The 61,939-nt window shown below is 39.9% G+C and overlaps 1 protein-coding gene across 1 annotated transcript; it reads right to left on the bottom strand.

The window, feature by feature from the left end:
* Positions 1-25,842: 25,842 nt before the first annotated feature.
* LOC128840218 (coiled-coil domain-containing protein 172-like) lies at positions 25,843-58,306 on the bottom strand. The gene is made up of 8 exons (XM_054033973.1): positions 58,228-58,306; positions 56,796-56,881; positions 52,375-52,491; positions 51,135-51,300; positions 50,057-50,158; positions 47,595-47,697; positions 27,588-27,675; positions 25,843-25,872 (listed from the first exon to the last, which is right to left on the bottom strand). Exons 1-8 carry the CDS (start codon positions 58,304-58,306, stop codon positions 25,843-25,845), a joined length of 771 nt encoding a protein of 256 aa, XP_053889948.1.
* Between the last annotated feature and the right edge of the window lie 3,633 nt (positions 58,307-61,939).

Here is a 61,939-nt window from a genome sequence, read left to right on the forward strand (position 1 = left end):
TAGCCTATGTAACTCATTGTTTACAGTTGAAGCTAAGACCTTAGTAGGAAATTTAGCTGAATAACAAGAATATCCAGTCATATTAGTGAGGAATTTAAAGAGTTTTGGAAGGTATATAAACTTATATACGTCAGAGAAAAAATCATCTTTTAACTAATGAGGGTTAGGAAGAAATCTCCGCTGGGAGCTAGTTATCCCAGAACTGCTTAGTGCAGGGTTTCTTGCATCTTTCTTTGAGGTAGCTAGTAGTGGCTACTGTCAGAGACAGGATACTGGACTAAATGGGCCTCGGGTATGATCCAATATGGCAGCTCCTGTGTTCCAACGGCCTGATTGGGAAGGTTTAGGATCTAATTGGCCCAAATCTTAAATCAAATAGCTGCTTTTATTAGCCAAAAGGTTTGAAGTGAAAGTAATGCTGCCCAAAGCGATGTACAGCCTGGGGAAGTGGTGAACTCCTTAAAAAAAAAAAAAAAAAGTTGGAGTCTCTTAATTTCTATAGTTGTTTTAATATAGTAGCAATACAATGACAGTATATGGGAGATGCTATTTAAAAGTCACCATTTACCAACACTTATCACTGCACCTGCAATCCTCCAACTAGTTCCTGTTCTAACTAGAAGAAAATAATACAAATGTTTTGGAAACTATGATAACCAAGCATAAATAATGAATTTTTAATAGTGGCAACCACGACTTGTATGTTATTCCGAACTCTTGACAAGTGGCTGGTATAATAGATTGTTTGCTCTAGAAACACATTTGGGATAAGAACGAAATTTGAATATGGAAATGTAAATAGGGTGTCTGTTGAAACCCTAGTGAATAGTAATTAATTCTTTTTAAAGAACCCAGAAGTGTGGTAGGAGCCTTGCTGTACAAATAGATTCAATGGCAAAAAACTATGTTAATGCAGAGTTAAGGTTGCTTGGTGGTATATTGTCCCCTTGAAGAACATTGCATTGAGCAAAACTCAAACTTCTGACAACCAGGAAATGCACAGCTAAGGGTTGCCCATGCAGCTTTAACTTGGCCCTCTTTCAGGATTTCATATGGATTTTAGAGCACTTAAAAATTCAGCACTTGCTATGCTCCTAAATGACTTAGACACTTTGCAAATGGAGCTTAGCCTCTTAAGACACTTTGGTAAAATTTTCAAAGGCACTTATGATATCAGAATCTTGTGTCCAATATCTAAAGCAAAAGTTTATACTGTACAGTTATTCCTGTAATTCATTACTCGAGATACCTCAAGCCTCACTGCGGGGAGCTTAACTCCTGTCAACTTCTCTCAGAGTATCTGAGATGAATTTTCAGTGAGTCCCTTACTGCTGCATGGCAGTCAGTATGATTCCACAGTTCCCACTCCACCACAGAAAGCATCACAAGCCAAATTACAGGTAAAGCGGGGGCCAGCCGGAGCATCTTCATTTATTAACAATTCAGTCAGAGGATTTACTAGCGCAGACGAGCATAAAATGAATTCTCCATAGTAGTTTATTAATGCCAGGAAAGCTTGCTCCACAGAAGCCAGTAGAGTTTGTCTGCTTACAGCCTTTGTGCTCCCCAAATGTACAGACTATGCCATGTTAGCAGCCCTAGCCTCCCCAGAGTGACAGGTTGAGAGCAGAACATGATCGGCTGGTGCTGGCCAGTGGAGCGGAGCTGCAGAGGGGAAGTGCCCGCTATAGCCTAACTAAGGGTGGTAGAGTTGCCACTCAAGTGTCCGTGCTTCCCGATTGCTGGAGGAATTCTCACAGAGTCAACCCATATCCCTCCAGTGATTCTCACAGCAGCATGGCTTTCCCACAGCTGCCCACCCTAAACGCAGTGCAGACAGTGGCTTAAAGCCACAATCTAGCCAAGTTTATTCTACTAGATGAATAATTTTGAGCAGATTGCTGGAGCTAAACCAATGATCTTAACAGCATTGCCCACCTTTTACTATCCCTGAAAGTGCCAGGCCTTGGACACACCTTGCAGGTCTATCAAATAAATGCTATTTGGGACATCAAGAGGGTCAGACACAGGAGACAGTTAATGCCGACAGAAGATCCCAGAGACCATTAGCTTTACAACACACTGTATTGAGAAATGAATGTAATTTGTAACATCTTCCTGTAAATGAAGCTTAAATCAGCTGCAGAACACCATCAACTTATTTTGCAAACCAGCTCAGTCGTGTCTGGAACAACTCCAAGTTATGATCTTACTTCTTTAAAACCAAGCATTGCAATTTAAAAGGAATGCCTTCAGGTTTAAACATTTTTGAATTCACTAATACTGCCATATTTACGATTAGGAAGGAAGGGTCTAGGAAGAACTCGGTGAAAATTCTTTAAGTACAACACCGAAACAAAGGAGCTCTTTTAAACTTAGCAAAATTATAAGGACGGGATCAGAAAGCACAACGCTATTTGAAATCTAAACCAGGTGGGCATGGAATGTCGCCATTAGCCCAGCAAGCAATGTACAAAAGAATTACAATACTGATGTTCTCTACTAAGCAGAACTGTATACTTGTGTAATAGGAGTCCAATGCTGCTCCTCTTGAAGCCAAGTGGGAATTTTGCCATTGACTTCAAGTAGAGTAGGATGCAGCACTGTATTTCTATATTGACTTACATTCTATATTGTGTAAATTTGAGGGGCGTGGAAGTGACTGAAAAATAAATTAATTATTCAAAGACTAATGCAGTATTTTTTCCTATCTCTAAAAGCCTGTGTATTGGACGGGACTTAGAAAAATATACATCCTGATGCAGTAGCTTTCCATTTTTTGTCCAAAAGGAAATACCTTTTAGAATATATTTTGCAATATGTTCAATTCAGAGCATTTGAACACAGACAAAAACCAAAACAAAAATATACACACACAAGCCTGGCTATAAACATTTATAAATTAAATGTCATTGGCATTATTGCCAAAATATTTCAGACTAGCACTATAGCAAATCCTAAACCTTATCTCATTGATCTCCTACACTGCTCACTAGATGAATTGCATGCTGAATGGAGGAGATTTAAATTTATAGGGCTGAATTCTGACCTAATGTAAACCCTGTGTAAGACAATTGGAGTCCATGGAGATGCATTGGTGCAGGTGACTATGATTCTTAATATGACTTGTAAGTATTATGTGGAAAACAAACTATATCAGGGAAAAGTTTTATATATAGCAATTGAATGGGCTGGCTCTTTCACCTTATTACTATTCAAACTAAGACTCTGGTGGTGATGTAGAGATTAGTTCAGTCCAGCATTTAATGTAAGGTCCCACAGGCCTAGAATCCAGGCCTCTAGAGCTGCTAGGCAGCTCGCATCTTCAGGCTGCCATCTGGCTGTAGCCAACTTGTGTCCCACTGCCATTGGCCTGCAGTGGACACGGACTATGGGAAGTCCCGCCTCAAGGGGTATGATAGGCAGTAGCCTCATGGCTCCTGATTGCTGCCTGCTCTATATAAATGCAAGGGGCATTCCAGGAAGTGTCCAGGCAACAGCACAAGTTTCCTGTAGATACAATGACCACTCCTGCTCCCTTTTCTAGAACTCCTGGCTTCAACCTCAGCTTGATTTGGACTTCTCATGGCCCAGACCCTAAAACCTGACTCGGACTCTGACCCTTGGTATCAACCCTGGTCTGGAATCTGCCTCTGAACAGCTCCACCAATCCCAATCTCAGGTTTGACCCTGCTCTGACCTTTGGTCCAACTGTCCTTCTTAGGATCCTGACACTTAAATTGAAGTGGGATTACTTGGGTAACCGTACAGGAAAGGCAAAATGCTGCATGAGGCAGGTCTGCAGATGAGATAAGCCCATAGTAATTGAGAGGCAGCACCACAGAGGTATGGCCTATTTCCCTCATCCTTCACCAGGATATCCCTGCACCAATGATCCTGCTGACATCACTGGGCTGATCTACTCCTTCTCTCCACTGTTTTTTGACAATGTCACTGCCGAGGCAACTTTCCAGGCAAGCAGCTACAAAGCTTTGTATTCTCCATAGGCAGAATAGACCTGATAACTGGGGAGTGATTAAAAATATATGGAGAGATACCTATCTCATAGAACTGGAAGGGACCCTAAAAGGTCATCAAGTCCAGTCCCCTGCCTTCACTAGCAGGACTAAGTACTGATTTTTGCCTCAGATCCCTAAGTGGCCCCCTCAAGGATTGAACTCCTAACCCTGGATTTAGCAGGCCAATGCTCAAACCACTGAGCTATTGCTCCCCCACTGTCTATCAAGCATAGAGCATTAATGTAGGGCAAGGACACATGGTCAGCTAGGCAGGCCTGCAGAATCCTCTGAGCCAATAGTGCAGCAGTCCCCAAACTGGGGGGGCATACCCCCATCGGGAATGTTCAGGGGGGCGCAGCTGGGCCCAGGCCAGCCCCCACAGGGAGCGGCGAGGGAGTGCCATCCAGCCCCGCTCTGTTCCCAGCTCTGCTCTGGCTTGGCCCCCGGCCCTGCGCCCAGCCTTGGCCACTGGCCGTGGCTCTGCCACTGGCTTTTTCCCCCAGACCCACCCCCAGCTGCAGTCCCAGCCTCGGATGAGGTAAAGTGGGGCACGACTCTGAAAAGTTTGGGGACCACTGCATTAGTGACACGAGCACGAGACTGAGCCTACACCAGATCTGCTTTGCTGAGAGATGGCAGATAGAGCCTATATGATCTATTTCCCCCATCCCTTGCCACTAGATATCTGATCCAGATATTCCCATTCATTCTAGTGGGAGTTGGATATGGCCCTAGAAGAGATGTAATATGTGGCCAAGAGATTCAAAAGGGCTCTTGTTACTGGTACTTTAGTAATAATATTCATTTATCCCTTTGGAAGAATTCCTATTTATCCTACTGCAAAATTGAGTTCAAAGGAATTATTTTTGCCAGCCACCATTGCTTCTTAGAGTAATAATTTATAATGTGCACTACAAACATGAAACCTATCAGGCAGGTAAAGTGGCATTTTTCCAAACCTAATTTCCTGGTTTGCATATTGCTGCTGCTATAGTAAGTACAATGGCTTCACCACCATGAAGTTTTGAGATTTTGTAAATGTGTCTTACATATTTTTTTTGCCTTTTTTGTCTCTGGTACATTTTTTGCACCATAGTGAAATTTGATTGGACTCTCTTAAAGAGATTTTTTTTGTCTTACTAAGTTGAAGAAACACTTTGAAGATTAAAACAATTAAATTATTTATACAGCACCGTGGGCATGCCTGACACTTCAACAGATTACAGATCTCTGCCCCACAGAGTTTAGTCATTATAATTCCTGATGCATGTGTGTGATTTGTTTTTAATAGCGGGCTTGCTTATTTTCTATTGTGTTTAAAATCAAATCCAATATTGACAAAAAGAATTATTCAGGTGTTATTATTTAATCTACAGGCAAAGAGAGAGTGCTTTGGAAACCTTACATAATCCTTCCCTTCTGTGTGTGATTGATTGGAATGAGGGTCAGACCCTAGATTGACAATGGCAGAAACAATGCGTGCACTAGGTCAAATGTATGGGGGAGTTGTTATGCTGCAGGCAGGGAGTGCACCTTCCGCTCCTTCTATCATACCAGATTTTCCAGAATTGACTTCTTTCTTCACTGCAACAGGTTGGTGGTTTTGAAATGTCTATTAGCAAATTCGACTGCTTTACTAATGCTCAGACTTGTAACGCGTGTGTAGGTAAACGTACAGTAGCTTTACATCAATATTTGTACAATTCTTATTACTGGCAGGACATTAAAAGATCTTGTAAAATTGAAACCATATTAAAGGGGAAATTAAAATGTTCACATTGGACAGTGTAATCATACACTAAGGCAGTGTTTCCCAAACTTGGGACGCCACTTATGTAGGGAAAGCCCCTGGCGGGCCGGGCTGATTTGTTTACCTGCCGTGTGCGCAGGTCTGGCCGATCGCGGCTCCCACTGACCGCAGTTCGCTGCTCCAGGCCAATGGGAGCTGCGGGAAGCGGCGCGGGCCAAGGGATGTACCGCTGCCCTAGACTGCTTTGAAAATCTCTACCAGTGTGCATTCAATTCACCAGGGATAAATCTGGCCCCATGCGATGTGATCTTTAAATATATCTCATTTTATATTTTTATTTTTCCAGCTAAAAATTGAATATTTTCAGAAAAAGGCATGCATGGAATATTTGGTTTAAATATTTGTCCTGGAGAGGCAGTTGAATACAATTGAGTACTAAAAGGATTTAGACTAATCTCTGTTGGTTAAGGCAGTTTCCCTGGAAACTTAAGAAGGAATGTTCCTACTGCAGTCAAGTCTATTATAAATGTGCTGTTTTGTTTGGTAACAGCATGAATGGTAGTGTAAATGAGAATATCTGCAAGTTGAAAAGTATTTGTTCTCAGTGGCTTTATCTGGCAGAGATATGATTTACTTTTTAAGGGTTAACTTTTGGGTATGAGAGATGAATGACAATTAATATTCATAAATATCCTTCAGTGAGAATCTCCAAGCTCTTCATGCTCCTAGTTTTCTTTCCAACCTGTTAAATAAGTGGGGAACAGATTAGCATAACTCTGCTCCGGCCTTGCGTACTTTTCTGACTAGGCTCATAGCGTGACCGCTGAGCTAATGATAGTAGCCTTGATCTGTTCACGTACTTCCTTCTCCAGCTGTCTCTGTGCCTTCTCCCATGTCGTTTCTAAGCACAGAATACCCATCCTAAGCGGATCCACAACTTTACAACCTCCTCCAACTTGCTCCTACTGACCCATTTCTATCATGACACCTGCAAAACATTTCTCCATTTTAATTTGTATTTTAAGTGCCACCACGCTGTGCATGTGCCTTCTCTGAGGAACCATGTATTCGCTTAACATCGTTTCACTTAAAGTCGAATTTTTCAGGAACATAAGTACAACGTACAGTGAAGAGTTACTGTAATAGGATAATTTTGTGGGATCAAACAGTTTCTGGCATTCTGACCGTACTGGACAAAGTGGTATGGGGCAAGCATGGGATATTGCTCATCACGGATAAGTAGCTACGAATTATGTTAAGAGTTATGAATACCTTGGGAATGGAGATTGTTCATAACTCTGAACAAAACATTATGGTTGTTCTTTCAAAAGTTTACAACTGAACGTTGACTTAATACCACTTTGAAATAGGGATGTAAATATCGGTTACAAAATTTAACTGGTTAAACAATTAAAATTAACTGTTAACCGAGGTCGCTCCAGGCAGCTTGGCGTGGCTGCGGCTGGGGCTGGGGTCGCGCCAGACGGCCTGGTGCAGGGCCGCCGGGGTTAACAGTTAAGGTCGGTTAATGATAAGCCTAATGCTTACCAGTTAACCATTTAACCTTTTACATCCCTACTTTGAAACCTTACTATGCAGAAGAAAAATGCCGCTTTTAATCGTCTTAATTTAAATGAAGCAAGCACAGAAGAAGTTTCCTTACCTTGTCAAAATCTTTTTTTAAACTTTCCCTCTATTTTTTAGTTTACATTTAACACAGTACTGTACTGTATTTGCCTTTTTTGGTCTCTGCTGCCTGATTGCATACTTCCAGTTCCAAATAAGGTGTGTGGTTGACTGGTCAATTCGTAACTCTGGTGTTCGTAATCCTGAGGTTCTTTTGTACTTTTATATTTGCGGTGTATTCTGGTGAGCTAAGAGGGCTCCATTCAGCCAGTTTTTTTTTTAAAGATACTGTAAAGTTTATCAATGTTTAAAAAATGCTTCTATAGTGAAACATGCCTTTGTTCTTACACACATTGCAACTGTGTGTGTGTACTGTGGTGGTTTTTCTAGTCTTAGAGTGTAGTTACTTCCAATCTTGAATCAAAAAAGTAGCAGTGTGTTTGTGATCCTTATGCAAGTGTTATCAACAGAGATGATGAGAAACCTCTTTCCTATGACACCAATGGAAGTAAAGTTACTTTGGAACAGTTGAGTTTTGTGACACTAGATCAATATGGTTTGATGGTTCCACGATTTGTAGGTATTTAACTACAGGCTGGTCCATATGCCGCATTCTCCACTGATGCTAAGAATGCTCCTGTGATGGTCTTCCAACATTGCCTGCAGATTCTCTCACTCTGCAGTCTGCCGGGCGAGAGTTGGAGATATCTGCTCCCTTTTACCTACTAGCAATGGAATAATATCCTGCAAGGAGGACTATTTTAAGCTGTCAAACATATCAGCGTAGAAGTAGATGTACTCAGCCAGTATAGTACCAGCAAGCACTGTCACTCTATCACTTATGAGTTGAGTGTCAGCTGTTTTAGGGAAGGGGATGAGATCAGAGGAGCATTTTCAGGTTCTTCTGGGGACAAAGTCATCTACTGAATCTTCACGTGCAAAAATCCAGAACTCTTCTGCCTGTTAAATACTCAAAATCTGATTACTGTGCAGCAGAATTACGCAAACCACCCATCTGTCCAGACATGTGTTGAAGCTGACTGGAAATAGTATTCACCATATCCTTGCCTTTGAACATATTAGAAACAAGTCATCTTCCTATCATCCAGTATGTGTTTCTGCCAGAGATGAGGAAATTGGCAGCCTATGCGGATCAGGTCAATGTTATCAATTTCCTCTGTAAAGAGTGTAATTTGGCATATGATTGCTAATACCGTATTCTGGCTAGCAGATTGATGGTCAGGTTTTCAGTGAGGTTGGCGTACAATTATTTATGCAAAATATCTTGCACACAGCCATTAAAATTTCACAGTCAAGGAACTGCATAAAAATGTGTCTAAATAGCTATTTGCACATTCAATTCTTGATCTGCATACACAATCTCACTAATTGCAAATCTATACTAATGCACAACCGGAAATGCATTTTGTGCATACAGTGGCATATCTAAGCTTTCTGGAAATCAGTGAATGTTTCACTATGAAAACTCAGTGATCTACTGCACATGACTGCTGTATTTTCCTCACAGCATAGAGTCTAGGCGGGCATACCTCATAAAGCTGTAGATTGAAACAGCTGCAGATTGTATGAAAAATTGTGTAATTTTCATAGTCACTGAATATGCATCACTTCATTTACATAAGTACTTCACCATTTAATCTTTCAATTTCTTACTCCTCCCTTTAAAATCCATCATTTTCCCACTCTTGATTTTCCCCTCCCCCCTCTCATTGGCTTCCCTTTTGAGTTTCCCTCACCTCCTTCATCTATCTCTGGTCCCCCACATCCTTTCCTCCTAGGAGGATATTATAACAGCAGCTACTTAAATTAGACATTTTAAAATCAACAGGTCAGGATAACTTTTATGCAAGGATTTTAAGATTGCTGGATGAGGCGCTCAGTAGATCATTTATTTTGGTTTTCAGTAAGTCTGGGGAAGTTTCAGAAGACTGGAAAAAAACAAAGGTTTTGCCAATATTTAAAAAGAGAAAACAGGAAGATTTAGGTAATTATAGGTCTGTCAGTCTGACATTGATCCTGGTCAAGATAATGGAGCAGCTGATACAGGCTCAATTGATGAAGACTTAAAGGAGTGTAATATAATTCATGCCAATCAACATGGTTTTATGGAAAACAGATCCTGTCAAACTAACTTGATATCTCTTTTTGATGAGATTACATGTTTGGTTGATAAAGGTAATAATGTAATATACTGGGACATCTGTAAGGTACCACATGACATTTTGATTAAAAAACCAACAACCTAGGATGATACAAAATTTACATAGCATGCACTAAATGGATTAAAAACTAGATAGCTGATAGGTTTCAAAATGAAATTGTAAATGGAGAATCCTCATTGAGAGGGAGTGTGTCTGCTGGGGTTCTGCAGGGATATGTTTTTTGGCCCTACGGTATTTAATATTTATCAATGACCTGGAAAAAAACATAACATCATCACTGATAAAGTTTGCAGACAACACACAAGTTGGGGGAGTGATAAATAATGAAGAGGACAGGTCCCTGATTAAGTGGGATCTGGGTCTTTTGATAAGCTGGGCACAAGCAAACAATATGCATTTAATATGGCTAAATGTAAACGTATACCTCTAGAAACAAAGAATACTGGCCATACTTACAGGATTGGGGACTCTCCTGAAAAGTGGTGTGTCTTAAAAAAAAAGATTTGGGGGTTGTGGTGGATAGTCAGCTGAACATGAGCTCCCAGACATGACAGTGTGGCCAAAAGACTAATGTGATCCTTGGATGCACAAACAGGGGAATCTTGAATAGGAGTAGAGGTTATTTAATGAGACACCACCAAACCTTTCATGGGTTGTCTATACAACCAATATATCCCTTGCCTAATGCTACTATAAACGATACAAGTCTCCAGATGGAGACATTATACTACCCCTATTACAGGATAAGTCTATGAGTCAATAGTTCATGGGAAAGCCATAATTGCTTGTGAATGTGACAGGTGTCACTGATTTAGTACCCAATAGTTTAGGGATAATATTGTGTATGGCAGCATTTTAGTTATGTACTCTGATTGCTTGTGGGGTCATGTTCAGGACTCTATTGACCTATACTTTTGTTCTCTTGCAATGTCTGGCATGAGGTCCACAGTCTCTTTTATTATTGTATTAATTTGTCTTTGCATCTGTTTGTCTTGATTATACCCTACGTGCTGCAAGTAGAAGTAATGTATATGCACCCCAATGGCCACAGTAGACATGTGAATTGACGGTTGATGTCAACAATGGAGAAATATCATTGTACTCCACCTCCCACCTAACTCATTGTGAGCTCACAAAACTGCATGGAAACTTTTTAAAAACACCATAATAGAGGCTCAAATTAAATGTATACCCCAAATAATAATATTTAAAAAAATAACAAAGTAAGAGGACCAATAAGTGCCACCATGGCTAAACAACAGAGTAAAGGGGGCAGCTAGAGGTAAAATGGCATTCCTTAAAAATTGGAATTCAAATCCTAATGAGGAAAATAGAAGGGTGAATAAACTCTGGCACATGAAGTGTAAAAGTGCAGGTCAAAAAAGAATTAGAAAAGCAATTAAAAAAAAACTCAAACTAATAGCAAAAATAAAATAAAATAAAATAAAGAACAGCAGAAGCAGGAAGCCTGCCAAACAATCAGTGGGGCCACTGGACAATTGAGGGTGTAAAGGAGCACTCAGTGAAAACAAGGCCATTGTGAAGCAGATACATGAATTCTTTGCATCAGTCTTCACTGCAGATGATGTGAGGGAGATTCCCACACCTGAGCCATTCTTTTTAGGTGATAAATCTGAGGAACTGTCCCAGATTGAAGTAACAGTAGAGGAGGTTTAGGTTCAAATTGATAAATTAAATAGTAATAAGTCACCAGGACCAGATGATATTCACCCAAGAGTTCAAATTCTGAAGGAACTCAAATAGGAAATTGCAGAACTACTAACTGTATGGTATATAACATTGGTCTACAATTTTTGAGAAGTCGTCTACTTCAGAGATAAAATGTGCTATTTATTATGTATTTTGATGTGCTGAATTCAAATATGACAATTTAAACAACAGATTGGCTACTGTTTCTAAGATATTTAAGTTTTTACATTTTATGTCTATGTATATTGTGTAGATAGGTGAATATTTCACCTGTCCTGTTTATGTAACACTTTAAAAATCAGCAAAAAGGTTATATAAATAAAATATATTATGAAACAAAAGGCAAAAAACTATTCTGTACATAGTTTAGTCCTATTCAGTGTCTACTTGGCGCTTCTTGACTTGTCTCTTGTATTCATTAAATGGAGCATCTCTTGTCACTGTCCAGCAATAGTCTGCAAGCATTGATGGGCTCCATTTGCCCTGATAGCGTTTCTCCATTGTTGCAATGTCCTGGTGAAATCACTCGCCGTGCTCGTCACTCACTGCTCCGCAGTTCGGTGGAAAAAAACCTAGATGAGAGTGCAAAAAATGTATCTTTAGTGACATGTTGCAACCAAGGCTTTTGTATGCCTTGAGGAGGTTTTCCACCACCAACCTGTAGTTGTCTGCCTTGTTGTTTCCGAGAAAATTTATTGCCACAAACTGGAAGGCTTTCCATGCCGTCTTTTCCTTGCCACGCAGTGCATGGTCAAATGCATCATCTCGAAGAGGTTCACGAATCTGTGGACCAACAAAGACACCTTCCTTTATCTTAGCTTCACTTAACCTTGGAAATTTTCCATGGAGGTACTTGAAAGCTGCTTGTGTTTTGTCAATGGCCTTGACAAAGTTCTTCATCGGACCCAGCTTGATGTGTAAGGGTGGTAACAAAATCTTCCTTGATTCAACAAGTGGTGGATGCTGAACACTTTTCCTCCCATGCTCCAATGACTGTCGGAGTGGCCAATGTTTCCTGATGTAATGGGAATCTCTTGCACGACTATCCCATTCACAGAGAAAACAGCAGTACTTTGTGTATCCAGTCTGCAGACCAAGCAAGAGAGCAACAACCTTCAAATCGCCACAAAGCTGCCACTGATGTTGGTCATAGTTTATGCACCTCAAAAGTTGTTTCATGTTGTCATAGGTTTCCTTCATATGGACTGCATGACCAACTGGAATTGATGGCAAAACATTGCCATTATGCAGTAAAACAGCTTTAAGCCTTGTCTTCGATGAATCAATGAACAGTCTCCAGTCATCTGGATCATGAACGATGTTGAGGGTTGCCATCACACCATTGATGTTGTTGCAGGCTACAAGATCACCTTTTGTGAAGAAGAATGGGACAAGATCCTTTTGACGGTCGCGGAACATGGAAACCCTAACATCACCTGCCAGGAGATTCCACTGCTGTAGTCTGGAGCCCAACAGCTCTGCCTTACTCTTGGGTAGTTCCAAATCCCTGACAAGGTCATTCAGTTCACCTTGTGTTATGAGGTGTGGTTCAGAGGAGGAGGATGGGAGAAAATGTGGGTCCTGTAACATTGATGGTTCAGGACCAGAAGTTTCATCCTCTTCCTCTTCCTCGTCTGACTCAAGTGAGAATGATTCTGGTGCATCAAGAACCGGCAGTCCTTCTCCGTGGGTTACTGGGCATAGAGCTGATGGAATGTTTGGATAATGCACAGTCCACTTTTTCTTCTTTGACACACCTTTCCCAACTGGAGGCACCATGCAGAAGTAACAATTGCTGGTATGATCTGTTGGCTCTCTCCAAATCATTGGCATTGCAAAAGGCATAGATTTCCTTTTCCTGTTCAACCACTGGCGAAGATTTGTTGCCCAAGTGTTGCAGCATATGTGTGGGGCCCACCTCTTGTCCTGATCTCCAATTTTGCAGCCAAAATAAAGGTGATAGGCTTTCTTAACCATAGTGGTTATACTGCGCTTTTGTGATGCAAAAGTCACTTCACCATAAACATAGCAGAAGTTATCTGCACTGTTCACACAAGTACGAGGCATCTCTGCTTACTTTGGCTAAACAGAAATGTGTCCCTTTGCAAAATCAAACACTGACAAATAAGAGAGCATGACACTGGATGATTTCTAGAGTTGATATAGGGCAATTTGTTCAGCAGAGTGATGTAAGCTTCGTTATGATTGCATCATCCATGACTTCTAGGAATAACATGATGCAATTCATATCATGTATGACGCAATACCAGCTTCAGATTGCATCATTCATTGTTTTGCCTAAAAAGCAAGTACTGTCCAAACCAGTCATAGATTTATTCATAGATCCAGTCAAAGATGTATTTTAGTCATTTCTGGTTTAAATTGAGATCCCTTCCCTTTATAACTCACTTATCCTCCTCCATTCCCAAGTCAAGGGTCTTATATACTGACCCAATAGCATATCTTGAAAACTAGAGCCAATCAACAATTTTAAGCATCATTTTCATTCTCAGTGACCCAGAATTAGTAAAGTTTGACTACATTTATTTCAGAAGCATTTTGGCAGTAGAGCAGTGTAACCTATCACTTAAATCAGCTTCTGTACCAAGTGGATGTCTAAGGGATATTTAATGTGACACCAATTTTTTAAAAAAAGGCTCCAGAAGTGATCCTGGCAGTTACAGGCTGGTAATCCTAACTTCAGTACCAGCAAATTATTTGAAACTATGGTAAAGAACAGAATTATCAGATGCATAGATGAACATGATTTGTTGAGGAAGAGTCAACACGGCTTTTGTAAAGGGAAATCATGCCTCACCAATCTATTAGAATTCTTTGAGAGGGTCAACAAACATGGACAAGGGTGAGCAAGCTGATACGATGTACTTGGGCTTCCAGAAGGCCTTTGACAAAGAGTCCTCACTAAAGGCTTTTCAGCAAACTAAGCAGTAATGGGATAAGAGAGATGGTCCTCTCATAAATCAGAAACTGGTTAAAAGATAGTAAACAAATGTTGTCAGACGCTACCGGTGTGGCGCTCTGCTTTGTACAATGTTGATATCAATCGGCTGCATGCGTGTGTTCCCTCTGTGTGCTGCCCCAGCTCTGCGCAGATAGCTGACACAGCAAACCCCGAGAGAATCCCCATGACCACAGACTCTAGTAAGGTATGAAGGCACGTCGGCCAGGTTTATTGTCGAAGAGAAACACAGTTTCCAGCTTTGCCTGGCAAACGAAGTCCAAGGTGCTGCTAAGGTGCGGCTAGCCAGTACTTATGTGCTCCTTGACAATGGACTCAGCTCAGTCAATGGTGGGACTTTTCGCTGCCCCCTAGGCTGGACAAAGATGTCCACTCAGGGATGCATTCTTATACACAGGTACAAACAGATTACACATCACTCCTGACGTATTAAGGTGCAACCCCTCTACGTAGCAAGGTACAACCCCTTTATGTAGTAAGGTGCCGCCTCTCACCTTGTACATGTTGGTTTGAACAAAACAACTCTATTCATCATATTATTCTTTTGGCCCTGTCATTGGGATGAGTCAGCTTGTTCCTTGTTATCTGTGTGGAATGTGCAAGTATTGGAGTGTTCTTATATCTAGTGTTCAGTACCTTTTAGGTATGTATCTTCTTGCAACATCAGCCCTTTCCTTGCCAGCTTCTGTGAGCAGGGCCTGCCTCTGGCTCACAGCTTAACTTTGCTTTATGTTAGCAAAGTCTTGACCTTACGCCTCATACCGGGCCTCTGATACCAAGGTTTATATCTCAGGGCCTCCTCTTACTACAACAAAAAGTAGGAATAAATAGTAAGTTTTCAGAATGTAGAGGGTAAATAGCAGATGAAATTCAGTGTTGATAAATGCAAACTAATGTACATTGGAAAACATAATCCCAACTATACATACAAAATGATGGGGGTCTAAATTAATTGTTACCGCTCAAGAAAGAGATCCTGATGTCATTGTGGATAGTTCTCTGAAAAATCCTCTCAATGTGCAGCGGCAGTCAAAAAACAGAATATTAGGAACCATTAGGAAAGGGATAGATAATAAGACAGTAAATATCATAATACCACTATATAAATTCATGGTATGCCCACACCTTGAATACTGTGTGTAGTCCTGGTTGCTCTATCTCAAAAATGATATATTAGAAATGGAAAAGGCACAGAGAAGGGCCACAAAAATGATTAAGGATATGAAACAGCTTCCATATGAGGAGAGATTAAAAAGACTGGGGCTGTTCTGCTCGGAAAGGAGACAACCAAGGCGGGAATATGATAAAGGTCAATAAAACCTTGAATGGTGGGGAGAAGGTGAATAAGAAAGTGTTATTTACCCCTTCACATAACAAAAGAAGCAAGGGTCACCCAATGAAATTGATAGGCAGGAGGTTTAAAAACAAGCAAAAGAAAGTGCTTCTTCACACAACACACAGTCCACCTGTGGAAGTTGTTGCCAGGGGATGTTGTTAAGGCCAAAAGCATAACTGGATTAAAAAAAGAAAGAGAAGTTCATGGAGGATAGGTCCATTAGTGGCTATTAGCCAAGATGGTCAGGAATGTAACCCCATGCTCTGGGTGTCCCTAAACCTCTAACTGCCAGATGCTGGGACTGGACAACAGGAGTGGATCACTTGATAATTGCCACGTTCTGTTCATTCTCTTTGAAGCATCTGGCATTGGCCACTGTTGGAAGAGAGGATACTGGGCTAGATGGACCATTGGTCCTACCCAGTACGGCCATTCTTACCTTCCAGGAATGGGGTGATATTTTCTTCTGCTGTTCTCATCTCAATGAATCCCCATGAAATACAATGCCACAGATATCAACTGTACTCTCTGCTCTCCTACCTCCTGCTTGTCTTCTCTGCACCTTCTCACCAGTGCACCTTAGGGAGAGCTCAGTCTCAGCAGTGCACTTTAGGAAGAGTTCAACAGTCCCCCAGACCTAGCCCTTCCTATATACCCCTCAATTAGAACCACCCGACCTGTGGAGGCAGAGAAGATGATCCAGCCCATAGACCTTTAACAGGGGAAGAAGGAGAAAGATGAGCTGTCTTTGCCAATGCTACTTGAGAAGAACGCTAAGATAGTAAAACCTGTAAATATTCATGGTTTGGAACACAGGGTATGGAGGGCCAAGTCCACTACTGATGGGCAACCTGTGTGATTCCATGAATTTCAATGAGCTTGCAGAGAGTTAACAGACAAACTGTACAATTACCTGCTATGATACAGTGAACTCTTATTATCAATAAACATCAGTATCAAATTCCTGGAAATTTCCATCAGGTTTCCATTAGGTTCTGAGCAACGCATCACCATACACGTTTCAAATGCAGCCTCCTATTAGGTGAACTGACTGTGAGTACTAGAGCTGATGTGTACTTAACATCTGCATGTTGTGAGGAATTTGTCCTTTAAACTGGAAATTACAGTAATAGCATTGTGCTGTAATTTATCTTGAAATATGTGACATATGCCCTAACTGATTAAATGGTGATGACAGTACGGTGTATTTCAAGTACATGAATGTAGCAGTCTGCAGATGGTCAGCGAAAAGTTATGGCTTAGCTGATATTTATTGTATTGTCAGTTTAATTTCAGAAAGACATTACTCCATATACAGTACAGACATAGTGAAGGACAGATCCTGCAGCTCTAACTCACTTACAGTATATGAAAGTTATGCCTAAGAAAGGAATGCAGGATCAGGCCATTAATGAAGTTTTTCAACATGTAAATGTCATGTAGCAATAAATGGAAAAAACTGCAAATAGTTTGTAATCTCTCTCATCACATACAGAATCAAAACAGTCTCATATTGGCTTAATCATGGGAAGAATCTTTACAGAAAAATGAATATTTCAAGAAAAATCTACTTTTTTTTCTTTTACAAGAGTATCATTTTAGTGTTCATTACTGTGATCTGATTTTTAAAGATTTATTTGAAATACTACTTCCTGTGCAAAAAGACAGGCTTTTTCCACTAATGGAAACACCAAACTGTGCTGATAAATCAGAAGAGCTCAGTCTGTCTTTCTGAGCATCACAAGCCCATGAAGGCCAGGCTTCGCAGTAAGATTTTTCAGGGGGAAAGCCAACCTTCTGCAGGTCACAAAAAAGAAACGTAACTCTTTGCACCAGAGAGCTTCAAAGCCACTTGAAGTGAGGAGGAAAGTTCTTATAACTGAATTGCTCACATTCCTAGTCATGACTAGTCTTCATTCACTGCCAGGGATCTTATTGTGGATCAAAGACTGGAATCTTTCCCATTCCCAGTTGAATACAGAGGAATGGACAAGTCTGAACCGGCTTAAAAAATTATCTTCAGTTACGCAGGACCCACTGCGATTTAGGTGAGGGAGGCTCTCTGTTTAGTTTTGGGGGAAGACATGGAGGGTGATTTTTTTTTTCTTTTTTTTGTCCTGATGAGTCCCCTTCATTGCCTTGTCGGGTCTCTGGAATGGAACTGTTAGCTCAAGAGATGTCATTAGGCTGCCCACACCCTATTTAACATGTCCCTTGGCTTTGTTTCATTGTACAGTGCAAAATCATGAATGCAGTGTGATATATTTTGGAATATGGTTGATATGAACTTAATCTTCATATAGGGTGTGATCATTTTCTTATAAAATACTAAAGCCCATTCTTCATAAGGACAGAGTGTTGCTAGAACACACCTACTATATACTGTTTTACATTATTCCAGGAAATACATATAATATCAGTGCCTGTAAAATTTAGAAAGGGAAATTAAAGATGTACAAGTTTTAATATGAGGTATCTGATTAAAACTGATGAAATGAAAATGATTGTACAAAAGATAGAGAGAAAACATTTTATATTAAATGAAAAAATATAATAAAAAATTAAACCTATTTGATATCCTGTTTAAAGTTGTGTTGTAGGGTACAGCCCAGCAGATGGCACTAAAGTATTCCTTTTACAAAACCTATTGTGAATGATAGCCAGGATTGCCCGCTTTTTCTACTCTAGTCTAACAAGAATTTATGAACCATAGAAAGAAGAATTTAGTGGCTATAAAATCCTGATCTCAAACAAGAACAAGCCTCATTTTCAGTGTGTCTGTTTACTGTATTTACTTTATGATTTGTCTGAAATATCTTTTTACATTCCATCCTGTTTGGAAGCTGTGGGCCTGTTTACACAAACATTTAGTTTTCAGGAAACTGGGGTGTAAATCTATCCTGTACCACCGTGCTACCAACTGACCGTCCATGTGGACACTACTGAAGCGCACTACAGTTTATTAGTGTGCTTTGATCTACTCTGTTCTCCTATTTTTTACTATTCTTTATTAAGTAAATTACAGGATTTTTGAACTGTAAAGGCAAGCAAAGCCTGCAGCCTCCTTGTCCTCTGCTAAGAGATGATGTAAAGAGCTGCACAGTGGAACCCATTTGCAGTGCCCAACATCAAGAAGTTTTATTGATTCTGCAAAACCAAGTAAGAAAATTTTTAAATATCATCTTCTAGAATTTTTTCTATTATGTTTTACATGGATAAACACACAGAGCACTATTATAACGCCCTTTTCCAAGTAAGTTGCTTAGGACTTTAAACACTTAAGACGATGAATTGGAAGAAATGAAGCAACTCCCACATCAGGTTTTTAAATAAAGTTTGAACAACCCAGCCTACTTTTGAAGCATGAGTGAGTGACAGGTTTGCCCTATAGGTGAGATTATAGCAACAGTGGAGACTGCTGGTAACTGGTAATCAATTTACAGGAATGGATGAAAAATCGTAAGTGAGTGTGGGTTGTAAATATTCCCCTGAACCTGTTTGATATTTTAAAAAAATGAAAATTAATGAAATGTGATGCATTTAATACCTTTTAACAAGAACATAAGTGAAATTTTATTGTTTTTGACAATGTCCACTTTATCGATGAAAATAGCATTCCTAGCTCACGTGTAAAAGTAGGACCCATCATTCCAGTTGAAATCAATGGATGCAAATGTGGTGGTTCAGCATCTCTGAGAATCAGACCCAAGGCATCTCAAGTTAGCAATTCCAAAACTGGGGCACCAAGAATCAGTGGCTACTTTTGACTATTTGGGCCTCAGAACTTTTATTTCTGGGCCAGGTGACCAGTTACCTTTTGATAGCAGAAGATGGTGTTAATCGTAATTGTTTTTCTGTGTATGATATATTGCACATATTGCCACAGAGAAGGCTATTTGCCTTGGCCTTACATCTAAAATAAAAAAGGAATTAGCAATTTAGAAAAAAACAAACAAAAATGCAATGTATAATATCCCATTAACAAGAGGCTGACAAATCCCCAGCTAATGCGATGAGATTTATAGGAATTTGGTTAGCTGACCAGCTGCCATTTGTATTTTAACTGAGAATATGCTTGTAGGGGAAAGTTTGCGGAAGATTGGCGAGGAGCTAAGTGGCGGACTGAGTATATGACTGAATGTGAGTGGAAGATGCAGGCTGTGCAGTTGAAGGTCGTGCAATGAACCTTGTCCAGCAGATCCTGCCAAAATGTAGTTTAGTATAGTTCAGCATGTTTTTGTCTGTGAACAAGTCAGCTTATATAATGACTGGGCGCTTCCCCTCCCGGGCTCCAGCTGCGCTGGGGAAACGCTGTCTGGGGGCGCAGGGTCTGGAGGCTGCCCGGCAAACCGTGAAGCCGGTAGCGCTCGGGCAGCCCTTTTCGCGTGGCCGGGAGGGAGGAGGGGGAGTTAGGGCGGGGACTTTGGGGAAAGGGCGGGGAATGGGCAGAGTTGGGGCGGGGCCGGGGGTGGGAAAGAGGCGGGGCCAGAGCCTGTGGAGTGTCCTCTTTTTTTATTTTTTAAATATGGTAATATAGGTCAAGTGAATTGTATGTATGGTCAGGTGAATTGTATGTGTGGCCTGGAGGAAGGAGAAAAGGGGCGGGGAGGTAAAAAGGAGAAGGGTAGACAGAAATCATAAAAGCAGAACTAACTGTAGAAATTATAAAAGTAGACTTAACCTTTGTAACAGACTATGATTTATAGATGTCAGGTGACAGAGCAAGAAACTGCAAAGGGCAAACTAAGAATAACAGGAAAGCTTGCTATGCTATATTCCCTTTTATGGATATTGTATTCCATTTATGGCAATAATGTTGATAAGAAAGTATGTGTTACTAATTGTGGTTTTGTCCTGTATAAGCTCCTGTATTTTATCTGTCGGGTGGGTGTTTGGCTGCCTTGGCTGACTCCCCCATGCATGCATTGATCAATAAAGGAGCCTCAGGCTGTCTGATCCAAAATCAATTGTGTGGTCAATTTTCCACAACAAGTTGGGGGCTCGTCCGGGATCCACAGAAGACTTCCCCAGACCGGAGGACCGCGGGCAATCTCCCACCAAACCCAGGGCCCATCTGAAAGGTAAGAGACCTATTGAAATCTCTATCGTGGGTTTCTGGTGGAGGATTTGCCCGTAGGCTCAGGGTTGGGTGAGTTGCAGGCTGGCCTTTTTTGCTAATAGACACGCCTGCCGCCCTTCTGTTTTGTCTTGTCCTGTTTGTTTTGTCTGATTCTGGTTCTGGTTCCCCGGGAAGAGCCACTGAGTGGCTAGGTAGGTTGCGGATAGACCTCTGTTTTTGTGTGCCAGTGTAAAAGTGAAGGTTGCAAGACCGGTGTGAGTGAGGGTCACAGGAAGACGCCCCGAGACCCCTGCGAAGCCCTGAGGGGCTCGTGACCAGGGATATCTCGAACGGAAGCCCTGCGGCCCCTTTAGTGGATCATAAGGACCCTGACCAGGATATGGACCTTCTGCATGGCATGACCGGCGAAAGGCCTATCCAGGCATAGGAGTATGAATGTCCCCATCCCTTACCGTCTGTAAACGGTCTGGTTTCCTCACCCTCTTTCCCTCTGGTTCCCCTCCTCTTCCGGTAAAAGGCAGTCTGTAGGGCCGCTGACTGGTCCAAACGCCCCACCAGAAGCAACAGAGTAAGCAGCGCTGTTCTCTTTGAGACTAGCCGACACTCTTTGCTGGACGGGGGTGTAGGCAGTCATGGATGCTCCTAAACAAACATGCTCTTTCCTGTGTGAAAGACCTGAGTGATTGTGTCGGGTCCTGGGGAGGATGGGCTCAAAGGGAGCGCCATCACGTCAGGAAAGTCAGGATACTGGAGGGCCGAAGAATCCAAATTGATCTTCGTCTCACCGGGAAAGCTGTAAACAAGGGGGGCGGTGTGGGATCACTGTCTCGTCAATAGGGGTTCTGGTTCAGTTTGTGTCTGTCTGTCTGTGTCTGTTTGTGTATATATTGTCTGTGAGCTTTGGGGGCCGGTGGATCGAAGGGAATTACCATCCCTTCAAAAGGCACACCAGCGTTTTATATGTATAAAAAATTATAGTCTTTCTACTTGCAAGTTTTTGGAAAAAATGGAATTGGTATACCAGGGATGATTTAAAATTATGGTCTCCCCTAGAGGGAAAGTTTTGACCTTGTCAAGATTGTGCACCTCAGAGGCGCATTTCTGGCCAAAGTTTGATGCATATTTTGATTGGTATGGAGAAACAGAAAAACATTGCAGTGAATCTCAAAGGAGGAGTCTCAGGGACTCCCAGGAGAAACTTAAAACACAATTAAAGTAGACAAAGGAGAAATTGGGTTTTTTACAAGCCCCTGCTGGCCAGCAGATATCTCTCTACCCTTTAAGTCATCGCTCCGCTTATTCCCTTGAATCAGGCTGGGCCATATGTAATCTGTATTATTGATGGCAAGCCCACCACTTGTCTGTTAGATACTGGCGCGTCGCGATCTATTCTCCGTGCCAGTGACTTCCATTCTCTCCCTTTTTATTCTGAGATAGTAAATGCAGTAGGGGTGGGAAATACTCCTATTCCCCACCCCATCTCTTCACCTCTGACCGTTTTTTTTTTTTTGGTCCTCTGTCCTTGTTCGCTGGTTAACCTTTTGGGAAGAGACTTGCTATGTAAATTAAATTGTACATTGACGCTCCAAAGGAGGAGACTGACCCCAGCCCTTCCTCGTTGCAACAGGAACTGCTGGCTAAGGTCTCTCCCTGTGAGCCTTGTGAGCCGACCATGCCAACCAGGTCGGGTGCATTGGGTCTGCCCAACCTGTTAAGATTCACCTAAATCCAGCAAGACCCCTTCCCAAGGTGCAGCAGTATCCTCTATCAAAACAGGCCAAGGAAAAATCCAATCTGTTGTTATCTCCTGCATTCAGCAAGGAGTCATTATTCCTGTGGTCAGTGAGTGTAACTCCCCCATTTTATAGTGCTGTTAATGCAGCTGTTTTCCCTATTTTTCCCATTGTCTCTAACCCTGCTATTATCCTTTCTTATAATGTACCGATGCTGAGGGGTTGTTACCGCCTCAAGAAAAGATTGTATTAAGTCTGGACATAGAGAAAAGGTTATTATTAAATAAGATGCATCTAGATGTAATGTGTTTATGTAAATAGATAAAAGGGGGGGTTAGCCTAAAAGCCCACCATCCTTGCTAAATTGGTAGTGAAACAATGCCTGTGCCCATGGAAAGAAATAATGCAGCAAAGAAAAAAAGATCGGGCCCAAATAAGCAGGCAACCGCAGTTTGAGGAAGTTGAAAGAAAGAAAGTGAGAAGTTAACTCTGTAGTTATTGGAGGGAATTAAGCAGTGAAACTATGTATAAATGTTAAAAGAAAAAATCTTGGTTTCTTTGCAGCCATTCCTTTGGGAATGTCTGTAGATAATCCAGGCAAGAGGTTATTTAAGTGAAATCATTTGACTATGAAAAAGTTAGTCACATTTGCTAAAGAACACTCCTGGTGTGTATAATCTTTGTTTTATAAGCCTGGATTCCCTTACCAGCCACTGGGAAGTGGCACAGGATTGTTGGAAACACCAGCTGGTCCAGAGGGACTTTGTTACCCTCAATAGTCCTCCCCTTCCAGTGTATGTCTACACTGCAGTTAGACACCCGCAGTTGGCCTGAGCCAGTTGGCTCAGGCTCATGGGGGTTGGGCTGTGGGGTTGTTTAATTGTAGTGTAGGTGTTTGGGCTCAGGCTGCAGCCCTAGCTCTGGGGCCCTACCATCTCGCAGGGTTCTAGAGCCTGGGCTCCAGCCCAAGCCCGAAGATCTACAGGGCCAGCTGCGGGTTTGTAATTACTGTATAGACATACCCATAGTGGCCTGGCCGGAGGGCTGAGTCAGGAAGAGGGAGCATTCCGAGTTGGGGGGAAGGGGGATTCACAGCATGAATAACCGACAGAAGGGGGAGGCCAGAGTGGGTAAAAGCTGATCTCCAAATGTAGCCATAAGGAGGTGCTACGTGTGGTGAGTGTACCCCTTCACACTTGCCATGAATGATTAGACCTTCTACCTGATCCTGCACTCAATGTAGTCAATTATAAAACTGTATCACCATCCACTTCAATGGGCACAAGATGGAGAGCCTCTGTTTTTGACTCTCTTTTTTTTTGGCTGTGATTTTTTTTGTTTTGTTTATTCCATTGTCATCTGATGGAAATGGGGATAATAAATGTCTTTTAATTGCGCAATCCTACAGTCGTTTCTAAGGGAAAACACCCTGAAGTGTTTTGCCTGACTAAAGGCTGTAGAATAGTTGTCTGTATCTCTAATTGTCTTTAGCTGAACTAACAGCAAAATTATTTCTCATGTTAGACCTCGCTGTCAAACTAGGAAATCCTCACTCCAGCTTTCCTTTAGTTAGCACTGGCACGAAATGCCTGACCATGTTCGCCTGAGGGTCATATAAACAAAAAAATCCAACTTTTTGCTAATATTTTTAATTGGATAATATTGCTCATATCACTCATTTGAATTTTATACATACACTATTCAAATACTGTTTATATTTAACATCTATTACATGTATACTTTATATGTTTGGGCTGCATAGCTACCCATAACTAATACTATTGGAAAAGAGACACAAAGAAGACTTGTAAATGAACAATTTAAACACATGCATATGGAGATTGAATATTAATAACAGGTTTTCACCAGATTAGGAGTCAAATCCTAGTCAGTTGATTTTCATGGCTAGGACAATCAATGTCAATGACATTATCTGAATAAACAAGGCAGGAAAGTCCTAATCTCAGTACAGAGAAGGCCCAGATTTATGTAATTTTCACTCTCTTCCAGTTGCATAGCATGTAAATTACACCAGTTTAGCCACCTTGAGGTTTCTATGACATAACTTGTATCTCCTTATACACCATCTCAGAATTTGACTCAATTCAGCAAAGATATGAGCACTCGTGTAACTTTAAGTAGGCAACTAGTATTATGGACGTCACTGGGACTACTGATATGCTTAAAGTTAAGCTTATGCTTAAGTGCTGTGCTGAATCAGGGCCTAAAAGAACTCCCATGAAAAAAACACTTCAATATTAATTATGAAGTCAACTGTCATCATCGACTTTAACAGCAATAGTTATTGGTAATGGTAATAATTCCTACTTTATATGACTAGGTGGTTTTAGAGTATGCTTTGGGACCAACTCTTCAATCCATACATGGACAAAACTGCTGTTAAAGTCAATGAGAATTTGCTGGATTTTTGAACTGCAGAATTAGCTCCTTACAGGGATAAACTCTCTTCCTCCATCTCAGATACAAGGGGGTGGTCAGTTTCCAAAAACTGTAAGAAAATATGCCTTGTGGAGCTTGGATACAGTATTTCACTGGGAACAAATAGATCCACACCCCCTTCCATCCCCCCCATCTTCCTCCACACCTGTGGAGTACCCTGGGCAATGGACCTGAGGCTGAAGTGGCAATCATGGAACATACAAAATTGAGTGGGGGAGGATTCCTTAAATCTAAACCCCAAGGAAATCCTCATCAAACAGCCCAAATTACTTGTACCACACACTGAGAATAGGATTTAGTCTGTAATGTTAACGGATGAGAATTAAGATAGTGATTTTTTTTTTGGAGCGGAGGTGTAATTAGAAATCATGTACTAACTAGCAGAATGGCTTTGTGGTTGCTGCCACTCCATAGAAGTTATTCTGGTCTTTCACTTTTGTACTTCTGGGTTATGGTCTGCTTTATGAAGCTTGTACAATTGAGCTTTTAAGGTATAAATAACCATATGGCATGGAAATATCTCCTGCTGGCAGCATAGGTGTCTGTCTCAGAGGAGACCCATGCTATTACCTTTCCTGGTAAGAGGAGGAATATGATGAAAGTGGATACACAGGGAAAATGGTACACTCAGAATGGAGTTAGTTATAGACTCTATTGTATCTGTACTGGCTTGTGTGCCATATTCAGAGATGGTAAAGAACAGTCTAGGCAGGGATTCCTGTTGAATATGGGAATGGGATCACTGCCAAAACAGCAAAAATATTATTTTTGAAGTAACCAAATGCCCACATTAATAAACAGCAAAAGGAGAAGTTACAAAATCTACTGAGAAACAGAATCTTTGTTTTCCCAACAAGAAATATGAAGGATGATAGCTTAATAACAAAGGCTTACTAAAATGTGTGTAGTTAAAGTACTGCAAAGACTGATTTCTGTGACATTTAAATCAGTCTTCTGTATATTATTTATTTGCCTGAAGACTTTTGTGATAATTTCTGCAAAAAAGAAAGATACATGCATGTTAATTTGAAATACATGAAACAAATCCTCATTGTGAGATTATTCTTTATAAAGAATTTAAAAGGGCAATGACATGGTCACAACCTCCACCATATGTCAGCTGACTTGGGCTAGTATGTGGCCAGGAGTATTCACCACTCTCTTTATAGAGGTATGTTAGATATTGTTGCTGTGTGTACTCCTTCACAGGAGGGAAAAACAACGTGCCTGGCTTGGGTACATTACCTTTGGGAACTATTGTCTTTGCACAGCTCCTGCTCCCTTTTCCCCAAAACATGAGTATATCTACACTGCAATTAAACACCTGTGGCTGTCCTGTGTCAACTGGCTTGGGCTACGGGGTCCCAGAAGTATGCCCCCTAATGGGGTCCAGAGTCCAGGCTCCAACCCAAGCCTAATATATACATTGTAATTAAACAGCTCTGTAGCCCAAGCCGAAGTCAGCTGACACGGGACAGCCAGGGATATTTAACTTCAGTGTTGACATACCCACAGTGGCTTAATGCCAAAATTTAGCCCTTGAATTTTAAGAAGACTGAATTTCTTTGTACTTATACTGTTTTTACAATAAATGTTAAACATATGTAATATATCAGTATACCAAATGAAATTTTTGTTTACACATCATATACAGCATCCTGTACATAGTGACGTATGTAACGTTCCGAAACCACCTCAATCAGCTTTAAGATCAGTATAGCTACATTGCTATATTTAAAGTTGAGCATTTCCATTAGGCATCTCATTTGGGGAGTTTAATTTCACTCTGTGTATTTATATAGCCCCTGTCCTCATAGTATATGAGCATCTCCCAGCATTATTATTCCCAGCCTGGCTTGAGAGTGTACATTTTAGATGTGTTTTAGACCTCTGAGAAATCAAAAAAGTAGAAGTTTGCATTTTGCAAAACTTTGTTTTACTTGCTCGTGATAAAGTTAATGAATGAGGTTCAAGGTTATCATCCCTCCAAATAAAGTGTTATGCAATAAATTACTCTGCCACAAACATTTTAACGGTTCATTGAAACCAATGTACATAAATCCAAATAAGTCATATCCTGTCACTGCCACATTTTTTTTTCCTAGTGGGAGTTGTATCATCAAACAGTAGCTAGATCAGAGACTCCAAAACATCAACAGAAACCCTTCACTCCTGAAAATTAGACCCTTAAAGTGTTTACCTGCAATGTGTTTGTCCCCTCCTTTTTAAAAATTAATATTAAGAGCAGTAAAATTCATAAATTTACAAGTCTTGAATAAATAAAGCTAATGTGACACAAACTAACAGTTATGAAAATTGAAGAAAAGGTTGCTATTTTGCAGAAAATATGCAGTCTTCTCTAGTCAGTTTCCATAAAGAACCCTATGAGTTTACAACATTCAATACATATGTGAGAGTTGTACTCCCCTGTGTCCCAATTGCTACATGTCTATTTCAATAAAGGTTGCTGTCTAAGGTCAATGTAGCTCCTACTGCAAGATCTGCATTCAAGCGGTTCAGCATTCAAGAGGCTAATATTAATGGTGGCCCTACAACTAAATCCCTGCATCTTTTGCTGAAAATTTCTCAGTCTTAACAGATAATGTTTTTCTGATTTTCCCTTTTCAGTGAAGAATGGGGCTTTAGGCAGTTTGCAAATGGTGGGCCTAAAATTAATGGAAATTAGGAGCGCTAAATAAAAAGAGCATACCATCTGCAGAAATTCAATTTCTGTTTGAAGAGCTTCACAAACATTCTCCAAGTCATCTCCTTTGTAAATTTCCAGTTCTTTTTTAATCCTGTTTCAATTAAAAAAAAATCATATCCAAGGCTAGTCAATTGAATTATTGTTTCATTCAAATTTGGTCCAAGCATGCAATCTGATCAGCCTGGGCAGACCCTGATATCCTACCTGCACAGATCTGATTGCGTGATCAAGAGCTAGATTTGCAGTTATGACAGACCTGTATGTTCAACACCACGTAACTCCTTGAGATTATCCATCACTGGCAGTTGCGGTAGTGACGAGAACTTTAGAAAATGACAATCTCTGGGTTTGAAGAAAATATATCTAGAATAAGTGCTGTAACAGACAAATGTGAATTATAGGGCTATAATTCTATTGCTGGGTTGTGGTGATATCATAAACTATGAGAGGATTATAACCTCATAATTCAAAATTTGCCTTTCTTTTAATACATGGATTTGAATCATTGATCCAGGCCCTCCACAGGCTCCCACTACTGTTGCCTCCATAGTTATTGCTGCTGGCTTTCCATTGCTGTTATGTTTGTTCCATTCTGTTGCTGTCCTCTCCTTTGCAATACCAATAGCCTATGTCGGGGGTTCTCAACCTTCTCCACGGTGTGGATCAATTTCAATAGAGTGATTCTCTGATTATACCTCCCCTCCTGTTCACCGTGCTGTGCCCCATTTCTCCTTCCATTCAATGTCACATGACAGCCCTATGGCAACTGCAGCAATTGCTTACCTGGAAAGATAATAGTATTAAAAGTATCTTTAATTTTTAAAAGTGTTTGTAGCTCAATTGGCATATGCATTAGCAGCTGGAAATAAGGAGGTGCCAGCACCTTGTGACCAGCCACCTCACTGTGTGGACCACCAGAAAGTGCTCTGCAAGCCAACAATGGTTCAGAGTCTGGGAACCTCCATGTTAAATCTTTCTTAAACTGAAGGGCCCGAGGTCTTCACATTCTAGGAGGGATGTTATGGAGAATGAAATTGGTCACAATTGTCTAATTGTCACTCGGCACCAAGCTCAAAAAGCAGCCCCTACAAACACAGAACCTGTGACTGAGTTAACTTCTGGCACGGAAGCAGTTAATACAGCAGCTTCTTGTCAACAAAATTCTGAATTGTGGCGGATCCTGAGACAGATGTTACTGGAGACTGGATAGAGCCATTGAGAGGGACTGACTTACCTAATACTGTCTCCAGAGTGGCCTCAGAGGCCATGACCAGAACAACAGATGCCCTGTTCATCAGATAACTAGAGTCTGTGCAACTCTCACAGAAGCAAAGAGAGCTATTCACAAATGAATAATCCTCTCTAAAGGGGGCGGGTTCCCATGGGGAATATTAAAGTTTAGGAAACAAGCAGGCAATTAGTGCTGTCAAAGGTACCAGTCCAAATTACTGTGCATCACCCATTATATTTACTTAGCTAGACATTTAATGGACCAAGAGAAAAGCTAACCCCAAACTTTTAGTGGCCTGAAGTATATCAAGCAGTAAAATTATACGGTGAGCCCTGTCATGGGTGCTAACAGCTAGAGAAACAGAAGAGAACTGCAAAGTTAGCTTAAGTCCATTTCCTATAACAGAAGAACAATTTCAAAGGGTCACGCTGGATATTTTGGGCCTGCTATATAGGCAGACAAAAAGGGAAGAGGTATATCCTGGTGCTAGTGAAATATGCCAGCCGTTCCCTTACAGCAGTAGCCCTGCGCACTGCTGATGTTGAGAGAGAAACTGACATCCGAAGAAGTGGGCTGTAGTCCACGAAAGCTTATGCTCTAATAAATTTGTTAGTCTCTAAGGTGCCACAAGTACTCCTGTACTTCTTTTTGCGGATACAGACTAACACGGCTGCTACTCTGAAACCTGACAACCTTTAAGTGTTTCATATATTGGGTGTTAGAGGATACTAGTGAGTTAGCCTAGTATGTATATATAGATGACATTTCTTTAGTCAGCCTAACATGGGCAGAGCATCTCTTCCACATGGGGCAGTGATGCTTCTCATAAAAATGGCTTTGCTAACCATGAAAGAAAAAGCGTAACCTTGATTTGATAGAATTAGCTTATTCGGGACACAGAATTAGAATGGATGTATTTAATAACAGAGACTGACGTTTGTTTCATTTTTTTCCCATTAAGGTACCAAAAAAGGCAAACGGCAGAAAGGGATAAGTTAGAGCTGTATATGATGTGTGAGGTCTCTCTGTTTAGAGAAGGGTTACAGAAGCTTACAGAAACATTTCTTTGGAAACAAACTGCATACATACATGTGTTCTGACAAAGAAGGAAGATTTTAAAGAAAGTTTTAAAGATGGTCTACAGTGTGGTCCACCAACTTTTTAGTACTGCAGTTCCCTTACAGATATTTTAAAATGTGGTGGCTCCCTATACCAAATGCCTTTTTTTTTTTTTTTTTACTGATGCAGGATACTAGAATCAAGATGGATTCTAGAGTTTGGATGGTTTTTGTGACTTTAACTATATATAGTTTGTTTAATTATATAATCTGATCTAATCTGGGTTTTTAAAACTATAATTTGAAACTATAGGGTTTTCGGGGAGTAGGGAGTGGGGGAGGGGGTTGGTGTCTTTGGACAGAGCCTAAAATTTTAGTGAAAAGAATGGACCTGTTCTGAACTGTATGGTTGAGCAATGTTTGGTTGAATCTCTGATAGTGCCGGATATTACTTGTTTTCCAAGTTTAAATGATTTCTGTATTTAGTTTTCCTGGAAACAATTGCTGAAAATGCAGACACACAGAAATAACTAAAACTAAATGGAAGCAGTACCTTCATAGCTTCATCACTGAGTTCTTTGTACTCTCCCCTAACAGAAATTCAGAATTCCTGATTTGTCATTTTTGAAAATTTGGTGAGTTTTTAGCATGTGATCACTTGACAATTGATTTTCTTGAGCTGAGATACCTAAGGTTGGAATTGAGTCAGCTGTTACCAAGAATGTCTTTCAAATGCAATCAATCTGGAGATTCATGTTCAATTTCAGGAAAATATTCATCAAAGTGGGAATACAATCCAGACAAATGAGTGAATATTGGGTCGTTAATTCCATTTTGATGACTTTCACTTTGTTCTTTTTAAAAGTCTGATAATATTGGAAACATCTTAGTAACTCCCTTTTCAATGTGGCATCTTCAAAGACAAACTTTCTTCATTAATCCCCTGATTTTCTCTTTTAAATCTAGTATATTTGCATTCCAACCTTGAAGTGTTAGGTTCAGTGCATTCCATTTGCTAATATGTCCACTGATTAACCCAATGTAGTAAAGAAGTCCACTTACATATGTAATCTGCAAGGTCTGTTTTCCCCAAGGAGGAAAATTCTGATTTCATCACACAATTCAAAACCACCTGCCTTTGCTATGAAACAAAACTTGCATGTGGTCAGTGCCCATTTGTTCACATAACATACTGAAAGAGTGTATGATCACCAAGGATCCTAGTTTTCTGTGATTTAAAAAAAATTCTCCTATAAGAAACATAAAAATCCATGTTTTTCTGTGATTAAAATTAAATGTTGAATTTCAGTTTTCCTAGCCACAATATATATAGGTATCAGTTGAACACAATGTTATTGATACAGTAGAACCCTGTTTGTCCGAGCCTCCATTATCTGGCTCTCCATATTAACCAAACTCGGGCTAACAGCGGAGCCCCGGGATGGCAGGGCTCCCGCCATCAGCCCCAGGGTGTTTAATATGGAGAGCCGGATAATGGAGACTCGGCTAAATGGGGTACTACTGTATATGTTTTTATTTTTTCACAAAATGTAAAAACTGAAGATTCCCTGTAAAAATGCAAATTCCATGTTTTTCCATGGTAGATGGATGTCTAGGATCCCTGGTGATCACTGCCCAGGATTTTATAAAATTAACATTTTTAATAACAATGTTGAGAGTCTTATATACTTCAGGTTGCAAATTCTTCAATTCCAAAGCTTGGTGATGAATCATAGAGTTTCCAAATTGATGCTGGTGTCACTTTCTTTAATCGTGCTGCAACGTCCCTGTTCTTTCCAGTCATGGCTGCAGCCCCCTCCCCACACATTCTCCTCCGCACATAGTCCAGTTAAGACCTTCATCCACTATGAATTTAGCAAGGATCTTGAGTATTTTCTCACTTGTTGTTCGAGTTGGGCTTTTTTGTAAAATAAAAATCCAACTATTGTATCTGCTGTGACAAATTTCATATAACGCAGAAGCTGAACTATGTTGGCTATGTCTGTGGATTCATCAAGCTTCGGCGTAAAACTTTTACGCTTCTTAACTTGTACTTACAACTGGTCCTGGCTGTTTTCTGCAAGATCATCATTGTGCCAAGGGATAGAATTATTTGACATCGGAATGATTTTCAATGCCATTGCTGTTCTCCAATCATAATTCTACACATCTATGGCTGCTGGAAGAAAAAGGCTCTTGCTAACAGTGTTTGCATTTTGCAATTTGCTTCTAAGGCTTTTTGAGGAAGCTTTAAGCACAATTCTTTTTTTTTTTTTTTTAATGCTTTCTTTGTTCTTGTTTCCGAAAGAAATTTTTTTGGCTCTTGTGTACAAATTCCAGGTATTTATTTTCTAAATGACAGGTTTCAGAGTAGCAGCAGTGTTAGTCTGTATCCGCAAAAAGAAAGGAGTACTTGTGGCACCTTAGAGACTAACAAATTTATTTGAGCATAAGCTTTCGTGGGCTACAGCATCCGAAGAAGTGGGCTGTAGCCCATGAAAGCTTATGCTCAAATAAATTTGTTAGTCTCTAAGGTGCCACGAGTACTCCTGTTCTATTTTCTAAATGTCTCTGTTTTTTCTCTGGCCTCAGATTTTCATTTATTAACACTTGAAAACAAATGACACATTGTGACTGTGGACTCTCCACAGTAATATCAAGACACAAAAATCCAAACATAATGTAACTGTCATCGTATTATCTACTTTTCTTCCTTTTTCAGTTTAAATTTATTAAAGTCATCATCATCTTCAGCCAAACATTTACTACATGTAGGCTTAACACTAGATAAAAATCATTCCATTATAAAGATAAGATGCACTTGAATTATAGAACCATAGGGTTAGAAAGGACCGCAAAGGTCATCTAGTCTAACCGCCTCCCAAAATGCAGGATTTGGTGTGTCTAAACCATCCAAGACAGATGGCTATCCAGCCTCCTTTGAAAATCTCCAGTGAATAAGCTTCCACAACCTCCTGAGGAAGTCTGTTCCTTTGTCCTACTGCTCTTACAGTTAGTTTTTCCTGAGATTTAATCTAAATTTGCTATGCTGTATATTGAACCCATTGCCTCTTGTCCTGCCCTTTATGGCAAGAGACAACAACTTTTCTCAATCTATTTTATGGCAATTTTTCAAGTATCTGAAGACCACTATCTTATCCCACCAAGTCTCCTCTTTTCCACACTAAACATACCCAGTTCCTTCAGCCTTTGCTAATATGGCTTCCATTCCATCTCTTTGATCATCTTTGTTGCTCGCCTCTGGATCCTTTCCAGTTTCTCTACATCCTTTCTACATATATTGGTGACCAGAGCTGAGGCCTAACCAGCAGCGAGTAGAGTGATACTATCACCTCCAGTGACTTGCATGCTATGCCTCTGTTAATGCAACCTAAACTTGCATTTGCTTTTTTTGCAACAGCATCACACTACTGACTCATGTGAGGTTGTGATCCACCACAACTCCCAGATCCTTCTCAGCAGTGCTGCTACCAAGCTGGTTATCCACCGTTCTGGTTTTGTGCCTTTGTTTTTCCTTCCCTATGTGTAGCTCTTTACATTTGTCGTTGTTGAATTTCATTTTGTTGTCTATAGCCCAGTTTATCAAGATCCCTCTGAATTTTAGCTCTATTCTCCAAAGTATTAGCAACCCCCTCTAGTTTTATGTCATCTGCAAACTTGATCAGTATGCTCTCTCTACCTACATCCAGGTCACTAATAAAGATGTTAAACAACACCGGACCCAGAACAGATCCCTGTGGAACCCCACTTGAGACGTTTCTCCAAACTGACATCATTCCAGTAATAGTTTCTCTTTGTTTGCGGTTGTTTAACCAATTATGTATTCATTTAATGGTAGTTCCACCGAGCCTGCATTTCTCCAGCTTACTTATCAGAATGTCATGTGGGACCCTGGCAAAAGCCTTGCTGAAGTCCAGGTATATTATGTCCACCTCATTTCCCCCCTATCCACCAAATCAGTTAGCCTGTCAAAGAAGGAAATCAACCTGGTTTGGCATGATTTGTTCTTGGTAAATTCATGCTGTCTGCTAGTGATCCATGCTGACTGCTGCTTCATCTTCCACATATTCGCAAATTGAATATTTTATATATTGCTCAAGTAGCTTCCTAGATATTGAAGTCAGACTGATTGGTCTATAGTTCCCCAGCTCCTCTTTTATCCCTCTTTTAAAGATGGGGCATTACATTAGCCCTTCTCCAGTCTTCCAGGACCTCTGCTATCATCCATGAGTTTGTAAATATTATTGCCAGTGGGTCTGAGATTTCTTTAGGTAATTCCTTCAGTACCCTCGGCGAATAGCATCCTGCCCCACTGATTTGAATTCATTCAGATTGGTCAGAAGATCTCTTTACTTATCTCAATCTGCATCCCTTCCTTTTTGTCTATGGTAACTTCACTTGTCGTCCGGTCAGGTGTTGTTTTTTGTGAGAAGACTGAAGCATCTTCCTTTACCAGCTCACCTTCTTCATTGAGTAGCAGACCCACACTGTGCTTGGTCTTTCTTTTTTGTCTGGCATATTTTAAGAACCCTTTCTTGTTGTCTCTAACATTTCTTGCCAGCTGTGACTCATTCTTTGCCTTGGCTTTCCTGATTTTGTCCCTATGTGCTCACGCTATTCCCATGTATACTTCCTTGGAGACTTGCCCCTCCTTCCTTCCATTTCCTATATGTATCTCTTTTGGTGTTTAGATAGCTAAAAAGCTCCTTGTGCAGCCTTTGGCTTTTTATCCGTCCTCTGCATCAGAATAGCTTGGTGTTGAGACAGCCCCCTTTGACTCCTTTTCTTCCTAATTGGACCTTGCCTTCTGTTTCTCTGAGTCAGTTGAAATCTGCCTTTCTGAAGTCCAGTGTCCTTGTTTTGTTGTTCTCATGTCCTCCTTTCCATAGAATCTTGAATTCTATCAGATCATGATTACTTCCTCCCAAGTTCCTGACCACCTTCATGTTCGCAACTAATTCATCCCTGTTTGTCAAAACCAGATCCAAAATGGTTGACCCCCCCCCTTAGTTGTTTCCTCAACTTTCTGAATCAGAAAACTGTCCTCTACACACGGTAAGAATTTGCAGGACGTATAATGTTTTGCTGTAATAGTCTTCCAACAGATCTCAAGGAAGTTAAAATCCCCCATTAATACTAGCTCGTGCGTATTAGTTAATCTTGTTACCTGCTTGTAGAATGACTCATCCACCTGACTTTGTGGCCTATAATAGACCCCCACCGTAATGTCGCTACTGTTCTTTTCCCTTGTTATTGTCACCCAGAGACTCTCTGTAGCTCTGCCTCTCACTTCCCCTTGGACCTTGGAGCAAGTGTATACGTTCTTGATGTACAGCAAAACACATACTCCTTTTATTCCCAAACCTATCCTTTTGGAAAAAGCTGTCTCCTTCAATGCTGGTACTACAATCAAGAGAGTTGTCCCCACAGTGTCTGTAATGCCAATTAACTCATAATCTTCTTCATATACCATAAAAAGAACAGGAGTACTTGTGGCACTTTAGAGACAAACAAATTTATTAGAGCATAAGCTTTCGTGGACTACAGCCCACTTCTTCGGATGCATATCCGAAGAAGTGGGCTGTAGTCCACGAAAGCTTATGCTCTAATAAATTTGTTAGTCTCTAAGGTGCCACAAGTACTCCTGTTCTTTTTGCGGATACAGACTAACACGGCTGCTACTCTGAAACCTGTTCATATACCATGTTCCCCATACTCCTTGTATTTGTATATAGGCATGAAAGATATTTTGCAGACTGCCTTGTTGCTTTTCTTTTTGCCTTTTTAATGCAGTTGTGATTTCTAGTCCCTTGTCCAGAAATGAGCCCCTTCCCCTGTTCTTTGCCTAGATGCATATCGGACAGATTTTGGTCACCATCCCCCATAGGACCTAGTTTAAAGCTCTCCTTATCAGGTTAGCCAGACAATGTCCAAAGATGCTCTTCCAGTATTTGATAGATGGAGCCCATCCCAGCAGGGTAATCCTCTTTCCTGGAATATCAGCTTGTTGTCAAAGAAGCTAAAGCCCTCTTGCCAACACCACCTGCATAGCCAAGCATTTACTTCCACAATTCGACTATCCTTGCCCAGGCCTTTCCCTTTAATAGGGAGGAGGAACGAGAACACAACTTGCACTCCAGATTCTTTTATCCTTCTTCCCAGAGCCCACATAGTCTGCAGTGATCTGCTCCAGGTCATTCTTGGCAGTAGTGTTGGTGCCCATTTGATAAGCAGGAAGGGCAGAGGTCCCAGTGCTTGATGAGTCTTGGCAGACTTTCAGTCACATCCTGAATTCTAGCTTCAGGCAAGCAGCACACTTCTCAAGATTCCCAGTCTGGATGGCAGATGGATGACTGTCCCCTTAGGAGGAAGTCCCCGACCACTACCACCCTTTTCCTCCCCTTGGGAGTTAGTTGGGTTCTCCCTCAGCCCTCTTCCACTATCTGGTAGTGATGGTGCTGCTGCTGGCACTGGAAGTCTTTTTGCCTACCACTGCAGCAAGGGGTCTTCAGCAGAGACTTCCTGCTGAACGCTTCCCTCTGGAGGAAGGCTCTCTGCTGAAGGCCTCCTGAAGGAGCGGTGGGCACAGAAACTCCCAGCCTCAGTGGGAGCAGCAGCATAAGCTGCAGAACCATAGATAAGGTACAGGAAATTTTTAAGCTCAATTTAATAGTCTCTTAATTAGAAAATAAAATGGGCATATCTCCTATTCCCCCCACCCCCCATAAACACTCATGGCTCCCCCGTGAATCCTTCAAAGCTCCTTTCAAGAGCCAAGGCTCATAGTTTGGGAGGCACTGCTCTAAGAGTAATATGCACTGCACTGTAATAAAGTGAATGTATAGCTCACAGATCCTTTAGAAGGGAGAAGTGGTACACTTAAAGGTCTAAGCCTCAGATTCTGATCTTGATTACATTGATTTAAATCAGAGTATCTTCATTGTCTTTGCTCCTAATGTATTACTTTCTGTATTTTCCTGTTAGCTTGATATTAAAAGCCTAATTTGTTTAAGAAAAACAAAAGCATAGTTTATTTAATATGGGACTAGGCAGACACTGATTGCTTTCAAAGTGAACACTGCTGTTCTTGTCTTCTGGAGTCAGGTGAAATTGATGTGGCTGGTTGCGGGTCATGAGCTACAAATGATACCATGGCCGTGATTCATGTGAGGAGTCCCAACTCACTTTGTGGCACCAGTACTGAGGGTAAAATAACTGAGACTCAAGCAATAATTTCACTCATATTTGCTTATCTGCCTCTTGGAGCTATTCTGAGAATTAACTAATTGCTATCTGTGAAGTGCTTTGAAACTGTCAAGTGCTAATTAAATAATTATTTATGCATTTTATTTTAAAAGTTTTTCTAAAACTTTTAAATAGTCAGGTGGAGACATTTACAATTCTCAGCGTTTGGGGGACAGTGGTAAGTCATTCTCATTCAAACGGAGAGGTTAATTTTACATTAATCAATTGATTCTACTTTCAAGTCTTCCTTCTTTCTTCTTTAGAAACTAAGTAATTACAGTATGTGCCAGGAATATTATACTCACAAAACAGGAGATGTCTGTTAGGTTATAGGCTACACAATCAATGCTGTGGAGACGCCTGAGTTAGTGAATAAATGATGAAGTTTTACCAGAAAGAATGCAGAGACAATGGAAATATTCAAAATAATGCTTAACCTGGAAGTAGATTTAACTTTCTCGTTTTAGTAATCAGATCAGAAGGACCTGCGTACCAGTCTATTCACTGTCAAATTAGATAGGCAAATCTATGGAAATATATTATCCTGACATAATTCTCAGTCACTTTTAGAAATGGAGTAAGGCATACTTCTTACCAGAACAAGGCATAATAGGACATTTTCCCCTCCCCCAGCATAATGACAACAGTTCTTTAAAAACAAAGAAAAGAAAATACAAAGTTGAGCCACGAGATTCTTGCTCCAATAATGTGGATGAGTATTCAGAGAATTATTAGGTTAACCACTTACTTTCCAAATAAGCCAATATTTATATAAAGCTCTATTATCCCCAATTTGTGGGGGGGGGGTTGCAGCTGAAGTTATTAAATATCATTGACCTTCATGGTTCATACACTTACTTCTTGCAATTCAGCTGTATATTGGAAAAATAGGTGTCAATTCAATAGAAACTGGTGGCATTGAACTGAAATGAAAAGAAAATGAAGTTACCAGTAAATGGAATTCTCTGAATACTCATCCACATTATTGGAGCAAGGATCTTGTGACCAAAGCTTGCATTCTAAGAGTGAGCATATGTGGACTGTAGCAAAGAACTTTTTGTTCAGAAGTCAGAATGATTATCTGTTTTATTTCTTTTTTCTAATAAATGGGAGGAAGGAAGGAAATCACTCAGCTGCTGTTAAATTTATTGCAATTGCTGCCATTTGCTCTTTTACATTGTTGGAAAAAAATTGAGGCTTTGTTGATGCTAGTAGAATGTTTTCCACTTCTTTTCTCCCCCAACCCTTGCCTTTTGTTTGCTTTTGACCTTCTTTTTATGTCTAATTTACACCAGAAAATTGTTAGCCATTTTATTCCTTATAATGGATTCTATCAGCTTGGAAGATAACAGAGATGCAGTGGATACAGACCATGGGTTTACAAAAAAATCTAGCTTATGAGACCAGTCTTGACAGTTCTCTAAAAGAGTACCCCAAAATCTGAGAGGAAAGTAGCTGAGGAGATCTACCTGGATTTTCTCACTTATTAAACTGTCACACAGGTGACTAATCTGAAAGCAATAGTATTAATGAAGGATTTAAGATTGGGTTGAAAACTGTCTGAAGGAAAGAGTAAGACAGGGTTCTGGTTCATGGTTTCAAGCCAAAATGGAGATAATGTGTGGAGTCCTACAAGGTTCAATGCTGGAACCAAATGTATTTAGATGATCCTAAAGCTACGGTAATAAGGTGCTGGCTGTTCACAATTTGCTGATGACGCCAAGATAGAGAATGCTGTTGATACAGTTGAAGTCAATAAATTGCAGGATATTATAATTTGACTGGGGTTGAAGGCGAATGAGTCCTAAATGAAATTCAGGATCACAAAATGTAAAGCCATGTCCATAGGTTGAACAAATAAATTAAAAAACACATGTGATGGAATAGAACTAGAGCGAACAAATTTAAAAAGTGATCTGGGAGTGATAGTAAATTATATGAAGATGAAACACAGGGTTCTATCAATAGTAACAAAAGTAAATATAACACTAGGATGCCTAACTATGGGAATTAGATGTAAATCAAAAGAGATAGAAATACCTTAATTAAGATTAAATAGGTTACATGCCTGTCACTTGAGAATCTAAGTGCTGGTTCCATTGTATATAAAGCACTAATTAGGACAGAATATGTGAGCAGTATCCATCCAGTTATCTTTAAAAATATATTAAATTCTTAGAAAATGTCTGGAGAATGGTTACAAAATATAATTTAGCTATGACTGGAATACCCTCTGACAAAAATTTTAAGAAATATTACATTAGGGAAAAAGCGTTTGAAAGGTAAATATTCAGTGGTCAGAAATTCACCCTGGTCACAGAGCCTGCAGAAGACCTAAGCACTACTTACATCACAGGTAATCTGAGTGTCTTAAGTGGATCTTAAATAACATTTTGGCTTTTGACATTTGTGCTGGCCCTTAGCATGCTGGTGAATATGACCATAAAAAAATAACTTTTTTCATTGCAGGATAATAGTCTAACTCATGAACATCAATTAAGCAGAAGTTTGCAGGATGCGCTTTTCCTCTCCAAGGCTTGTTGAGTAGTTGACCTTAATGGAGCTATAACGGATTACACCTACCCAGGATTTGGCCCATAGTATTTATAAAGCTCCCAGCCAATGTACTTAAGGCACTGCACAAATAGAAACAATCACAGATTTAAGAATTACATTAATAATCTTGATGTATTTGTACTGTAATTTAATACCAGTGGTTAAACTCTGGGCTAGGTGAACGAGTTTGTCACATACTAACACAGTATTTAACAAATGTTTAATTTCAGTTTATTTGCTGCCTATGTGAGGGGCACATTTCTTCCCAATACCGAAATAACCCTTCATAACTCCCATTGGGGTCTGTTTTTAAGGAAGAGACTGGCAAGGGAGTGGTTAAAGCTACAAGACTCAGACTTCAAAGCTGAAATGTATACGTATCTGGGGACTGATAGCATTTCTGGTTATACCTGCTGAAAGGCAGAGGAAATCATAGATGAACCAATGGTTGTTTCACTCCAAATTTCCTATGTTCTACTTGCATAAAGAAAATTGCTCCCAAGCAGACTTTAGATGTCAACATTTACCTTAGAGCAAATTTTATATCTGAATTATAAACACCAGAAATTGGGGTTCATAATGGAAACCATGACACAACTCTAACTATAATAGTCTTACTGGGCAGTGCTATAAAAAAGTGTTAGGAAATCAATGAGCAGATTTTCATTAAAGAAACCCATTTTGCCTCACGTATTACTCCAGAGCTTGATATTTCCTGCTTATAAAATTTAACATAAAATTTAATTGCAAATATTTTCTCAAAACCACTAGACTCAGGCCTTAGGCAATCCACTATTAATATGAAGCATTTGTTCAGCTCTAGTGGACATATTTCTTGTATGATTTATGTGAAAGAAGGCATCATTTTCTCCTTCATGGTTTCAGTAATGAGGTTTCTTTTCCTGTAATATGAGGCATAAGAAGCAATACTAGTTCTTTTATAATTAGGCAAGTAAACAAAGCCCCAAACTATTAAATAATGTAAACTGACTGTGCATTTCGTTTCTGTTTCCAGGCTTCTTAAAGAGTATGGAATTTCAAGCTTCAAAGACACAATGTATCCTCTAAATTCTCTTGTATAATGGACTGGTTTCAATTAGAAACTGCCCCAGCCTTCTCAGAATCACCTTTAATTAAAAATCCTTTTAGCCTGTTTGATGTGTGGCAACACATAGTTCTAAAGTGAAAGTGTAAAACAAGTTAAATAATATTTACCATGATAAATAATTAAATAGAATATAACAGAGGCAAACACCGCACTCAAGAATTCATTAGTACCAGTTAGAGGCCCCCCTCTACTTAACTCTGAGTTAGGATTTCATGTTTGAGAAATGAGAGGAGCAGAGTATTTGGCATCTGAGAGTTAAATACAAACTTTAGGTAGCAGATACCTAGAATGAGTGATTAAATGGGTATCTCATGATTTAAAGGCAACTTCCGTTTGAAAAAGCTCCATTTTACTCTAACTGCTCCCTTGAATATGCATCCAATTCACTGAGACTGTTGATTTTTTTGAGGCTGCTTTGAAGCAGAGAAGGCACTTTGGAGAGAAAGAGAGAGACTTCTGGGCATGAGCTGTAAGTAATTTTTTGGGTAGGAGCAAAGGCAGACTTTTGTTTTTTTACCTGATGATATATCCAGCAGAATAGTGGTCACTCTATGAGGCATGCAACATACTAGTTGTAATGATCTGTGAGTGACACCAGGAAGTTATTGGAGTGACTACAGTATTGTTTCTAAGCCAGAATATGTCTTTGAAGGCATACTTTACTACCTACCTATTTTGTTAAAGCTCTTATGAAACTGACAGTACTCATGCAGAATTCCTATTGGTATTCTGTAGTAGTTGCTTAAAATTTTTCATATAAAATATTTTTCAACAAAATGTTGATTTCTCATTTTTTTAAATAAAAATATTCTTGTTTTGAAATTTTCAGTCTTTTTGATAAAAAGTATTTTTGTTAGCTTTTCCCTCTTTTGTTAACTTTTTCCTTTGTTCAGTGGCAAATGGAAAAGGGGGAGAAAGTGTGTGTGTGGGGGGGAATAAAAATGAAAGAGGATAAATAAAATTAAAATGAAAACCAAAAACTTAAAATCATTTTGAAATTTTTTGGTAATTTTTTTTTTGAGAAAATTAAAAAGGTTTTCTTTCAAAACCCTTGGAATGAAAATCATTTTGAAATTGTTTGTAGCAATTTTCAGTCACTTTAGACTTTTTGTCATAAAGATGTCTACTTAAAGGTCATCAGGCCAATTTTGCATCAGAGTCATTGAAAGACTCCTGGGAAGCTGACAGACATGTGAAGTATTCACCCTAGCATGGTAACAATTTGGCATGACATTCTGGAGAAGATCTTTGAAGCCAGCTGAGTCATGGCTCACTGGAAAGCCAGTTACCAAAATTTCAAATTTTGAAGTTGTTTCCAATTTGCAAAGTTTTCAGATTGAACAATTTTTCACGTTACCACAATTTTTTGTAAAAAAAAAATTAAAAATTTTCAAAACTTTTGAATTTTCATTTATTTTCTCTTTTTCTTCTTTTTGCCACTGAGTGCAGTACCAGGAATAGTGTCCAGATTTGTCTTCTCACACTCATTCACTTTCCTTTTTCCACTCTGCGACTCTTCAAAACTTCAACTTTGAAAAAATTACTAAGTAGCAAAGTAAATATGTCATTTTTCATTTTGCTGCATGTAATTTTCCAAAGTGGAGGACATTTTGGAAAGTTTAGAATGGAAAAAGGATACATTTTTTAAAAATTGTGGAAGAAAAAAAACCCAAACCAAAACCTTAAACTTGTTCATTCTGTTGCCTCCAATAGCAAAAAAGGGAGAGAAAATGGGTAAAGCAATAACTGAAAATACTGAAAATTATTAGATTTTGAAAAAAATTAAACAAATCTAAAATTCAATTAAAGAAAAACAATTGTTTAATTTCATTTTGAAATTTCACATAGAAAAAATGAAATATTTAATCAAAAGATATTTTGCCACAAAAAACTTCATTTTTGATGAAAAACTGTTTTTCAGCAGGAAAATTTCAGTTAAGAAATTTCAGCCAATTCTTACTCTGAGGCACATTAGGCCCAGAGTGTTGCCAGTCAGTGAGCGAGATCTTCCAGCAACACTTGAGCCATTTCTTGAAACCTGTTAAATGCTTGTCCACCAGAAGCTGCTGAAGGGTTTTGAATTTTCACAGTAGTTCCCGTGGAGGCTAAATATGGGGAGAGTGCAGGCGAGGTGATTGAGGTGTACGATAGAAGCAATTTAACGCACGTACATGGTACATGCTTCAGTTTCTGAAGGCTCAGAAAAAATATTATTTATTAGAAATAAACAGTAAGCAGACTGTATCAGCAGCAGCATCTGGCAACAGACCCGCTACCATCGGTGGTGCACAATGAAAAGACTTTTGTTGGCAAATCTGGTAATTGTATTTAATCCTGCCCCCAGTGTGTATTAATGATTTTTGAATTCTGAGTCAGAGGCATTCCTTCGAGGCACGTACCCATGGGTGAGGATCCATGAAAATACTGCATTTGGAGAACACTATTTTGTTTCAGTGTTCCTATATCTCAGAAAAAGCCAAAAGAAATTTTAACAAATTTTCCCCAAATTTATCTTTAGCATGAGAAATTCCAGCCTTTTTTGGGCAAACTTGTAAGTGTTGGAAGCTACTATTTAGCTATAACCAGGGCCGGCTCCAGGCACCAGCTTGGCAAGCAGGTGTCTGGAGCGGCCACTTCGGAGAGGGGCAGCACGTCCAACTGTTTGGCGGCAACTCGGCGGACGGTCCCTCATTCCTGCTCGGAGCGAAGGACCTCCTGCCGAATTGCCGCCGCAGATCGTGATCGCGGCTTTTTTTGTTTGTTTGTTTGGCTGCGTGGGGCGGCCAAAACCCTGGAGCCGGCCCTGGCTATAACTACATCAGTGCTTTTTATTTAAATTGCGTGTGGCTGGTTCCTATATCTGGGGCATGTTGCGGAGCATTTGCTCATCTACAGCAGCTCCATCAGCTGTTTGAATCACCAATGAGTGGGTTTTTTTCCTGACCGTGTGTGATAATTGGAGGGATTTTGGAGAGATTTTATTAAACCATAGACATGTTACAGAGCATTTTGCTCAGCTCCAAGATGAGTCACTGTAATTTGAATTACCTTGTTATACTTTTCAGCCTTTTCAGCTGAAATGCAATATACTTTAAGATATATACTTAATTGTAATGAAGATTCTTCCTTTGCCAGCTACTTTTAATATTGATTTTTGACCAGGGCCTAAGTATGTGATACAATAACAGACTTAGAGGGCAGTCTGAGAGCTACATATATCAGGTTTATTGATGCCGTCTGTGTCTCCTTTTTTTTTTTTTCTTTTCTTTTCTAATGAGGCACTAAAAACATCTGTATTTTTACCATTTACAGGGTAGTGTGGTTTTACTGTCTGTAAAAGGTAAACAAAAATGTTTTGATTCTTTCATTTTGTGGGCAAATCTATGTATGTTATCCATGATTCTTGTCAAAATATCATCCTTTGTATACTAAAAATTGTTTCTAAATACTATTTAGAAACAAAGGCTCCATTCCTACAATGGATTCTGCATAGGCAGCACCTAGTTTTCAAGCATAACCCTATTAGCCCTATCTTGAAGGCCAAAAAAGTGTTTTTTTTTTTCCGCAATCATGTTAGTTAAATCACATTAGCTTAACATTACTGAAAATCTCTAAGATGTGGACTAGCACGTTTGAAGCCAAATAACACTGCTTCAGAAATGTTAGTATCTTAACAGGGCTTTTCAGTCATGTTAAGCTCACTTGGCTAAACTAACGTGACTGAAACGTGACAGAACACACTTTCGGGGCATTTGATGTCAGTAGGGTTCCATGCAGGTGCAAGGGCATGCCTGCCTGGGAGTTGTAGGATTGACTTTAGCAAGACAATGACCTCTTTATAAAATATTTCATTTGAAAATGATACAGAATCAATACCTGTAGTCAGAAAATTTTGACTGCCTGTGTTTGGGGGAAAAAATAGTCTACCTCCTGTAAAGAGTACAGCTGTGTAAGAATGACACTTAACAGATTTTGTCTGAAGCAACATTTGAAGTCTTCCACAAGGAATATACACTTCAATAATGAAAGAAATATAATAGTCATTTAGTTTGTTAATCATTTTCTAAGCCTTTATAGTAAATTATTTCCAAGACAAGAAGTTTTTAATTAGTATTTTTCTTGTAAACTGAACAATGACAACAAAAGGTCAGGTTTTAGTCAGCCCATCAGCTAATGCGGAAGTGCATTTATTTTCTTGCTGAGTCAGCTTTGTGTCAGCTGTATTGAAATTATGCTTCCTTCATTCAGTGTTAAGAGTTGTTAATCTAAAATAGCTTATTTATTTTGAAGGAAGAGCCAGAGCCATGTTCATTCTTAACATGCAACTATAGAATAGAAAGCAAGTAATCAAGGGTAGCTTAATAATTAGCAACTTAGCCAATAATTCATAACTTGAGCTATAACATCCACTCTTTTTTCTCCTTCCGTATTTCCTCTTAGAGGCCCAAATGCAGAGGTGAGTGGGTGAATCCAAGACCGCGTAAGCTAAAGTAATTTACTCTTTTACACCCTCCTGTTAGTGGCTTTTCTTTCAACACTGCTCTCTTATGGCTCCATATTTATATAGACTGTAAATTAAACCATCTTTGATTCCCTTTCTATCTTAGCTCAGTTGGCCCAATTAAGTTGTAATATGTCAGGGTTGTAAGAAACACGCTGGTAAAGGTGTATGAGTCTGAGTCTAAGTTGTTGCAACTTACATGCTAAAGAGCCAAGATGAAGGTGTAAGCAGGGCCGACAAGAGGGTGGGCAAGCCGATACAAATTACTGAGGGCTTGCGGTCTGGAAGGAGGCCCGGGGCCCGGCTTCCCCCCCGTCTTGTCGGTCCTGTTTATCTGGTCCGCCCTTCCTGCGGAGCCCGAAAAAATTCCGGGCCCAGCTTCCCCGGCTTCCCCCCCCCCTCGTCTGCCCAGTTTAGCCGGTCCGCCCTTGCTGGGGAGCTGAAAAAAAATTTTCACCGGGGCCCAAACCCGCTGTTGGCGGCCCTGGGTGTAAGCCAAACTATCTTAAACAACTTTGGACTTACTTAAATGCCGCTCTGAATTTGGCCCAAAGTGTGAAATGCTAAAACAGATTTTATGTGAATGTAGTAGGTTTTTTAAAGGATTTCCTAAGTTATAGAAAAGCAAATGTTTACTATATTAGTAGTAGTAGTAGCACTTTATACACCTCTACCCCAATATAATGCGACCCGATATAACATGAATTCGGATATAACGCGGTAAAGCAATGCTCCGAGGGGACGGGGCTGCGCACTCCGGCGGATCAAAGCAAGTTCGATATAACGCGGTTTCACCTATAACACAGTAAGATTTTTTGGCTCCCCAGGACAGCGTTATATCGGGGTAGAGGTGTATATCTTCTAAACACTATGCTGCCAGTAGCTAATTAATATAAACTTATTGCAACATAAAATAAAAATCTATGATCAATTAATCAGCAAATCTCCTCATATTTCGTGTTGATTTGATTTCTGTAGGATGCTTCATTGATTAGTAGTCATGACTATTAAATATATTTTATCTTCTATTGTGCCTTCCAGCCAAAGTTCTTAGAACACTTTACAAACATGATTGAACCTCAGAAGACCCCTCACTTGCTTATCATTATTTACAAATGGGGAAACTGAGGCACGGATTAAATGATTTGCACATTGTCTTTCAGTGAGTCAGTGGTAGATCTGGGGATTGAAAATAATCCTAATTCTTGGTGGTTCCCTACTTTCTACGCAGACAGTCTTTCCAAGAAAACTAATTATGCTAGGTTGACAATTAAGTGATGTTACAGCACTAAATTACTCTGAGAAGTGTATTATTTAGAAGGAAGATGACAACCTCATACATCAGAAAAGCTAATGCATCACCATGGAATTAATAATGTAAAAGAATGAATTCTAACACATTCCCTTATGGACCAGCAGCTACTATTATTATTTACATTGTATCTTGTGTGTACATGTTGTACAAAATACTTGTACCCCTGTATGCAGATTTCCAAATTAATTAATTCTCATTTGGAGGGAATTTAGGGGGGCTGGGAAGGAATTTTTACCTCACCACTATATTGGCTTCGGTGGAGTGGGGGGTTTTTGCCTTCCCCACAGCGGGGTGTCAGGGAAGGCCTATTATGGTGAGTAGAAAAGGTGGTAGGCTGTATGTCGCAACTTATTTTGTAAGTGTGGGGTGGATGTCCAGTGCAGGCATCCAGTGACCAGATAAATGGCCTGGTAAAGGACATAAAATGGAAGTGCTGGTTAAAGGAACGGAATGGGGCAGGGAGTTTGGAGCTCCTATGGTTGGAACCAACCCCCTTTTCTTTTAGCCCACCTCAACCCTCCTGTGAGGGGGGAGGGGTGGATGGTATGGTCCTGGCAAAGGATGTGCTGGAGGGACCTGGCTGGAAAAAGAGGAGGAGCTGGTGGAAGTTCCCCGGGTAATTACGGAATAAACGGGGTTACCTGCACTGTACACTTTTATCTGCTGGGCAGTCCCAGACATCTAATAATAATGTTGTGGCCTGATTAAATCCATATCAAATGTCTCCTGTCCTTCTTTTGGTATAGCAGGACAACAAGGAGCAAAGTCTTTGACTTAACTGGATGTCATAAGTAAGGGCAACAGGATTTGTTCTGTAACAGACACTAATTATTTCTTCAGACTTCAAAGGGAATACTATGCATAAAAAGCTAAAATTAGGCCCAATGTAACTACCATGATGTTACAGGAATGGTCCAAAATGGTAAAGGCAAAGTTTAAGTTTGAAAACTAAAGTACACAATTGATGATCATTACCTTAAACATTCAATGTCAGTCTGAGGCTTTTCACTAACTTTGACTTTTTCTGCTTCTAAACATTTTGTAATGTCTTCAGCTTCACGTAGTTGTTCTTCAGTATCTAAAAGTAAAATAACAATGTCCTTACTAATATATATAAATCATCTGTATTCACATACAGCCTGCATTTTAGAAGTTCACACATTCTAATTATTGTGGAAACTGCTATGAAGGTGAAAATATTAGGTCACAGTACATAAAATTAAAATATTTTACAGATGTAGTTACCATACAATTGTAAGCTTTCAAGCATTGCAAAATCTGCAGGATGCTTATAGTATCTGTACATTAAAATTTTAACCTCATAAAGAACAATTTATGGATTTCTTTCCTTGTTCAACTACTATTACATATGTATTATGTAAACTATATACAAACATTCTGGTTATTTCTATTTTATACCCAAAGCTTTGTAGATTTAATAAAAAATAAAAGATTGGCTTTATTATACTATTTTAGCCAAATCTCAGAACTAGTACTTCATCCTCATCCTCCTTGATATGTCAGCTGCCTTTGACGCAGTCAACTGTTGTTTTTTTTCTTGAAATCTTGTCCTCTTTTTCTTTCCATGACTCTCTTCTCTCCTGATTTTCCTCCTACTCTATGCGCCTTCAGAGGATCCTCCTCCTCACCCCTTCAGCTTTCAGTGGGGGTGTCACAGGCCTCTGTTCTTGGTCACTTTCTCTTCTCTGTCTACACCTTATTGCACCTACACCTACACATTAATCTCATCTGTAAACATAAATTCAACCACCTCTATGTTGATGACTCTCAGATCTATCTTTTGGCTCCAGGCCTATCTCCCTTTGTCCAAACTAAAATCTTGGCCTGTCTCTCTGACATCTGCTCACAGATGTCTAGTCATTAGCTCAAGATCAACATAGCTAAAACTCAGCTTCTTATCTCCTGCCTGTTCCCCCAAGCCTTCCTCAATACCTATTTTCTCAATTACAGTGGACAACACTGCCATCCTGCCTGTCACTCAGACCCATGTCATGGGCATAATCTTTGACTTGACCTCTTTGTAGGTCCTCATGTCCAGGCTGACTAAATCTTACTGATTCTTTCAGATTTTTCTCTAGCCTTGACAAATGTAGTCTTGCCCTGCTTGTATCTATTCCAAATGCTGCTCCCAAGATCATTTTTCTGTCCTGTCACTTTGACCCCATCCCTCCTGTCTTTGCCTCCCTTCTCTGGCTCCCCCTTCTCTATTACATGAATCATAAGATGTCTGTCTTCACTTTCAAGGCCCTTTATGGCCTATCTCCACCCTAGTTATCTCTCATTCAGTACTGAGATGTTGACTCCCACCTCCAGTCGGCCCATGATGCCATCACCCACTTGTACAATTTTTAAACGAGCCCTTCATTCCTTATTACATGCAGTTCCTCGCAGTTGGGAGGGGCAAATCTACCATTTGCAAATCTACATCATCTTCCTCGAAAACCCTCCTTAAAACTCAACAAAGATAGCTTGAGCAACAGTAGTAGTGAAGCTGCAGCAGCATGGTCGGTGACTGCTCGAGTATGTATGCAGGGTTCTGCAGGCAGGAGTAGCATGTGCAGACACCAATGCTGCTGCTGTTACTCAAGCTAGCTTTGATTTCATATCTGTCTGTATATGCTTCAATCACACTTCCCCATGACAGAATACAAATACTCTTACATTGTAAGTTCTTTGGGACAGACATCATCTCTTTCTGAATTTGCACATATATATATATTTAGAGTGAGGACATGAGAAATATATATATATATATATATGTATTTCTCATGTCCTCACTCTAAATCAATGCTGTATTATATTTGAAAAGATTAGCAGGATAAACAATTTATCATTAAAGCTAGATGGACAATGGCTTTTTTTGGTTTTCAAGAAAAAGTTTTCGGTCAAACCAAAAACTGCATTTAAAAAAATTGTTTGGTGAATCTAAGTTTGAGAATTGTTATAAATGTGTGGTTTTACCCCAGTGATAAGGGCGCTCACCTGGGATGTGGGAGACCTAGGTTCAATTCTTCCCATTGCCTGATGCGTAGAAGAGATGTTAGTTGGGGTCTCCCACATTTCAGAAGAGTAGTGCACTACTCTATGGATATTCTAGTATGCTTCTTTTTCAATCTCTTCTCTTGAAGCTGTGTTCTACTTTTAAAAAATTATAACTGGAGCAGGGACTCGGGTATCCCACCCCACAGGTGAGTCCCTAAATACCAAGCTATACATCCATTCTAAGTTTCTTTCCCTGTCCCAGTGACTATCCATTGTCATTCTAAGTAACAATTCATATCTTTCTTTAAGACCATGAATAGTCATTGGGACAATCTTACTTCTGTGAAAAATATCTGAGGGGAACTATTTGTCAAATGTGTTTGTCAAATCACAAATGATTATCATAATAAGTGACTATCCAACACATTAAATACCTTTGAGTTTGCTCTGGAGAGTAAATAAATCCTGCTTTAATTCATTCTTCTGCAGCTGGAGTGCATTTAACTGAACATTTTCACATTCCATTGACTCCATTTCTAAGAAGAAATATATTTTAAGTTAAAATGTATTACAGTTTTAATCTTCATGGTATAATCTTAAATACTCCTTAATTACTTCTAACCATCTTCGGATATTCTAAAAGGATATTAGGCTAAAAATACAATTAGACTTATAAAACCTGATGTACAAGAAATTACATATGGACAACTCTATTAGAATTATCTGTATCTACAAACAGGGAATACAAGGAACAGGTGCATGATGAATTAAGTCTGTCAAGTCAAACTGTCTGAAGAGAGAAATTTTTTATCCCTGTTGGCTATGCATGTTGCTGGAACTCTGGACTTTATCGCCAGCTGGGTGAGTTGGGTTCACCTGGAGAAATGGGAACTGAAATGGTCCAAGTAGCCATTGCCTTTGTTACTAGTGTGGTCTGTGGCTAGCACAAAGAATGACTGCCCAGTCAGCAAGGAAGAGGAACAAGAAAGGCCATGGTTAGACCACCTGCTATGATAATCTTATATTCTGTATTTTAGCTCAAAGGGTCATAGGATCCTGTTTCAGACAATAACTATAAAGGACCAATCCCATGAGGTACCTGTGCATGTAACTCCCACTGAATTTAGGAGGGCTTGTAGGACTCAAAGCTGGTGGTCAATAATCATTGAGGGCTTAATTGTGGTCCATTTAACGTGGTAATGCAATGTGCACCCCCCCATACCTCTTTGTTGGCTATGACCTCCTGGACAGTTGTGCAGGCGTAGATGCAGGGACCGCAGAGCTTGTACTTCCCCGCATAGCAGAAATGAGTGGGAGAGAGTGTACTGGGCAATATAGCCACACCAACACACTGCCCCTTATTTAGGTCAGATCATGATCTCACAATCTAGCCCTAAGAGAAATATCCAGCTAGGAAGGCAATCAGTTTAAAAATATTGCTTTACTCAGTTAAGTTTTAGTCATTTGTATTCTCTAGCAATCCAAGATAAAATAGTTTAACGTAAGACGTACCATTTTTCAAAATATTTGCCTGAGTTTCTAAGTCACATATTTCAGTCTTGGCTTTTTTTCTAATCAAAAGCTCTCTGTTACATGTTAGTCCATATTCATTGTTAAAATCTGTGATTTCCTTCATAAAATTCTCCTCTTCTTCAATCATTTTCCTCTTTGTATCTGACTAGAAAGGTGGAAAGAAAATACACAGAGGAAAATAGAATCTTTGTTAAAATAATGGAGCTGAAATCCAGTTTTACTCCCTTATAACTATGTAAAATCGGTATGTATTCTATTTTGTAACCTGGAAAAACAGGGAAATGGTCTAGATCTCCATCATTACTTCTGTTGCATTAATCTTACTGTTTCGCTCTTGTAACAAAGTGAAAGCAGGGTGTTCTATAATAATAGTGCTGTATCATTAGTGTTAGAGGCCACATTATGCTATCAATTTTTAAGCATGTGTTGAAATCAATGGAGACTTCTGCTTAAAATCAATGGCACAAAATGGCCATTCTTTTTGGTTCTTTAAATTGCTCATTAAGGGTGAAATTCACCCCTTTGCAGAAGTTCAGGACAAGGCCACTGCACTATTTAAGCTCCCAAAATATAGCCTAAGAAAGCTGACCCTGTTAGGGAGTCGGAATATGGGGTTTCTCGGTGCCTTTTAGAAATAGGTCCCAAATTTATTTTTAAGTATTTGTTTTTATAAGAAAAACTTGCATTTATAGAAAAATACATTCATAAAGTCAATGACAAGATTAAATTCCATTCAAAGCTCTTATCTGAATACTGATTTAAATGAAAAGTGAATTCCCTTGTAAACAAGGGAAGAGATAACCCATGCATCAAATCTCACTGGATACAGTTGATATCAAATTCACATTCCATCAGAGGACAGCAATTTTGCCTTTATAGCTAAGTAGTATTAGTATAATATTTACAGTATTCCTTATTCTGTCCTATATGTAGGAAGGGGAATATGCTAGACACTGCAATAATACTACTAAGTTATAAAGACAACTGAAAAGTTTTTAAAGGTAATTCAGGGGGTAGATTATCTAAAATCATGGATTAAAGTTTGGAGTGAGATTCTGAATTTCTTTGTGTTTTAATTTGTTAGAACCAAAACAAATTTTAATCATTCAGATTTTCATAATTCATTAGTGTCCAATTGTTTTCTAAATATAAAACTGACTGTAGTCATACAGTATTTTGTAAAACTGAACTCTCCTAAATAGTATAACTGGAAACATACAAAGATTTTGAGAAAAATACTCCTTTGATTCATAAGTTCAACTTTCTTTTTCTCTAAGATGTCTTCACGTTTCTTCAAAAGCTGTAAGTAGAAGAGCTTTTCAGACAGCTGCTGAACCTTCAAAGAAAACAAAAGATTATTGGTGATAAAAATAAGTACACATGATGTATAGGTCCTGCACATAAAGAGCCCTAACCAGAAAAAAAATAGTCTGCATAGCTGCTGGACCATGGAAGCTTAATGGGTCTCCTTTTCTCATTAGTTTGCAGTCTAATCACAATTCTTTGCAGCAGTATCCTCTCTTCGGAGGCTAAGCTCAGTGCTGTTACCAATATAGAGAATGGAGTCCTTAACTCTCATTTTTAGCCAGAAATTTTTCATCTGGAATGGAGAGAGACTCAACAGAGCATACAATCTTTTAGATAGCTTAATATAGAGGTGAGTTTTTCTCCATCTAACCAGATATCATCAAGTCAGGCATAGATTAACTTCAAAGGGACAAAAATCCAAAGTTATTGTGCTCTTCTCTGAATGTTGGTGGTTAGCCATAGAGAGCTATTTATGCAATGCCTCTTCTACTATAGATGACGAAGTAGGGATTGATGGTCTCATAAATTTTCCCAGTATGACTGTGAGAACTATCAGCCAGGGAAGAGTAATGAAGGGACCAAGCTTTGGGCTGAAGACAGTTCTACTATAAAATGCCAAATAAACTAAAAACCTTCCTTGTGTACACATTTGTATTTTCAGATTTAATTTTTTTAAACAGTACTTCAACTGATGAGGTAAGCTGCTCAACTAATTTGTGCATACCACTTAAGGAGAATTCTTCCAGATTTTGAAGTACAACCATGGTTGGAGGTTTAAAACTAAGCAAGCGTAGGGGGGCAGAATATAAGATACAAGAGCAGATAAGTAGGGAGCAACTAAGTAATTGAAGGATTTTAAAGGCAAGCACCAGATGCTTGTATCTGATGTGATGGTGAGTGGGAACCAATGAAGGGACTCAAAGAGAGGGCTGAAATGGTCAAAACACTTTTTAAGGAAAGTGAGCTTAGCCTTTTGAACTGATGACAAGGGAGCAAAGTGGCTGTCAGGAAGCCCACAGAGGATGAGATTGCAGTAGTCAAGAGGAAATACAGTGAGAGTCTATATGGTAGTTTTAGTGGTGTGGATGGCAAGAAAAGGCCAAATATTAGATATATTATGGAAGAAGAAGTAACAAGATTTGGAAACTGTCTACATATGCAAGTTGAGAGAGGGTACAGTCAAGCTGATATGCCTGAATAACAGAGAGAATGGTGATAGTATCAATAGTAATGAAGCTTGGGCAAAATTAGGAGAATTTGGAAAAGAAAACAATGGGCCAGATTTTCTCCTCACATACCAACCATATTTTAGTGAAGGTGTCAGGGAGCTTGTTCCTCCAATACCAAGAGCTTTAGGATAATTTATTGTTACATACTGATTCAAAGCAAGTTACTAATATTGTGCTTCTGTATTTATATTACTGAATATAACCAGGCGTATTGTAGTTTCTCCGGCCCCAAAGTGCCTTCATAATCTATTACTTTGCAATAATTTTTTTTTAAAGAAATCATTGAGCCATGAAAAGCAAAATGCTGTAAATCAAGTTCTAATTACATGCTAGCTGGTTTTACAGAACAGAAAAAAAATAATATTTCCTAGGAGCGTTCTCTTGACCACAAGCAGTCTCTGTGAAATAGATGTCAAAACATTTTTGAACTCTAAAGGGTCATCTACTTATTCAGGCCTGGGTTGGGATGGAGCGGAGGGAGAGGGAAGAAATGACATACAGTTATTTGGAGGAGGCCTTTAGTATTATATTATTACTTTGATTATATTAATTGCAGTAGATACATTGAGAATTTGTAGAATAAGCTAAATTTTAGATATTGAAAAATAATTGACAATGTAAGTAATCTCACTACTCAATTTATAATCTTTGTATTGAAATATTATTTGATTGAAATCTTGGCATTTCCTTTATTGCCTGCATCATTTCCTTTTGATAAATGAATTAATTTCAAACTAAACAAGCAAATAAAATCTACTATTTTACATATAATTAATTAAAATATAAAAGACACTGGAATCAATTAGGAATGCATCTTCACCTTTCTCCACTAGTCAAGTACAGCAATTGTTTTACTTTTGAGTCCTCTGATACCTACCATACAAACCACAATTATAACCAGAATGAATCAATAACAAATTAGGGGTATACAAATAAAATTGTGATTCTCATAAATTAATTTTATAAGCAGGACTACAGGGGGTTGGTTACCTAGCAAATATCACACATTCCAACCTTGTATTGATTAAAGACCAGTTCTATTGTAGATCCATATTGGGTTCTGATCTTTGAAACAGTTATGCCATTAGTTCCACTGAAGTCAATGGGGCTGTCAGGGCCGGCTCCAGGCACCAGCCGAGCAGGCTCGTGCTTAGGGCAGCATTCCATCTAATCCTTTTTTTTATTTTTGGTTTTGTTTTGTTTTGCGCTTCACTGCTTTGGCCGCCCCTGCAGGTTTTTTCTTTTTGGTTTACTGCTCCCGCCACCCTGTAGGGGGCGGAGGAGGGGAGCGCCCTGCATCAAGCCCGGTAGGGCAGCCCGCGTCCTTCCCTGCCTGCCGAACAGAGCGGCGCGAAGCCCTCCCAGCAGGCGGCGCAGCGGGAGGGGCCGCGTGGCAAGCGCCCCGCTTAAGGAAGCCCTGGCCACCCCCTTTCTCTCTCCCCCCCTCCCCCCGCTAGCCGAGGTGCGCACTCTGCTGCCTGGGGTCTGCAGGGTCGGGAGTCCCCCTGCACCCACGCTCCCACCGCCCCGCAGGTATTTTTTGTTTGTTTTTATTTTTTATTTCCTTCGCCGCTCCAGCAGGCGGGCCAGTTTGTCGTCCCCCCGCCTGCCATTCCGGCCGGGGGCAGGTTTGTTCCCCCCCCCACTTTGCTGCTCCAGCCGGCTGGTTTGTTGTTCCTCCACCCCCCCCCCCCCCCGCGTTCGCCGCTCCGGACGGGGGCAGGTTTGTTTTCTTCCTCCCCTTGCTGCTCTGGCCAGCCGGGCGTTTTTTGCTTTGGGCGGCAAAAAAGGCCAGAGCCGGCTCTGGGGGCTGTTGACATGCATATGTGTAACTGTTTGCAGAATCAAGATCTAAATTTGTAACTAGTAAACATTTCTAAACAATTATGTGTATTCTTTCCCCCCCCTCTAACATGCCTTAATCTATTTTAGGGGTTTTTATAGCACCTGGCACAGTAGCATTGTGTGGCAAACCACACAACAGCCTATATTTTTGGAGAGATCGGTATTGCCACCAACCATTCATTCACCTCACCAAATGAATTAGTAGTATAAGTGTTGGTAAAATTAGGAGTCTGGCAGTAAAAGTCAAAAGGGGCACAAAGCACAATCCAGAAGATTGCAAGATTTATCTCTAACCTGATATCGCTAACATATTTCTGTTATTTTATAGGTAAAATACTAGAGATAACATAGGCCTGACTCTAAGCAGGCAGACAGAGGCTCCTTTTACTATGCACCTACAATTTTGTGGGTGCAGATATTTAAGAGTACAGGTGACATCGTTTAGACCTCATTTGCAGGCACAAACAAGTGGATTTCTAACATCAGTTTCACCCACAATTATTAGTACTGACAAAACTGAGTATAAAAAGGGAGTTCATGTCTCAAAACAAGGCTCCACATCTACTATATGGACAAAGGGATTAGAAAATGTAGAAGAGTGAGTGGCTGAACACTAACTGGTCTGGCTAGAAAGGTGGTTCTGTCTACAATGGCACTAGCCAAACTATAAGAGCACTCTTTGTACATGCTAGACGGCGAGTAACACAAATAGAATTGCTGATGTGTGGATGAGGTGGGAACTCTTAAGGCCTGGTCCAAGGCTCACTAAAGTCAATTCTGGGACTCTCTTCAGTGCACACTAGGTAGGGCCGTCATTGAATGGAAGTGAGCAGTGAAGCCCATATGTGAACAAACTCCATGTATCTTAGAGTGTTAATGAAGGAGAAGGAAGGAGTGTTCTACCTTCTACATCAAGACCCCAGGCTTGTAAAAAGAACCAGATTGGTATACCCCTGAGCCCATATGGAATCCTACTGAGGCCCCTGGGGCTCCATGCAATCTCAGGGGTCAGTCTGAATGGTGAGTCTTATAGGACTGGGATCAAAATGGCAGGCCGAACTCTTGTGAAGTGTTCAGATACTATGGAGATGAGCACTATAGAAATGCATACAAATACGTACATAAAGCAAACACTATGATCATTAATATAAACACTATATGAAGTATACTGCTTCAAAGTGTTCATGAACAATATATTAAAATTACAGCCCATTTACCTATAACAATAATTAACATACTATAAGTATTACTACTCTACCTTAGTTTCTAATTTTATTTTTGCTTCATTCAGCTCTTCTGTTATTTGCTTAATTTTTTCATGACTTCTGTTTATGTCTAATTTAACTGCAATACAAAATGAACCTTTAAACACATGAAATCAGTTGGTGAAAGTGAGATTCTTTTAACAATTTGCGGCTTGCAAGATAGAGTGGTGTAGAAAGATGACTTCATCTTATAAGAGACATATAATTGCTAGACTTCTAATCACATTGGTTTTCCTATAACAGCTACTGTCACTGTCATCAGTTACTAGAAGTGGAAATCGGCATTCAGTTGTGAACGAACAAGTGCCTAATTACTACTTTAGTGTGGACAAACATGACATTTGCATAGATAATTCAGGTAGCTAGCTTTGGAAATTTGATTTAAAGTAAGGGTCACCTGTTTTACTGTATAGTAAAGTACCTTGTTGATACTCTGCTACGCCATGACCAAGTGATTAAAACAACAGGCAGGGAGACAAGATACAGGGGTTCTGTTTCTAAGTCTGCTGGCGGTTTTCTGTGTAATCTTGGACAAACTTCCTAAAGTTCCCACTGCACTCCAGGCAATTACATTTCCTGAAAGCAGATTTTGTAGAGTTCAAACTACAGGTCTAGACTGCAGTATTGCCAGACCCAAGCATTCAAAAAATCATGGCTTAGCCTCCCCCCCCCCCCCGCTCCCAATATTATGAGGTCAGCTTAAAAATCATGAGATAAAAGAAAAAAAAAAGCAGATCCTTTTTATTCGCTTTCTGGTTTTAAGCCTTTGGGTTTGTTTTTCATCTTTCCTCCACCATCGGGAGGGTAGAAATATACTCTTAAAAAAAAAAAAAAAAAAAAAAAAAAAAAAAAAAAGAGCGAGCAAGCACTGAGATTCGCTTGTAATAACATGATTCTAGGAATTGGGGCTTTAGGAATAACAACAAATATCATGAATCTCATGATAAAAAATTACATGTTGGCAAGGCTATGCGTGAGGATGATACAAGCCTGACCCTGCTGTATTCAAACCCAGGAGAAGGGAGATAGGCTCTTTCAAAGCCAGCCCACGTGTCTATTGCAGGGCTGCCCTCAGTCCCTATGGAATTCACTAGAACTATTGAAACAGGAGGTGGTGAGGGAGGTAGGAACTCAGTTATTGGGCTCAATACAGGAGTGACAGGGTAACTCTGTGGCCTGTGTTATACAGGTGAGACTAGAGACTCTGAAGGTCCCTTCCGGCCTTATAATCTAGGAGTCGATATACTCCAGGGGAAAGGCTCAGTCAGCATTTACTGACCTTTCTTGAAAACACCCCACCACCCCAAGATGGAGGAAAAACCTCACTGCGTTTCAGGGCTCTTGGGGAACCGTGGAGTTGTGTGACCACAGGCACCCCTGGCCATCCTCGCTGCACCAGGCATAGACAGCGGCCGTGTGGCTGACCTTGGTGCATGAGGCGCCGCTTCTCCTCTGCTTGCTGCTCCGTGAGGAGAATTTGCTGGAACAGGGAGTCCAGGCTCATTTCTGTCTCCTTGGAGGGCAGGACTTGGGGTTATTTCTCCGTCCCTGGGAGGCTTATTCACCACTTCAGAGGCCCCTCACAGGGGGGGTAGGGAGCTCTTCACGGAGCCTGACTCCTCCCCTTTTAGCAGCACCCTTGTGCTCAGTCCCTCACATCTACCCCCCCTCCTGCCTGACCACCTCAGTTCCTGCCTCTCTACCTCCCAACCGGTGGCTGGAGGAACAGTCCCTCCAGAGGGGTTTGTGCAGCTGAGGAGAAGCCCCAGAACCAGCCCATCAGGCGGGGAAGCCTGAGCTTAGAGCAGAGGAAGGAAGCTGAGTTGAGGGGTGGGAAAAGAGGAGCCTAGCAGTAGAGGAGGCTGGTGGTTTTGGGGGGCAGCAGAGGGAACAGGGATTGGATGGAGAGAGCCTGGGAGGTAGCGGCGGGTCTCCTGGTGGAGAAGATTGGATTGGGGTGGGGCACAGGGTAATCTTAACACAGAGAGGGAGGGGTGGTAGTTGTGCTTGTACAATGTTTCAAAGTTAACGGGATGAAACAGAACTTCAGCAAAATGTTATAGTCAAGCTCTTGTTAAACAAAATAAGCTCTGATGAAACTTGAAAACATGAAACTGACCCATCTTATGTAAAACTGAAATGATTTTATTTTTAAATTGGCACAAAGTGAAACAGAGGGAACAGTTCACAAAGGTGAATTTAGGAAAGTGTTTTAGTAGTGAAGCTTCTTACCCAAAGGCCAAAGGAAAAATGGAAACTGAGTGAAATGGGGAACTTTTGACAATTCAGATAGCTATTTTTTACCCGAGCCCGTGAGTGAACAAGTCATTTTATAAAAATTCAAGAAAAAGAACTACAATATCCTGGGATCAAGGCAAAAATAAAATGAAAACCATTCTTTGAAGTTTTCAAGACTTCACTGCTATGGTTGCAACAGGGGCTTTCATGTTTCAAACTGTGAGAAAGCTGCTGTATGCCAGGATGGTGTTCCGTGTCACATATTAGAAGAGCTGCTCTTTGTGGCGGGGCTCCAGAGTCTCAAATTATGGGAAAGGAATTGTTCTTCATAAGAGAGGAAGCCAGAATCCAACTATAGTGCATTTCTCAATGTCCCAGAATGCCCAGTAAGCCCTTTACAGTTCTGTTAAAGAAGTCTTGAAATTCAGGATGGGGGAAGTGAAATAGTCTTTAGAGTTCAGCTTGGTAGCTGTGACTTGACCTCAGTTTTGCAAAGACGCACATGCTTAACTACACATAGTAGTTTTATTGAGTTCAGTGGGACTACTCGTGTGCAAAGTTAAACATCTATGTAAATGTTTGCAGGGTCAAAACTAATTGTTATGGAATAAAAGTAAAATGCATTCCTGTTTAACTAGAGCAATGCAAAGAATAAGACCTTTTGGCTTTTCCCAAAGGTGGTTTTAATTTTATTTTGTAGGTCATATCAGTGCATCCTAATCTTAATCTGTATCTGTATCTTAATCATCATGCCCTAATCAGGTCATGTCTTTTTAATGTACTTCAGAATTAGTAATTGCCTTTTGTAATCAAGGTGCTGTGAAAGCAATAAAGTTTCCTCTACAAACTCTAATTTGTGTAGGAAAAGGGGGGGAGAGGGGAGAGATTTTGTTACTAAGTGGAGCTAAGCTTAAAAACACTTGTCAATTTAAATGCATGTATTTTTAAATGTATAGTGTCAGATTTTTTCAAAAACAATATAATTTTGATAGCCTGAAATGTAAATTTGAAACCCCAACCCCCCCATCCTCTAAATATTTAGAAATATTTATAAATTTAAAAAAATGGAACCTTCAGGATGTACATGAACTCTGAGTAGCTACATGCTCTTATTCTCTTCTCCCTTGTTTATTGCTCTTATTCGCCTCAGCATGTCTAAAATTAGGTACTGATCTTGTGTATATTTAAGCATGTGCATAACTTTAAAAAAGGGGGGGGAGGATGGGTTGGGATTTTTGTTTTTCTCAATCTTCCACGCTGTGTACACCCTCTTTTTCTTTGTAACAGAAGTCTCAAACACAGCCACACAGAGATGCCATAGTCTTTGGCCTTTAAAAATATTCTCTATCCTACCAAATGTCACATGAGAAATGCCTTGCCTTTCATGCTAAGATGCTGTGGGACACAGAATGTGGGTCATTCTCCCTGTCTTGATTGTTTTATGACAGTCTGATTGGACAGAGTTCACCTCTGGGAAGAAGTTGGCCGTAGGCAGCTATGAAATGTCTAAGGCACCAATCCTGTATTTGCACACAGTAGCATGGACTTTCATCTATGAGAGGAGTTCCACTGAAGGCAATGGGCTACCTCCTGGGCACAGGAAGATTGGGACCAAAAAAAAAAACCCACTACACAGTCACTAACAAGAGGAAGACTCCCTCTCAGAATCAGGAGCAATGTCTGTAGCTGCATAACCCAGACCACAGAGGTACTATTGGTTAAAAGTCAACAGTCAGCTGAATGCTGGATACAACTCATACAGTCATCAGATCCTTTTGTGTTGAGATTTATGTAGACATTTACTCATTAAACAGTCATTTAAACCAAAATGGCTTCTCCTGAGCTATTAATCTGGTTTAGTGGGTAAATGCAGACACTTCATATGCACAGTAGAATAGTGTGCTACATATTTTGGTATAGGAAAAAGCTACAAGAAGGTGCACATTGGTAATCTTGTGATGCCTCTAGTGCCTTGTGAGGCATGAACTGTTGTTAAGAGTCATTTTAAGAGAAATAACCTTTGTAGAAAACTATTTTTGGTGGGAGTAAAAGGAAAATTAGGCTGTAGTAGAACTAGGTTAGGGAATATGGCCTTCTTCTAAAAATAACAGAAAGATAGAAAATACAGAAGCAGGAAATAGTTTATAAATACATTTCTTCTCCTATTTTGAATACATTTAATGTTTGTTTTTTCCTAGCCGTTTTTCTCTTGTTTACCTATAGCATGTGGACTGCCTGTCCCTCTTCTTGATTACCCATTAAGTCCAGCTGTCTGTTCAGCGATATCAAAGGCACAACTAATGCTCTTAAAACACTTTTGAAAGAAACAGAATACTAAATAATTTCAATATGAAACCAAAGTGCATTAAAGTGGCTGGAGGTCAACAAAGTGCTGCTGAAATAAGTACTTGGCATTGTGGGGCAGAGGACAGTTTTTATTCCAGCACTTCTCTCCCCCTGAACTGCCTCTCTTCAATCCCATGCTGACTACTTCTTTGTGTCTACCTCCACCTTCACTCTTCCCCTCCCATTTAACAGAATAGGTCAAATTCTTCTTTGTGGTAATTCCACTTACTTTATTTTGTGTTTGTTTTCAGTGATGAAGTCCCAGCTGTACACTGCTAGGAGTTGGTGCTCAAGTGTGACATTATAAAAAACGTGGTTTTGAACACGGAGGGCCTGATTCTGATTTCACTTAACTAAATTTTAACCTGGCATAACTAACTCCATGACTTCAGTGTAATCATTTCTGATCTGCACCAATGTGAGATCAAACTCAGTGTTTTGGCATAAATGAAATGAAAATTTAAAAACAAAAACAAAAATTCAAATGAATTTTACACTGAGCCATTCTAAACAGGAACATCAACTAAGTTACACTTATGACTGCATTGTTACA

Source organism: Malaclemys terrapin, chromosome 7 (genome assembly GCF_027887155.1).
Source record: "Malaclemys terrapin pileata isolate rMalTer1 chromosome 7, rMalTer1.hap1, whole genome shotgun sequence".
NCBI lineage: Eukaryota > Metazoa > Chordata > Testudines > Emydidae > Malaclemys > Malaclemys terrapin.

What these genes read in the sequence shown, in the direction of transcription:
- LOC128840218 (XM_054033973.1), bottom strand. Translation starts at nt 58,306, where the DNA reads ATGAGCCTGGACTCCCTGTTCCAGCAAATTCTCCTCACGGAGCAGCAA. An exon ending in ACTGACATTGAATGTTTAAG is followed by an intron (nt 27,676 to 47,594) that starts GTAATGATCATC and finishes TAATTGAAACAG; the next exon opens with GATTAAAAAAGAACTGGAAA. An exon ending in AAATTGAATTTCTGCAGATG is followed by an intron (nt 25,873 to 27,587) that starts GTATGCTCTTTT and finishes TCTTTTTTGCAG; the next exon opens with AAATTATCACAAAAGTCTTC.